General features: G+C 34.4%; 1 protein-coding gene across 1 annotated transcript; it reads left to right on the top strand.

The window, feature by feature from the left end:
• Positions 1–24,012: 24,012 nt before the first annotated feature.
• LOC143405655 (transmembrane protease serine 11E-like) lies at positions 24,013–49,155 on the top strand. The gene is made up of 10 exons (XM_076864029.2): positions 24,013–24,368; positions 25,836–25,960; positions 30,211–30,332; positions 33,010–33,077; positions 35,745–35,908; positions 39,311–39,349; positions 40,947–41,124; positions 42,004–42,263; positions 42,812–42,954; positions 48,994–49,155. Exons 1-10 carry the CDS (start codon positions 24,013–24,015, stop codon positions 49,153–49,155), a joined length of 1,617 nt encoding a protein of 538 aa, XP_076720144.2.
• Positions 49,156–72,089: the final 22,934 nt, after the last annotated feature.

Here is a 72,089-nt window from a genome sequence, read left to right as displayed (position 1 = left end):
ATAAAATAATTTTGAGCATCTAGTTTTTATCTTATAGTGATTATTCATTGAAGTGGCAGTACTGCCTTCAGAAAGAGCATACTTATGCAATGTGTGATGATTCAGTCAATGATTGACCGCATATATGACAATGGTCACTAAGATTATAATGGACTTGAAGGAGTTCTTGAGTAGTGACTTGTACTATCATGATATCATAGCCATAGTAACTTTATAGTGCAATGCCTTACTCATGTGTTTGTGGTGATGTTAGTATAATCAAATACATTGCACTGTCTGTTGAATAAAAGCAAGCTACATACAATTATGTACAAGATTGCACAGCAATAAACATAAGAGATGTTGGAAAATATAGGTACACAACTAAATACTACATAAACAATGAAAATTAGGCTGTAAAATTTAACTTATGGATATGGAAAGATGTTCATGGTGTGCTTTTTTTTCTTTTTTTTGTACTACTGGAGATCATACCTAGGGCCTCACATATACTAGGTAAGTGCTGTACCACAGTGCTACATACTTAGTCCTTTGACACATCATTAAATAAAAGGAGTCAACTGTAATGTAAACTATAATGGTGTCAGGATAGTTTGGGCAATAAGCAAAAGAGCATCCAGCTCAAAATAAATTAAAGAAAGAGACATTTACTTTTATACTTATAATTATCAAGTCTCTAATCGAATTAATCTTACGTAGAGGTAAGGCAGGCGTAAGGATTGATTATTTCAGTGACCCAAGAATGTTATCAAAAAATCAGGTTATTTATCTCTCTGCTGTTATAACAAATATCTGCTTTATCCTTAAAGCTGGTTCCCAAAATAATTATAAGATTGATTCCGAGGGCAAATTGGTATAACTATTTGCTTTCTTATTTATGTGGAAAATGGAGATAGTTCTAACTTGATAGTTGACAAAGGGACTGTTCTTATATTTAGACCCTTCAGACTCCCCATTAAGCTAAGATCAATTTCCAAAATCAGGGTATTACCATTCCATGAAGAATAGGATGGGATGCATTTGGGGAATTAAATATAATTTTAAAAAATATCTCTGCCTAATCTTTATCACCTGATACTCTAGAAAATTGAGTGTATCAAATTACATTTCTTATAGTTTTGAAAAAAATCTCTATTTACCCATCCATCCATTCTCTATCCATCTCTCTACCTTTTTTATAGTATAGAAAATTAATACAATATGGTAGCATGTAGACAATGAATTACATTTCTTTTTACTTTTCTTTTGCTTACCTGTATTGAATATTATTCTGTACATAAGCATGAATTGTTTTTGTTTTGTTTTTAACCTTTGGTATGGACATTTTAAAATAAATACAAAAATAAAGATAATAGTATAATGAACCTAACCCAGAATCAATAATTATCAACTTGTCGCAAATCTTATTTTATGAGTAGTTTTGTAATAGGGAAAAAATTTTCATTTTAGCTCAAAGAAGTTAAGATCTAGTCTTATTCTTAAAGAAGTAGTTAACATTTTATCTTGTCTATAGAATATACCGTAAGCAAATCAGTAAAATTTAGTTAAAGATAGCTAATATTCTTTCTCTCAGTTGCCCAAGACCCTTCTTGAATTTTACCTGATGTATATATTTCTTTAAGAGTTTGGTTTTGCTCAGTTTATTTCTCTTCCTACACTTCTCAAATATTTGTATTTAAGCACTCCTTACATGGGTGGTGGATGAAGGTGAAGCAGATCACCTTAGGAGCTTGTATATAAGAAATGAAGTGGCTTGCCGAAAACATAGACTTATTTTTTTAAATCTGTGAATTAAATTTTACTACATCCCCTTGCATTTAACAGAAATAGAATGTTTTGAATTACTCACCATTGAATAACTCTGACACAGTAGGAAGATGGTCCATGTTGGTCTTATGGCTTCCTGTCCTCTGAGGCACCCTGACAAATACCCCTGTGAACACAAGGTCTCCAGTTTAAGAGGTACAACCTAGACTTTTCTCCCTTTGTAAGCCCCTACTCATGCCCTTTGGCTTTGTTTTCTTGACTTTTAAACTCCATTCCCTTTGAGAACTATGGCTAGAATTCAATCCTCCCGTTTTTTCCGCTCTAGATTTCCTCAGGTAGTATTCTCTACTGTAGAAATATTCATCATTTTTCACCCATATAGAAATTTGTCCTGGCCTCTAGGCTTAGTGGCCAGCAAGAAGATCTTTGATCCCTAAACTTATTATTGGCTGTCAACAATGCTTCTGACACTCACCTAGGTCTTGAGGACACTGTGCTTAGAAAGAACACAATCCCCGGATTGCATTTATAGTCTTTAAGGAGACTATACTGTCATGATTGGCACAAATAAAATGTTAATGAATTTCAAAATGGGGTAGTAAATGCTACATTGGTTGAAAGTACTGTGTTCTTACTGGGGATTGAACCCAAAGACACTTTACCACTGAGTCCCATCCCCAACCACTTTTTAAAAAATTTGAGACAGAGTCTCACTAAATTGCTCGGGTCCTTGCTATTTTGCTGAGGCTGACTTTGAACTTGGCGATCATCCTGCCTCAGCCTCTCAAATCCCTGGGATTACAGTTTTGCACCACCATGACTGGCCGAAAGTACTATGTTTTATGAATTATAAAGCAGAGTCCCTTAAGAGGATCAAGGAAGTCTTCCAAGAATATGATGTGCATAATGAGAGGAGAGAGAGAAGGAAGGGATGGCAATTTTACACATTTAAATATAAAAACTTTCTCTTGCTTAACCATGAAGCTTGGTTTCTTAGAAGTGAAGGGATTGCCAAAATAGCATTTTGTATGGAAATTATTTACTTTGATATATCTAAAAGAGACCAGCATGAAGAGTTTGAGTCTTAGAAATATGGATTAGAAATAACTGTTTTTCCCTCACAGAATGTAGTGTCTGACAGAAAGAATGAATTGCTCCATTGTCTCAATTTCCTCAGTCCTTTCTATGCCTTCCTGTTGGAAGAAAAAATTAATGGTTCCACCCTCTAACCTCAGAACTCTGTATAGTATGTAAACATAGTAGATACTTTTGTAAATACATGGATTACATTGATTTTAACAATTTTATTTTCAAATTTAACTGATTCTTTTCATTGTCATTAAAAGACTATGCTATCTCAGTATTCAGAAACTTTGGGTTTATTTTTTTCTGCACTATTTCTCAATACAAGCAGGAATAGTGGTGGTGTTAGCATTTGTTCTGAAAGGTGAAATGTGATATGAGACTCATTTCTCATTGAGTAATTTAGAAACAGACACACCCAACCATTGGTGAACTCCTCTAAGGTGGAGATAGAAGGCACATGGTTAATGAGTGCTGAGTAATGCAGAGGAACGGGACAACAGACCAGGAAAGGCCAGTGCCACCTTCATCATGCTCTCTCTGAATGGATAGTCCTGCACTTTAGAGCAAGTAAAAACAAAACAAAACAAACAAGCAGAAAACTGTTTCTTTGGTCTATATTTTTTATTTTCCAACTTTCAAGTATATATATCAGGTACCAAAATGGTAAGGTGATCCCTCATTTGGATCATTCTCCTTTAAATATTTTCAGAGGATAAATAAATAGTATACCCATTCAATTATCTTTTTTTTTTAATACTGCAAATTGAAATCAGGGGTGTTTTACCACTGAGATACACCCCAGTTGTTGTTATTATTATATTTTGAGATAGGGTCTCACTAAATTACTCAGGCTGGCCTGACTGTGTAATCCTTTCGCCTTAACCTGAGATTATAGGTGTATACACCTGCCCCTGGATAGGGCTCTATTTTTGATAATTTATATCTTATACATTCTGTTCACAGGACAGGTCTCATTATCACTTTTTTATTTAATTACAACCTTGTTTGGCCTAAACAAAACAAGAGGCACTAATAGGTACAGAATCATTATTATAGTAAAGTGAATTTGGAGTACTGACGGGAAGTTATGACGCCCAAAAGTCAAAATAGCCTTGTTTGTGATCTCAGAGGAAAACCCAAAAGGCATTCACTTAGGTCCTGTTTTAAACCAGCACAACAACATATTTTACAGAAACATTTCTGGTAACCCTCTGAATACTTTTGAGTGCCTCTGTGATAGTGGACACTGTACTAGATGCTATGAGGAAAAAAAAAAGATAAATGCAAAGTTATTTTCTTAATCACTATTAATCTTCCACTTTATTGCAATCAAAATCTTTTTATAACATCCAAACAGAGAGTCATATGTGTCACATACAACTTGTTAGAACTTGTTTAAAGAACCATTACTAGGTTCTACACTTCAAGTTCAGTGAATTTAATGCCATTCAGCTTGATTTCATTTGGACATATCTACAGTTAGAAAATAGCTTTAATGCTATATCATCTATTAAATCATTAATATTTTTAAAAATCTACTTATTTATTTTCAGGATGAGGTATTACAGAAAACTTTGGGTACAAAAATTTTCAAAAGAAAGCAAGGGAGACATATTTAAATTTTAGGTGACAATTTGCATATATTCTACTGCTGGTTAGTCTTATTCATTAGAAAAGGAGCTGTCTTTTAGGTCTTGAGTTGAGTGACTTACTAGAAATACTCAAGACTGGAAGACTCCCAGCCTAAAAATTAGAAATGCTATGCTAAGATATGGTTGTTAACACCTAACCTATACTCTAGAGTTTGACTTGACTCAAGTCCCAGCTTGTCTACCTACCAGTGTGTGACCTAGGTGAAGTTATATCAGTTCTTGTATCTCAGTTCCTTTATCTGAAAAATGGAGATAATAAAAGTGATTATGCCTACTTGATAAGGTTGTGTAAAGATTCAATCAATCAATTTATATGAAGTGCTTTGAAGAGGATGTGATAAAGGTAAATATTCCATAAGTGTTACTTATTTCCATTTTTACTTGAATGTGGGGACTTACTCTCCAATTTCACCATTAATCTTGTACTGCAACCCAAAGAGATTATGCAAAGAAATGATAAATAAATAATTCACTTATTTGTGGTGCTGGGGATTGAACCTAGGACCTTACACATGTCAGGCAAGTGTTCCTCCATTGAGCTACACCTCCAGCTCTCAACAAGTATTTTCGAGTGCCTTTGTGTCAGTGGCTATCAAGATCATGGGGATAAAAGCAAGGAAGAGAAGATACTGTTTTCTGTTTGAGAGCATTTTAGTACAATGAAATAAATTGACAGTAGAAAAAAAAAAGAAAGAAGTACATAAATAAATAATTTTAAATATTAATAAATATCTCAAAGATAAATGAAGCAGGCTAAATCGTGGAGAGTACTGATGGATCCAGATCCTCCTTGACTTAGAATGAGGTTACATTTCTATAAAGCCATTTTAAGTTGGAAGTATCATAGTTTGAAATGCATCTAGTACAACCAACCCACTCAACATCACAGTTTAGCAATTCAATATGCCCCAGAGTATAGGTTGTTTATCCTTGTGATTGACTGGTTGATGGAGCTGTGACTTGCCACAATTGCCCAGCATGAGAATATTGTACCACAAATCATTATGCCTAAGAAAAGATCAAAATTTAAAAGTCCAAGTATGGTTACTATTTAATGGATATAACTTTCACACCATTCTAAAGTAGAAAAACCAGTAAGTCAATCCATTGTAATTAGAGGATTGTCTGAAATATTAGAACAGGCTGTTTTTGATGAAGTGGTTAAGATTGTCTTGAGGAAATACTATTTGAGTATAAGCATAAATGAAGTGAGATAATGAATACCAGGAAAGAGTTCTAGGAAGTGAATAAAAGCTATGAGACCGAACTAGGTTCAGGGGTTCAGGAACAAATATAAGAGCCATGGAGTACAATGAAGTGAGATCTGTTATTTAGAGATGAGGTAGAAGTAGTCAAATAATTTGGGGTTAATAATAGATATAGGAAAGGACCATAGTCTAGAGTTTGTTTCTGAGAAAGAATGAATTCCCCTTTTTACTGCATCCTGATGCTTTGTGACTCCTGGAGGGCTCAGAAAATTATCTCAGTGCTTGCAAAGTTGGCTGCATCAAATCATCATTGAGGTAAAGAAAGGGGGCATGAGAGCTGTAAGTGAGGGGATGCTCCAGCGGGAGAGGGAATTAAGGACATGGACTGGTATCAGGGCTCAAAATGGATATGGTTGCTTTTTCCAGAATTGTTCCTCTGTGAATGAGGTGGCTAGTGTAATGATGAACACTGTTAGTAGTACTCTCAGTGGCTTCAGAGGCTGAGGCAGGAGGATCACGAATTTGAGGCCAGCCTCAGTAACTTAGTGAGACCTTAAGCATCTTAGTGAGACCCTGTCTCAAAATAAACAATAAAAAGGACTGAGGATGTAGCTAAATGGTAAAGCACCTCTTTGTTCAATCTACAGTACTCGCCCCTCCAAGAAAGGAAACCAAGCATATCATTAGCAAGAGCTCTCAATAGCAGAGTCTGTTAGTTGACAAAACTGGACAGGGCAAGAGAAAGACCCAGTTTACACACCCACATAGATACATATCTAATTATGTTAAGATCTCTGTCACCCTTGTCTCTCCTCTCTGAGCCCAAAGCTCAAGGAGTTAAGCAGTGGGGAAGGAGGAGGAATGTCTCAGAGCCAGAACTCATATCAGCTTCTCTACCCTACACAGCCAGCATCACAATCTATTAGAGGAAAACAAGTTGACTGTATTAATATCCAGCTTTATATTCAAAGTTTTAAATTGGAAAAGTGAATTTTCAATAACCAAAAAAAAGTAGAAAGTTATGACATGTTCCAAATTCCATTAAATACAAGAATGAGCTTTAACATGTCATGGTTGGAAGCCTTATTTAAAATGAAAAATAAACTATTTCCTGCACATGCTCCTGTTGAGATGTTGTGAACAAGAAACCAAGAGATGAAATATGAATTACAAGCCATACCACATATACTAAGGAGTCAGACTGCACTAACCTAAAAGCAAACACTTCATGGGCTTTTACTTTATTTAAATGTAAAATTTCACCTAGGTCCTCTGTTTAGAGAAACTGCATTCTTTCATCTTCCTCTTTGCTTTAACAAAGTAATGTTGTCTTCTCTCAGTTTGCAATCTACAATATGAACTTACCTAGCCCTTTAACAAAGTAATGTTGTCTTCTCTCAGTTTGCAATCTACAATATGAACTTACCTAGCCTCAGGTTATCTCCTATTATGTTTCTGGAAAGTTCTTCTGAGAAAAGCAATATTTTAAAAAATTTCATCGAAGAAACATTATGCCCTGTGAGTTCTATCTTTGAACCAAGTTAGATGCTTGGAAATATGCATATTTGACAATATAAATATGTCTTCTTTAAAAATCTGTATCAACTTCTTAGTTGTATTCTCAGGTCTCTTTGAATTTGTTATAAAATTATTATATTAAATTTTTATACATTTATTGGTAAAAATATCACTGACATATTGGAATGTATTGATCAGTGTGACCCTCATATAAGAAATGTCTTTTTCAATTTATGACAGGAAAAATTTTCCTGTGTTCCTTTCTTCTCAATAATGAGAATTGTATAACTATCTTTGTTTCTTTTGAAATCCTTGCTGCCTGCAAGCTCAAAGCCAAATTTGTAGCTGTATCAGTGTCTCAAGAAGTAGAATATATTTGCATTTATACTTTTTATTGAATTTCATTTTTACTTTATCAATTTATTGTATACTTTGGAGGAGTTTGTAAAGAGAGACGCAATGCCCAGAAAAATTATCCCCAGCATTATGAAGACAGTTATAGCAGTTGCAGAAATATCTTTTGGAAGAACAGAGAAAACAAATCCCATTTTATTTTATCTATCTATCTATCTATTTATTTTTGTGTGCTGGTGATTGAACCAGGGCCTTGTTCTTGAGAGGCAAGCACTCTACTAACTGAGCTATATTCCCAGCCCCTACAAATCTCATTTTAACTATGAATACCCAAAAAAAGGTGGGGGGAGTCAATGACAGAGTAGTGACAAGCTGGCTTTCCAGCAGCAGGCTTTTTTTTTTTTTTTTTTTTCCTATTAGTACTGAGGTTTGAATAGGACCTCACATATGCTAGGTAACATTTTACCCCTGAGCTACATCCATGGCCCTTTTTATTTTTAATTTTTTGACAGGATCTCGCTAACTTGTCCAGGCTGGCCTCAAATTTGCTATCATCCTGCCTCAGCCTCCTGAGTAGCAGGGATATGGGCCTGTGCCACCACATATGATTGTCCAGCAAGTTTTACACGATCTCTTCCTGCTGAGATAGAGGTTAACTAATGGTATTTATACTCTTTGTTTTCTCAGCTTAAGCAAATGAAGGTGGATGGGTACCATCAGAACTATACACATTAGGAAAGGATGGATTCAAAAATGACAACAGCTGTGTTTACCCAGGCATCTGGTTCATTTTCTAGTTTAAAATTGTTGGCCAATCTATATTGTACCTTAGTATTATGAAGACATAACCTAGGTATAACTTTAAGGCTTCCATTAAATTAGTCAGATTATTACAGACATCTACATATTACCAAGCATAAGAGAACTTGGTACAGGCTAGGGGATATTTAAACAATGATAAATATCATCCATGAGTAGCCACATTGGCACTATACTTCTGTAGCTTACGGCCATCAGATGTTCATTGCTATAAATTGCTAAGTGTAGGCAGGACTATGTAATAATTTGTTGGCAGATAAAAATGCTTGTGGTCAGTGGTTATTTTAATTGTTATGAAATGTAACATATCCATTGTGGGTTTCCAAGAGACATATCTACAAATATATTCTCAACTCTTTTTTCATTGTTGATGGAATGGCACAATCACAACTGAGTCATGCTCAGAGAGAAGGACAACTTTTTGAAAACATTTCCTTCATTCCATGGTTTAAGACAAAAGGATTGTGGAATGATTTCATAAAAATGAAAAAAAATTTAATGAAAGACAAAATTTTACTCTAAGGCCTTTTTTTCCCCTCTTAGACACCAATTATTTTGAAATGACTCACTTTGCTTTTGTATCTTATAACTCCAAGAATAACTATCAAGGAATACCTAAATATGTAAAATGTTCCACTCAGTGAATAATTCAGAATCTAATGTTTTATTCCTTCTTCTTTCCCTGACATTTTTCAATTTTCTACTAAAATGTAAGCTACCATGAAATCTGATGATGTACACTGTAATGACTACTTGAGTGGCCTGAACAGAGGCCATTAGAATAGGAAGGACAGACATACTATCGATTATCTTTTTGTATCTTTAAATGGATATCCACTTACCCTCTGTTTACATACTTTTCATCTCTGGTTTTCTGAATTTCTTGAAGTTGTGACTTATACTCACAGGATATTAAAAAAATACAAACAAAACCCCTCTCATTTTCTGTATTTACATTACTAGGTATACATAAACATATACATAAAATAAAAGACCTTGGGGACATACAGAGAATTTATTTGAATTGAGAATTTGCATTTTGTGAAAGGAGAAAAAGTAATGGGCTAGGATTGAAAGGGATAGAAGATCTTATCCTAGAAGAAGGATAACACAAGTCTATGTTCAAAGTTATACTGAAGAAGAATTTGTTTTCCTTTGAAAGCAAGAACTTAATCAATATTTTAATAAAATATGAATATGAAATAAAAGATAGTATTATTAATCCATATTAACATTTCATTGGAAGAAATTTAATTTTTAAAGGCTGTGTAAGAACAACTTAATCTCAAAATCTAGAAGTTTTCACTGTTACTATATTTTTATTTTTGACTAAGTTGTATTGTCCAAGTGAATAGAACAAGAATCTGATACTACTTTATTGAATAACTTCAAGTAAATAAATATGCATGCTGTTTACCAGTGTTAAGGGATCTATTGTCCTGAACATAAAGGGTCTATCTCTCCATCCCAAATTTAGTATGTCTAACATAGAAGTTTCTTGGGTTATACTGGTAAAGAGTGATTCCAGTTCTTGGCAGCATGGTTCCACACCTTATCAGGAATCCCAACTCTTGCACCTGTCCAGGTGAGCTATTTGTTAAATGGATGTAGAGTGGAATTAAACAGTATTTATTTGTTTCTTTATGTTGATTTTTAGACCTCACCAAACACACACATGCTTCCCTCTTTCCTTTCTACACAAATGTTTGAGAACCCATATATACTAGTAACAGGGTTCTTATCTGTTAACAATTCACTATCTTTTTGAATTGAGAAACAAATAAAAATTCTAGTACAATGAATAAATATTAGTATACCATGAGAACATAGAGCAGAAGAACCTAATATGGTTTGTGGGGATTAAAGAAGACAATTTAAAGATCATACTTAACATAAACACATATATAGTTGCATACATGTATACACATGTATATAATATATAAAATTTATATGTATGTATACATACATATGTATAATTTCCAAAAAAGATAGTAGTGAGTTAGCTCATATGCCTGTCTGCAGTATGATGAAAGAAAAACACTAACTTAGGGGTTAATATTTGTGAATAACTGACTTCTCTAGAAGAAGGATACCATATAATTTAAAGCTGTTAATGTGTTTCTAACCTCTAATGTGTTTTCAACAGCTGACTTATAGTTAATACCAGAGGAAAACTTTCATTACCTGCAGGACAGAGTGAAGAACATGTCAGATTAGTTTAAAAGTTATTGGCATTATTTCCTGTTTGGCAGTTCATTAACTATGTGGTTTTGACTAAGACATTTGATATAATTAAACCTCAGTTTCTTTCCTGGAAACATGAGGATGCTGAGTAAAATTGTTTAAAAATTTTTTATCATCTGACTTTTCTAAATATGTAGGTCTATGCTAAAATTTAAATTATCTTAAGACAATAGTTTTTAAATTCTTGCTCCTAGAAAGTGTTTATAAATTATTCTTGTTCTTACTTCCTACAAAATTTTTTTGTGTTACTCATCACACAAACCATCTCTGCCACACTGGCCAAGACTTGTCAGACTGGTTCTGTTTGGATCATCAGTGACTTCTTTCTTCACCTCAATCTAGCTTACAAAGTCACTGATAGAGCTGGATGCACACATTTGATTGTAGACTGGTCTCCGTGGGAGTCTCCTTGCTGGTCAGCAATGTATAGGTGAGTTCCCTTTTCTTCTTGTCTTAAGGTAGGAAAAATGGAGTATAAACTATATCAAGGAAGGTATAGATCTCTAATTTATTATCTGTAACATATATAAAACGTAAAATATTTTTGAGATTTTACATAAGTCAAGAAATAGATGTCAGTTCTCTCTTGATTAGTGTACCTGATCCTCTCATATCCTATCACAGTGTTTTCTGTTTACTCTCAGAAGGACTCTACAAAATGTAAAGGTATATGGTATTTGACAGTTGTCTTTCACTTTGTTCTAAGAAGAGTAGCATGTGCTTTAATTTGAACTTTATTTATCATACTGAGAAAATACTCTTATTTCAGAAGGAATGCATTAGAAAAATATAAATGTAAAGACATGAAAACCAAAATTATGCTAATTTCTTTAAGTAAGTAGTTCAAAATATAAAAATTATAAATTTTTGAAATTTATAAGAGATTACATGACTAAATTATTATAGTCAGATTTTATAAATAAATCCAACAACGTGCTTGACTATAATTAACTTCTCTATTGTTTTCTCTGAGTTAGCAACAAGGTTTGAGTATACCAATTTGGGCTAAAAAATATCTCATATTCAGATTCAATTTTCTTTTTTCTGACATACAAGTTTTGATTTACTTTGAGAAGAAAACCATTTGAAAAATATAAAACCTCCATTTGGAATCTGTAATCTTCATTAAATGGGGAAAATAGGGCCTGACATTGGGAGAGAGAATTTCAACATACTTTGTATGAGATGTTTAATTCTCTTTCATACCTGTCAATGAAGCAACTAAGAGCCACAGATATTACAAAAGTACTCAGATTTCTCAAGGCTCCCTGCTTTTTGCAATTATTTCTCCATATTCTATAATACTTTTGTATCCTACCTTCTTTCCCTCATTATCTTTAAAATTTTTATCATAGAAAACAGGAAAGCCTCTACCAAGCTCAACATACTAAACAGATATAGGCCTTGTCTAAGTCAGCTTTGAGTGAGTCTGGATTTGATCCTAAATGTTTAGAGAAGCCATAATAAAGGGGTATGGGAGTGAATTTTTCTAAGAGTAGTCTCTAATTTGAAATAAAGCATATGCTTACTTTTTAAAGTCCCTCTTCACAGTAGATAGAAGTTATCTCTCAAGGAAAAAAGACCAAAAACAGCTAACAAAACAAAAACCAAAAATGTCTTCCTGATCTGATGTTTTTGTAAGAAAAATAAAGCATGTCTGTTTGAGTGTGCCTACAAGAGATGAAGCATCTAGGGAATGGGCTAGAGTGGAAAGGGATCAAGTTTATTATACACATTTGTTGAACTAAATGTGCCAACAGGAATTCTCTGAGGAAAGAGATATAATTGAAATGCAATTAGACATTTTCTATTTAAAGACTTTGGTTCATATCTGGGAAGAACATCAGAAAAAGGCAGGGAATTGTATTAAATAGCACAATCTTTCCTCTTAAGTAAAATTTTGATAGCCTCTTCCCCTATTTCACCTAAATGAGAATCATATTTTTAAGAATTTAAGGGTAAGAAAAAAAAATTAGAGCAGGTAAACATTCATCTTATGTTGCTACTTTCCCCAAACACTTATTTGTTGCTCTTATTTGGGCATGAAGCAATCAACACGTGAACTTTATAAACATATATGCATATGTGTATGTGCACACACACACACACACACACACACACACACAGTCACACACACACACCAGAAGGCTAAAGAAAACTTTACTGGGAATAAGCTTATAGTGAAGAGGTTTATGAGAAAAAGAACATATTTACTGAATATCTTTCTTAAATATATTTACTTGTAATGGATGTGTATGCTAAGTATGTTCACCTATAACCCCCAAACAAGATGAAGATAAGCAGATCAAATGTACAGGGATAACATCTATGTATATTTAAGTAGATGAAGGTGAAATGAGGACTATTCAAATGAAACAAAATATACTTTCATTTTTCTTAAGAATTAGCAAAGACTGGCTTAAGTACCCCCCACGTTCAACACAATGAGTGCTTATTAAAAATTGTGATGCCCAGCTCTCATTCCAAAAATTCTAATTACTCTCTAGTTGTGGCATGGGAATCATATTTCAATAATTTGCACTAGGTAATTCCTAGTTGACCTAAAGTTCGAGAAGAACAGGTATGGTGTAGATATAAAAAAGAAGAAACTTGTAAGGTTGAAAGAAATTTAAAAAGAAATGAAATAGCTCAGTGGTTAAATGAGGCTTTCCTTTGTTTTATTTCAATTGCCATAATTATATCTTAATGGGAGAAGCTCTCTCCCTAGTCAGCTTTCCCTCTGAGGGAGAAGAGCATTCGTTTATGCAACATAGTGATGATTAAGGAGATGAGGGTTATTGCAGAAGGCACAGAAACTGAAGGGAGGACACGGATATTATTTGAGTAACTGAGTCAAAAAGGGAGGCTGATCTTATTTGTATTTTAAAATCTGTATGTTTACAGGAAAAAACTTCAGTGTAAAAAGAACGTGTCAGTATTACCCTCTGAACTAATCAGGGTGGTGCTGAAGGGACTCTCTGTTAACAGACGGACCCAGAGCTGCTTCCTGATTTAGTTTCAAATATTAAACCCAAACTCATTTCTCTTTCAACTAAGATCAGTGCTGATTCAGATAACAACTTTTAGTGAGTTCTCATTGTGGACTAAGTTCTGCGTGGACTTCCATTGTGGATTTCGTGAAGTACTATTTCAGGCATGGTTATTGTTATCACTGTTTATTAAAAGAGGAAGCGACTATGGCTCCAATTGAGTAAGTGTTGGATTCAGAATGTGACCCGGTCTTTGTGGTTTTCAAGTCTAGGCCCTTATCCCTGTAGCACATTGTCTACCATGTGTGGGAAACCAAAAGTAGGGCCTTTTGAAAATTTATACCAGAAGATAGAAATGGACCATGTAAACACACACATGTGCATGGAGAAAATATGACTACATAAGCAAAGAAGTAGATATAAAGACTAATATGTGATTGTTCACATATATGCTGGGGGGCAGGAGGGTGGGATATAATTTTGCTTCCTTTTATAGGTTTTAAAGAATGCTTTGACTGCCTTAGTTAATTTTCTTAAAACTGTCTTTGTTTTATTTATTAAATAAAATGGGACCTAATTCTTCCATTCTATCTAAAAGATGACTGAGAGTAAGCACTTTGATTAGTGTTTTCTAAAAAAGGATTACAACATTGGCTATATTGTGAAAATTGAGTTCATCTTAGTGTAGCATTTCTTAGAATGAATTCATTGCTCAGTAGTGACTGTGACTAACAGACCTTTGTTATTCTTTCATTGTTATTTTCCTATAAAAATGTATTATTGCTTCAATGTACAGAGGAGATAAATAGACATACTCAAGAAAAATAGCACAGTATATGCCTAAAAATCAGCTTTGAGATTTTTTTTCCTCAGTAATTTTTGAAATTTTATTTGTTGGAGAGATGGAGGAGGTAAGTGATAAATAGGCAGTTATAAATAATAGTTCTAGACATTAGTATGATTGGTTTAAAATATAAAACAAGGTACTAGTATAATGAATAACAAAAAGGGATGATCAACATACAATATTAAAGACCTCACCCTTAGAAGGTAAAGTTTGAGCTCAGACTCAAACCTGAATGTCGAATGTTAAAAAATAGAGTATGTTAGGTTAAGAAAAAAAAGCAGAAGGTTCCGGTCAGAGTAACAAAAGTGCTAAGGCAAGAATAGGCTGGATATATCCTAAGTACAGAACAAGGCTAGTGAAGCAGGAGCTCAGTAAGCACTCTTGATGACAACAGGTTCGAGAAGGAGATGGGTTGAGCAGTTATGGGGCAGGTTGTCTGAGACAGTTTGTGGAAAACTGAGTCCCTGACTTCGTGACTCTATCAGGGTTACGGTCTGGAGGAATTGTGTTAAGAAGTTATTGAAGCACACTCCCTTGGACCTACTCTTATTGAAGATACTAGATGAGAACTGTAAAGAAAGTTCTCACAGATGCAGGCGTGATTTAATAGGTTTGAGATCTGTGGATGAAAGGATGAGAGGGATTTAAGAGGTGAAGAAGGAGGAACAGGCTGCAGAGAGAGCCAATATCATGCCAAAACCTGCAAGCCCAACCTTCTTACAGGTACATATGTGGATGGATGAGTGAGTGATTTCTGAGATTGTTTTTTAGAGTGGTAATTCTAAAATTAAAGCTAGTCTTAGAAGAATTCAAAGTACCATACAGGCATCATTAAATTCTATCTTGCAACCTTTCATCTGAAGCTGTCAGATGATATCTCTTTTTTGAAGCTTCAAACACTAACACAGAAGGATTTAGCACTTTAAGTTGAAATGTGAGTCAGTGCAGGACCATGTAATAATAATAATTGCTATCTTTTTGTTTCAAACATACTATGGGTCAACTACTGTCCTAGATCATCATGTGTGTTTAATCTTTATAACAACCTATGGGTATATTATTATACCTATTCAACAGATTAGGAAACTGAGGCTCAGCCAAATACCATTTTTGCTCGGGGATAATAAATGGCAGAACTAAGAATTAACCCAGGCCTATCTGACACATATATTCTTAATCACAATGCTGTACCAATCTCACAATCTCTCCTTTGTTTACATAGGTGGTTCTTATACTACTCTGGGTTAACTGTCTTATAGTGTTAAAAGATATCAAATTTATACTTTTTTTTTTTTTTTTTTTTTTGGTACTCAGGATTGAACCAAGGTGTGCTTTACCACTGAACTACATACCCAGTCCCTTTTACTTTTTATTTTGAGACAAGGTCTCACTAATTTCCTTAGGCCTTGCTGAGTTGCTGAGGCTGACCTCAAACTTGTGATCCTCCTTCTTGAGTACCACCACACCCAGCTCAAACTTATGTTTTCAAAGAACAATATTATTTTTCAAAAAATAATCTTTGAAATTGACCTCTGAGGCTATTGGACAGGAAGAATTGCTATCTGTATTCTACAAGGAATAAAACACTCCAAGATCAGATAACTGACGTGTGACCACAGGAATGTGTTACTCAATACTAGAGATAGAATCTGTCCTCTTGGTACACCTGTATACTGAGTTCTATATAGTCATGTAGAAGAATTAATCAGTAAAGATGACTATATGATACAAAAGGTTTACTACCTGATCCAAAAAGTATTATTATTATTATTACTTATACCATTTGTATTTGTAGAAAATATAGTCCTTTTTAATTGATAAAAATTAATTAATCAATAGAGTGTGTTGCTTTGAAATAGTTATACATTGTAGAATGGCTAAATTGAGTTAATTAAAATACGTATGCCTCACCTCACATAGATTTTTATGATGAGAATACTTAAAATTCACCCTCACAGCATTTAAAAAAATACCATATATTCTAATTAATTTCATCACTATGTTGCACAATAGATCTCTTGAATTTATTCCTTGGAGCTAACTGAAATTTGGCCTTTCAAAAATAGATTTGGCACCTTAAAAGCTTGTCAAGTCACATATGAAAAAATTAAGAGTACGTATAGTAAGAATAAAAATATTCCCTGATATATATACAATTCTAACATATATTTTCTCATTTGGCAGTTGTCAACAACCCCACCAGGCCAATAATTTTACTATTACCATGACAATAATATTATTATTTCCATACAAAGGAGGGAAGCAATTGTTTAGGAAAACTGAGTCTTCCCCAGGAGAGTGGTTGCTGGAGCTGAGGTTTGAGCACACATCTTCCAACTTCACCTCTTTGCTTTCTAACTCTCTTTTCTGTCTCTATCATGTTATTACCCCTGGAATCACAGGTGCTCCCTTGTTTAAGCCAAGCCAGCTGTCTTTGCCCTTCAATTCACTTAATGTTAACATTTCAATGTCTCTAGTCAAGAAAATATCAAAAACAATAATGAATATATGTAAGTCTTTCAAATTATACAGTACATTCAAGCCATTATCAAGCACTTGAGCATGTTACTGGGCTCAAGTACTGGGCTCAAGGTTTGGGTTTCATAGAGTTCTAGATCCTTGACTTGAGTTGTATACACCATGGCTGACAAGAGGCAGCTCCTGACTTAACACTCCATGGGTCCAAAGATTTGTGCTTTTCTACAATTTCCTTTCCTGTCAAATTTGTCTTTGCATAGAGGACTAAAGAAAATTCCTGATGTCTGGAGAATTGCTGTAATGGAGCAGGACTGAGGCTGGGAGCCTGTTTTTCTCTGCCTTCTTATCTGCTCATATACATAAGATGCTTCTTGAGGATTTATTTTGTTGTTTTTCCCAGTCCACTTTAAAGGCAAATTAATTTCTAATTAGGAAGAAGGAAATAATGAAAACAGCTAATACTTAAGTATTTGCTCTGTGCCTGGCAAGGTGCCAATAATTATGCATTTAAATCTTGGAAGAATCTTCTGAATTGGGTTCTATTAAAATCTCCTGATGTAGGGGGGAAAATGTAGACTTGGGGAGGGTGAGTAACTTTCATAGAATCACGTAGCTAATGAGAGACAGAGTCAGGACAAAGGCTAAGATGTTTGTCACTGAAGCCTAGGTCTTTATGTACTAAGTAAGAAAATGCAATTCATTTGCTTAAAGTCATAAAACTTGTTGCAATGAAATTCTCAAATGGAACCTTGGTCTCCTCGTATATTACTATAAGATTTATTATTTGTATTTCTAAGTCACACTGTTATCAGAAGAAATTAAGCACAAATATTTTATTATCTTCTTATACAGAAAATTTGCAAGAAAATTAGTAATCATGTATCTTTTTTTTAAGAGTGTGTGTGTGTGTGTGTGTGTGTGTGTGTGTGAGAGAGAGAGAGAGAGAGAGAGAGAGAGAGAGAGAGAGAATTTTTTAATATTTATTTTTCAGTTTTCGGCAGACACAACATCTTTGTTTGCATGTGGTGCTGAGGATCAAACCCCGGGCTGCACGCATGCCAGGCGAGCTTGAGCCACATCCCCAGCCCCTTAATCATGTATCTTGATGTCCTCTTTTTCCAAAGATAATTAAATGAAAATGGTAATTTACTTTGATTGCAACTAATCTGTTTTACATATTGTAATAGTGTCAGATTTAGTCTTGAGTGACAGGAAACCCAGAACAATAGTAGATTACACAAAACAAGCCTGGAGGTAATCAGGTATGAGCTAGCAGGCAAGTTCACAAAGAAATTAGGAATGTAGGCTCCCAGTGTCATGTTGTCCTACCAAAATTGCATGTGTCTTCCAAATTGTGACCTAATAAGGATGTCTGAGCTCAACTAATGTATATGTGTTCTAGTTATAAAATATATTAGAAGATTCTAGCCATTAGAATAGAAACTCCATTGATCAGAACCTATTAATATGGTGACCCCTATGAACAAGGAATACTGTTCTGTTTTCCACGTAGCCATTTCCTTAACCAAATATCAAAGACTTAATTATTAAAAAAATAAATATTTGAGATAAGCACATAAGAAAGGTGAATGTATGGGTCTGAAGTTTAAACAAGTTAGCTGAGCTGTAGTTATAGATTTAGAAGTTGTGAGTTTATCAATTGTGGACACTGGTAACAAAGTATTTAGTTCTTTTGAATAAAATAATACTTATCATTTTATGACATTATTTCCATAATTTTTTACCTTATTCTAACATGAATCCTAGCATATTTTACTATATATGTTATTATTAAAATGCCAATATATTATAGTATGATTAATTTTGGGTGAGTATATAATGATCAACTTCACAAATTGGAGGGCAGGGAATGCTGGAACCTGTGTGATGTTGAACATTATCTAAGATTTCTCATCTGTTACAACTAAGGAAAGACACAGGTCACTGGTCTTTCAGTTCAGAGCTACTCAACTCTCATAGGACATCTCTAGACAAAAGTCTTGAGGAAGATTTGGTAGGAAGACAGCTAATATTACAAAAGGGCTCTGAAAGCTGAAGCTCTCTATGAGCAGCCAAGAGTGTCCCTAGCTCACTCAACCATTTTCTTCTGATATTCCTCCATGACACATCTGCACACTGCCTGTTAATTCTTAGGCTTCTCCCCCATTTTCAGTTCCCTGCAGCCAGCTGCAGGGTCATCCTTTGTTTAGTTTGCTGTGGGAAACTCTTTCTTTTAAAGTTGCTTACTTAGATCATGCCAACTTATAATTGGAAAGAGTTTGAGGAAAGAAAAGCAAATATACTAGTGGAATTAAAACTTTATATTTTTGCACCCCATCTATCTATAATTATAAATTTCTGGAGGTCAGGCAAAGTGTCAACCTAAATACTAGTTTGGAGTAAACTATGCCACACAATATCGGGCTGGGAACTTTAATAAAGACCCTGATGATAACAGCAAAGATCAAAGGCATTCCTTAGTGCTGAGTTACCACCACTCTTCATATAATACACCTATCTAAGAAAATCTATCATATGCAGTCTTCACAACCTTCTTTTAAAGTGGTTGGAGGAAGGATAACATTGCTTGAGTTTTTTGGTTGGTTAAATAGAGGAATGGCTAAATTATGAATTTTGCACAACTTAACACTTAGTATGCAATATGATTTTCTCTTACAGTATTTAATAAGAATTTAACTGCTGTAGTAAACAATTCTATATTTATGTATTTTGTGTGTGTGTGTGTGTGTGTGTGTGTTACTAGGGAGAGGGGGTTGAACTCAGGGAAACTCTACTAGTGAGCTACATATCCAGTTCTTTTTATTTTATTTTGAGACAGGATCTTGCTAAGTAGCTCAGTTGGCCTCACACTTGCAAGCCTCCTGCCTTAGCCTCCCCAGTCACTGGGATTTCTGTGCTGGGCTAAAAATACTTTATTTTCAAACATCCAGCTTTATGCCCACGATTTTAATAATCTTTAGATATTTTATAATGTGTTAATATCTTCTAGAATCATTTCCATAATAATTATGGAAATGTTAGATATTTTTAAAAATTATCATAGTACTTGATATTTGAGTGATTTCACACAGACACCTTTCTTCACCCTGACATCAAATTGCTTTTACTGAATACTAATTAATGCCATTTATTGGAATTGAGGGACATTATAAAGCTAATTTTTATATCTATATTAAGAATAGTAGAGACTATAGTTCACCACATCACAATTTTTTTTTAATGAGGACCCAAGAATTGTATTGTTGCTGAACAATTGCTCTGTTTTGTCTTATGGGGTCCATAAAGAATGTCCTCCGGCAGGATTTGCTTGCTTTTAGTTTATTTAGTTTTTGAACTGGCTACTAGAAAACTACAAATTTTGTGGCCTGATTTAAGAAATAACTACATGCAAATTATGTTACCTACATAGTCTTAGTACTATTTCTATTTTATGTTTCACATATCTTCTTATATTCCCAATTTAATTAAGGAACACCCCCACTAAACACATATGTACATATACCCATAGGTATGTATATATAGATATAGATGTGTGGTATGCATATCTTTACAAGCCACCTTAAATCAGTCTGGTACAAGGAGAGGTATAAAAAAGAGCATCTATGATAAAACAATGAATTTTCCTCCAATTGTATTAGTGTCGTAAAATAAAAATGGAAGTAATTGTTTGGAAAATAATCTACTACCTTATTATAACTTCCTTAAAAGAATTATTCATAGTTATCATTACGGGGACTGCACATATTATAATTTAATACAAGGACTTGATGGAGACTATTAGATACTTAATAGATGTGTTCTATTTAATAGTGACAGAACAGAAATATGTTACTTCAATTTTATAAGGAGTAATTTTATTGTATTTCTTCTTTTAAGAAACAGAAATAAAAACATATGATCCATAAACACATTCACAAAATCTTATTTTTTATTTTATCTTTTTGTTTGTTTTTTTGCTATTCCCTAGTGCCAAGAGAACCCAAGATTCGTACACATGCTAGGCAAAGCTGTACCACTGAGCTACATCCTTGGCCCCTCTACCTTGAATATTTTTATAGCTTTGTTATAGAAACATAAGAAAGAGTAAAGATCTCTTCAAGACATGCTAGTAGGAGTTCTCCCTAATATAAAATGCAGCTGAAGCATTTCTACAGAGAGGCTAAGCCTGCACAATTGTATGAACTAAGCCAGTACATAATAAATACTGAATAAATACTTATTAATTGACATTTTATATCTTAAGCACTTATTAGGGAATTCACAGTGTCATAAGGCACTATGCTGTTACTATTTGTGGTATCTTGCTTTTGCTTTTGTTTTGATACTGTAACACAGACATTCAATGACTACAAATAATATGTCTCCTGAAATTAATGTCTCCTTATTTGCATTTGCCACTTTCTATATTATGATAACTGTTTTACAGTAGATAGAATACACAGTTGGGAAATCATGTATTTTAAATGCAGGTTAAATACAAATATTAACCACAAATCTTGATCAGGGCATGGAGTGTCTTATTGCAATTAGGCTTTACTTAAAGAACAATTATTCTTTATAATGTCTGTCTTATCTTCTCTTATGTGTAATCTTCCAAGTTCTTTTCTAGAACTAGCGCAGACTCCAAGTACTTTGAAAGAGATCAAATGCCATGTTGTAGTATTGATTCTATTTGTGAGGCAACTTCAATTCAGTTCCTCTGTGAGCAATTTCTTGGGTATGTGGTGAGAGAACATACAAAGAAATAAGGCTCAGGTCAGGCCCTGTCCCCAAGTAGCTTGAAATACATATTTCAAAGTAATACTCAGGAGTGAATACATTGACCAGAGAAGAGGGGACTTTTTAGTTGGCCCTTAGCTATGCATAAGACTTTTATGATGCAGGCAAAGAATAGACTCAGTGTGACTCCACATAGAAGACAGCAGGAGCAAAGACTAAGAGCTTACTGGAAAGGGGAAAAGCTAGGCCAAGGGAGGCAACTTGGGTTTTAAATAGTCTATCTATTTAAAATTGTCTTTAACTATTTAGTTTTAAATAGTATCACTTCTAGAAAGACCGCTTACTATAATGGGGAATCAGTGACTGGGGAACCAAAAGAGAAGGTGGTCATCATCTAGCTATATGAGAAGTTTTAGTGAGAACTGCCAAAGCAAGTTCAGCATCAAAAAGAGACTGCAGAAAGGCTATATTATATTTAGGTATGAGTAAGACTAGAACATGAAAGATCATGATAGCTTCCCAACACAATTAGCATTGACTTGCAATCTATCACTTAAGCCAGCCTTCGAGAAACTGTAGCCTTGGTACTTCTAAACAGTAATTTATGACAGGTGAAAATGATAAGAAATTTCAGTTTCAGTCTACAGAAATGAAACTTTATTAGCACATATGAGGTTTATTTGCAATAGTACCCTTTCCTTCCTCCTTGCCTTTTTGTTCTTGCTGCTTTTCTTTTTTAGCAGTATTTTTAAAATTTGACACAGTAAGAAATGTCAGTGTAGTGGTGGACGGATTGGCTTCTGGCAATATGAAGCTGACAAAATGTACCTCTCCTCTAACTGCTACATTCACCAGTCTTGCACTAACTACAACTTCTTTTTCCCCAAACTAAAAAATAAAATCATCATAAGAAAGCAATTTGATACCACTGAAAGTATTAGAATTCAACAATTTTATCTGAAGGTGAATTTAGGTGAGGAAGCGCAGTTGTTTCAGCAAGCACAAATAACGAAGGGACAAGTGTCTTGTTTATGTGCCGTGGGAGACTAATTACACAAGTGCTTGTTGATATGTTCAACAGCTATTTTTTTTCATTTTTCTAATTTTTGAGCACACTTTGTAATCATATCTAATTTGGAGCAATTTAGTACTGAATTGCTTTCTGAGGGGAAAATAAGTGATTAAGACACAGGATAAATTATGCCTCAATAATGGTAAGTAGGAAAAAAAGAAGTAGGGTGAATCTGTTTGAAAAGCAATGCCATAAGATTCAGAAAGAAAATGATAATGTTTCTAATGACAAACATCTTGGTAATATGTTAATTGTCATTATTACTAACAAAGTAGTTATAATCATTCTTGATATTTGTACAATAATTTTTTAAAACTTGGAAGCTTGAAGTACTAAAATACTCTATCATTTTTTACCTTCACATAGCTTGTCAGGTTAAGAGGAGTTTGGAATTATAATCCTCAAATAACATAACAGATAGAATTGAGTCTGCTATTACAAGACTATATGATAAATAAGTTGATAGAAGGGCTCAGAAATACACTCTTTTAATTGTTTACTCAAAGTATTTTTTTCTGGTTTCTCTGTTGTTTTTGTTCCATAATGTCCCTCTTGGCTCCTTCTAAACCACCAAAGACAGCATGTCACTTAAATAATTATGGGAGGTGGGGGTCAGGAAAGGACATAACAGTGGTATCTTAGACTCAATAATGATGTGAACTTCATCAAAAAGCATGTATAATTGTCCTTGGTCATATTTTTTTCTTTTAAAGATATCTCTGTCTCTCTGTCTCTTTCTCTGTCTCTCTCTCTCTCATTTAATTCAAAAGTCATAATGTTTATTGTTAAAAAAATCTACTAAAATGAAAAAATACATAAATTACTGTTAATAATTTTATGTTTTCTTCTACATATTTTGCTGTATACACCTATATAGTTTTATTATTTATAAAGACTGGGATGTAGAATAACATAAGTTCTGCCATATTTTTCATTAAATGTACCATTGTCCTTTTATGTTAACACATGCAGATTTACCCTCATCAATTTAATGACCACACTATTTACCTTTCTGTCTTGATTAAAAGTTATTATGGAACAAATTAAACTTGCTTATACTATACAATTCTACATAACAATCATGTATTTTTAGTAATTTTATCATATTCCCTACAAGCATAAATTCACACTCCTCATCTGGCATGCACTGACATTAGTGGAGAAGCACTTCCCTTCCTCTAATCCCTCCAAAGTTTTGCTTACGTCTGTTATATGCATCTCCTTTCTTCTGCAACAGATGAACAGCAAGCATTCAGAGAAGAAGAGACAGGAATCAGTTTGGGAGCTTCTTAAGCACAATTGTGCCGAAAAGAATAAACTCCTTATGGAGAAGTATTTTTATATTACAGTAATTGCCATTCTAGGAACAGGTGTTTGGAGCCCCACTCAAGGGAGAACTGGAGGTGGTAGAAGTAGAAGAGGGGAAGATGAAGTTTCCCTGGCTACAGCCCCATGGGACAATCACAGGAACAAGGGAGGAGATCAAGTAGAGTCCCTGGAGCCTACTGCTACCCCACCAGTGCCTTCAGCAGGGACAGAGTCCTACAGAGATGATGACACCATTAGCTTATGTGACAACGTTCACTATTCAATGTTCAGACACAGCCAGGATGTAATGACACCAGTATTATAATATCATCATTCCTGGTTTTATATCAGCAGATAAAGAGTTTGATGATAAACCAACTATTATAACCCAAGAATCTTCTTGATATCGGTAAGCAAAAATTATCTCTTGTGAAATGCTTTGTAGTTTGCAAGAAGTTTACACATTCATGAGCTCATTTGCGGTCCCACTGTGTGTGTGTATTTCTTTGTTTTTTTAATATTTTTAGTCATAGATGGACACAATACCTTTACTTTATTCATTTATTTTATGTGGTGCTGAGGAATGAAACCAATGCCTCACATATGTGAGGCAAGCGCTCCACCACTGAGCCACAATCCCCAGCCCCACCATGTTTTAAACAGAACAGGTATCCTGTGCCTTATAGGTAGAGAAACCTAGCTCAGAACTTAAATGATCTATCCAAGTCACAGAGTTGGTAATGGAAGGGCTGGATTTAACAGCCTTCTTTGTTCTGGTTCAACACCCAATACTCCTCCAGGAGAACAATATATTTCCATTTAGTCCCCAGGAACCAGACAGGTAACAAATTTAAAAAAAAAGAAAAAAGAAAAAAAAAAGCACATGCAAAACACCCCAGGAAATTTTAAAATAACACTATTATAGCCAAACTCCTTAGTCAGCTCTGATTTATTATTTTTTCTCTGCTGTTGAGTTTGCTTACCAACTATTATAATCCAAGGGAACAGCAACTTCATCATTCACAAAAACAAATAAACCAGGTTACTCAACATGTTTCAATAACATGTTTCAGAGGCAGAATAAATGGGAGAGGTAGAAGAAATATCATGCAGAAAGTATTTCCTGTAGTATCACTGAGGCTTGGAGATAAATATTAACTCAAAAACATAGGAGGTTTTGAAGAGGGCAATCTCTTATGTGTATCCTCAGAGTTTGGATTTGGAATAAAACAAAATTATAAGGAGAATGGAATTAGAAACTCTATCTAGAACTTGTGTGATTTAAACTGCAATGTATCTCACAGGCTATTTGACATTCTAGAGTGCTAGAAATAGGCCTAAAAGATGTAGTTCCTATAGAATTTAGCTCCATAGCTTGTCCATAGCTAGTCCATAGCTAGCTTTACAAGTATTAGCTATCACATAACACTTTCTACAGGCTAGAAACTATCATAGACACCTCATATATACAGTACGTTCATCTAATTCTTATCATAATCCTATGAAGTAGGTACTGTTACTATGTTCTTCATTTTATGGAAGAAGAAACTGAGGCACAGAGAAGTCAAATTACTTGCATAGGGCCAGGCTGTCAGAGCCAAGACTGGCTTCAGCATCTGGGACCAGGATTTGTTCTAAACCCTACACTGTCACCTGAATGTCCTTTATTCCTCGGATATATCTGTTCTGCCTAAGGAGCGTATGTGGGCTTTCTTGTACCGTCTGTAATCCATCATTTACTTTCTTCCTCAGGCCACCGGTGGCGAGGGCCAGGAAAGGATGGTGCGTGGAGCCCTGGGTTGTTGGCCTCATCACCTTTTTATCCTTGATTGTCCTAGCAGTGTGCATTGGACTCACTGTTCATTATGTGAGATACAGTAAGTATGAGCTGCCCTAGAATCATGTGATTTACCCCAAGCATTTCCTCATGTACCTTCCTGTTTTGTTTTGCCTGGGGCTTGTTCATTCATTGCTGTGACTCATTTGCATAACCCAGACAAATCTTTACCTGCTTCTTTGTCTTTCACTTCAATCCACAAGCCAAGGAGGGGTTTTCTTTCTCTCTTTGATATAGCAATACTTCCTGATGGGACTAGCATGCTAGTTTTCATATTAATTAATAAATGATAATCAAGTCTTAAAGAGAAAAACCACAGGTTAGCTCGATTCACTGTCTTAACTTGTTTGAGGAAAGTAACTTAAAATAATTTTAACTGAAGTCTTGACATCCCTATAAATTAATTACACAATAAAGATTATAGAGAAGTAGGCTCTATTCTGTACTAACAAATTGGAAAGATCCCCATAACTGTGTGATGTTGAATAAGTGCCTATTTCTTTTATTTAAAATCTTATCCTCAGCTATAGTGTGATTAAAGAAGACAGGATATGCTGAGGTTAATTTTAAGAGGTTCACTCTGCGGTTATCAGATATCTCACTGCCAGATGAACTGCTAGTTGCTATGTTATTAGAAAGGTCTCCAGGGTACTGTAGAACAATTCTTCCAGGGTCTAACAACCCTTCTGAAGTTTCCTTGTATCCTGTCTTGGGTTTTAATTAGTTGACTCAACTATGACCTCTTAGTTTAATATCTCCCTCTGTGATTAGATTATTCTTTGATATTCAAGGCCTTGAAATCATGAAAGTTAATCACGTGATTCTAATTTAATTGGGAATTTGTTAAAGGTGGTTTCCTATAAAGAAATAGAATGATACGTAATCTGGTCATCTTCCTCCATTATCCACACATGTCCAATCTCATCTTCCAAAGCGAAGTAGAACAATTCTGGGCAGTTTAAGAAAAAAATATTTAAGTAACCGATGTGATTCTGCAATCTGTATTTGGGGTAAAAATGGGAGTTCATAACCCACTTGAATCTAATGTATGAAATATGATATGTCAAGAGCTTTGTAATGTTTTGAACAACCAATAAAAAAAAATGGAAAAAAAAGAAAAAAATATTTAAAGCTGTGTGTGTGTGTGTGTGTGTGTGTGTGTGTATGTGTGTTAGAATTTGCCCACATGCAAGTCTTTAAATTCAGGGTATTTTCATTTGAGAACAGAGATTTCTCTGGTAAATGCTTTTAATAAAAATGTATTACTGATTACAATTCTTTAGTTCTGTTATGAATTTATCAAGTCCCATTATGTTGTGAGGATTGTGACTTCTTCCCATGGATGCCTAAGACTATGACTTATTCACTTTTATATTTCCAGAACTTTACAGAATTCCAGCACCTATTAGTTACTTTATAAATAATTTGAATATTGAGTGGTGAAAATTAATGAATCATATCTATGATTTTTTTTTTTTTTTGGATTCTCTGACTTCACATGAAGTTCCTAGTAATGCCAGGGTGGCCTGATCACTTTCATGAGAGAAAATGTTATTTACTACTTCTCCTTTGCCTGTTGTTCCCAAGCCAAGTTTTATAATATTGTATGTCTTATTCATATACATACTGTGAAGAACTGGCACTATTCTTCTAGTTACCAATTCCTGAATCCCATTGTTGAGATGAGCAGTTCGGAAATATGGAACACACAGCTTCCACAGCCCACACGGTACACCTGAATAAACAATGATTATTATGAGGTGTGTAACTGCCATCTTTGTGCCCTGCCCTCTTGGCAGATATAAACTGACAACAAAGTAAATCTAAGTGACCAAATAAAAAACATCTGTTGCAGAAATAGATATTGATAAAGGTAATCAGATTAGGAAAAGTATCATTTTGACCCTTACTTCACAAAGTTCAGGATATCTTAGATTTGTGTGTGCGGTCTGTGTCCAGGGCCTTAGGGTTTCCATTTCTGCACCTTTTTGATTTTTTTTTTTTTTTGGTGTGTGTGTCTGTGTGTGGTGCTGGGGATTGAACCCACAACCTTGTGCTTGTGAGAGCTATATCCCTAGCCCTACCTTCGTGATTTGAATGTCAGATGGTGAATCTGTCAATGAGTGACATCCCTGCAAATTATTGAATCTCAAACCTGTTAGAAAATTATCAACAAACTCAACATTTGTCCCGATTTTTCTTACTTGTCTGTTAATATTCCAAATCATGCTTTTATATAACTAGATATACCATATAATTCTGAAAACTGTAAATATGTTTTAAAACTTACTGGCCTGTTTACAGAGCAAAGTAAAATATTTGTTATAGATAAGTTGTTCATGTGGCTGTAATTAAAGCATACAAAATTACTGATATTTGCTATGCAAATGACAATTTCAAAGGATTCAACCAAACAATTCAAAGAATCCAGGTCTAAGGATATAGATTAGATCTAAGGATAAGGTCTATTAGCTTCTGCTCTAGAACCTTACTATTTAATGTGTAATTAAGTCCTAACTGCATTGGCATCACCTGGGAGCATGCTAAAAAATATAAAATCTGTGTCCAATGTTAGACCTAATGTGCCAGAATCTTCATTTTTATCAGGATCCCCAGGTGGTCCATTTTTACATTATAGTTTGAGAAGCAACATTCTAGAACAATGAATGTAGTTACACAGAAAGTTATAGCTAACCATGAGACAGATGTAAAAAATGCAAATATAATAAAACACATACTATTTTCATTAAATTATAAACTTTATTTGAAATGTATATGTATATTGCCAGGGACCTGCCTGCATTTCATGTCACACTGGCCGTTCAAAGTTATTCAGGGAGAGGGAAGAGAGGAAGGATAAGGAAGGGCAAAAACTCCCTCCTTCCTCATGTAGGTTGCTGGTGCTCAGGAGACCTTGAACTTGGATATCTCCAACCTCCCACCCTCATCCTTACATCTCCAGCTATTCCCCAGGCCTTGACAGAGTCTGACAAACAACTTCCTTCTCAATCCCACCAAATCCTTTGAATGGTCCTGGGATTCTTTTGAAATTTACCAAATTTACCAATAGTTTTTTGAATGAAATTTACAATTAAAAACCCATAGTTTCCATGAAAGACAATGTTTTTTTTTTGTTGTTGTTTTCCCACTTCAAGAAGCAGTATTGCAAAAAAAGTCTGTGCTTCAGGAGCTAAGTTTCAGCTTGAAATTCAGTTGTCTTTTCTGGCTGTGTCACATTGGGGTTGGGCAAGTTATTTATATTTCTCAGACTGGAACCCTCTAAGTGTTGATAATTCTACTTCCCAATGAGGGTGTTATTGTAAATTAAATGTGATATATGAAGATGCCTGAGCCACTGGTTTGTGTGCTCTTCCTCTGGGGTTTGAATAAAGAGGAAAAGAATGAGAAAGAACCTAGAAGAGGAGAGACACTGACAGTGGATGAGGTACAGTCTCTTATAATGAGCACACACAACTGTTTTGCTCATTACTGTTTTCCTGATGTTAAGAACAGTGTCTCTCACAGAAAAGCAGTTGGCATATATATTCATCAAACAAGTGGATGAGTTACTGAAGGCTGTGTGCTTGCTTCATGTTTAGGAGGATAGAGAAAAAGCTATACCGCATTAACCCTTCAGTAGGTCAAAAGTGTGGGCTGCTTAAATTGGATACAAAAATGGAGACAGTAGCTAAGATGACAAGACACCTGCAGGTGGTGGAGAAAATAAATGGAGGGACAGGGTCCCAGGTGAAACTAAATAAAGTCTTCGGAATGTTATGAAAGTTGGCAGTTCTAGCTCCCTAAAATGAATCCCTAGAACTTTAATTCCTATCCTTATTTTGCTTTTTAGCTAAAAATAAATTTTCTCACACAGCGTCCAGAATTGATGTGTAGTTTACTGAATTGCGGGGGCGGGGGGATAGTCTACTTTTGGAATATAGAAAGGTATTCAATCTTGGGAAGCTTCTGAATCTATGCTTGTTTGTGTGCTCAGGTGGCCTATTCAGGAATGGAGAATACATGAGTAATCAGCCCATAAGGCCAATGTGGTATTGCTAAAATGCTCCAGGAACACCAGGTGTTCCTTACAGCTTTTGCACTCTAACTCATATGATGACAAATGTTCTCATCTTCTGAGATAAGCCCTGGGCAAGATGATGAAGAGGATGACCTGGGTTAGAGCATTCCTTCCTGTCTTAGTCTTTCTAGCAACCACCAAATGGGATAATAATGGTGTTTAACACACAACTGATAAAAAATTATGATGGATTTCTGTCTCTTTCTTTGTAGATCAAAGGAAGACCTACAATTACTATAGCATATTGCCATTCACCAGTGACAAACTGTATAATGAGTTTGGAAGAGAAGCTTCTAAAAATTTCACAGAAATGAGTCAAAGAATTGAATCAATGGTAAGCAATTTTTTCCTCTACTTTTAGGACCTTTGCTGTCACTCTTTATTGTACATTTTAGTATCCCACCTTCTAACATATCCATTCAATTGATTCTTGCATACCTTTCAAAATGGTAAGAGGCATATCTAAGGCATACGACAGAAAACCTCAGAAGAGTATGTCTTCAAAAGCTGAACCAAGTAAACATCAGCCATTCATGTGTCCTTCCTACTCACCGTTCCTTAATCAGCATAATATTCTCCTTCAGCAGAGTCCCGAAATTCTGGGACAGTGAAGGTGATTCAAATGCTTTGTTGTACCCTAGATTTCCTAAAGAATCTTTCCAAAAGATCGCCAAGATTGAAAGTATTTGGCTGCATACATGAATAGCATTTTAGCTTTTAAAACTACCTAACTTTGAACTTGCTTTTGGTATACAAATTTACAGGAAATCCACAAATCAGCCAAATCTCTGTCTGTAAGGTATCAACGTTATTTTGAGGGTCTAATCAAATATTTAAGAAACTAGAAAATTTTTGCAGAATGGGCTAAAAGAACAAGGGCCTGAGTATTGAAATCTCATCACTATCAGATAACTTAAAGAATAATTTGGATTTTTCTTGATAGTCTGAGAGGTATGATGTGATGGGAAAAAAATCCTGAATTAGGAATTGGGATATCTAATTCTAATACCATCTGTGAAGTGTCATTTGGCATATCACTTTAGCTTTCTGGATAAACTTCCTTATATGAAAATTACAATGTTAAATTACATAATTTCCAATATCCTGAATAAGAACAAAATGAAATTGATCTGTATTAGTCTGTTTTCTTTGCTATAATGAAATACCCAAGACAAGTTACTTCATAAAGAAAACAGACTTATTTTGGTTCACAATTCTGGAAGTGTAAAGTCCAGCTTTCTTGCTGATGGAGTCCTAAGGTAGTCCAGGGTATCACATAGCAAGAGATAGGGAGCATGCATGTGTATGTGAGTTTTCAGTGCCTCCCCTTGAATTACTGGGGATTGAAGCTAGGGGTACTAGACTATATTCCCAGCCCTTTTTATTTTTTATTTCGAGACAACATCTCACTGAATTGCCCAGGCTGCTCTTGAACTTGTGATCCTCCTATATAAGCCTTCCTGTGTATCTGCGATTACAGGCATACCTCGCTGTACCTTTTCTCTCCTCTTTTGTAGTCATCAGGATTCCATTATGGGGCTCCACTAAAATGACTTTATCTAATCCTAATTGCCTCCCAAATGTCCACTGCTAAATATCAGAGTGAGCTTGAATTTCCACTCCTGTAATGCTTCACAATGGGGATTAAATTTCAAATCAGGAAGACACTCAAGTCATATCCAGATCATAGCTGGACCACACACTCTTCCTATCCCCAGAAACTATAGCAGACTGGAAGCCAGAGCATTTGGACACCTTGCTGAGAAGGGGTCAATCCTGGTTATATTTGCAAACAGTCAATTAGAGGAATGTATAAAGTTCTTCTCTAAGGCCAATTACAGATATAAATTAAAGTCAAGAAGTCAAGAAAAGATGTAGCTATTTCCCTGTTCTCTGTGCCATTTGCCAAAATCCAGATCCAAATTGATATATAAATCTAAAGGAATATAGGCAGGACTCTAATATCTTCAAAACTAATAATAGCTTTGAAATTACTTGATAAATATAAGTAAAGTAAATAAATATTCACAGAACTTATTTGTACTAATTTGTCTCATAACTGTAGAAACGGTTCTACTTAGGATTCTATGAAATATAAGAAAGAATAAAAAGGTTCATTGCTCTGTCAATTAATCACCAGCTTGGAGTATCCGTATGTAGTAAATATTCACAAAGTGGAAACAAGAAACACTTGAATTATTTACCTACATATAGTCCAAATTTAAAAAATTAAAGTTAAGTGTGGTGACATGAGCCTGTAATCCCCAGTGCCTTGGAAGGTTGAGGCGGGAGCATCACAAATTCAAGGACACCTCAGCAAGTAAACAAGACCCTGTCTCAAAATAAAATATTTTTTGGAAATGTAAAAAGGGCTAGGGATTTAGCTCAGTGGTAGAGCACCTGCTTACCATGTGCAAGGCCCTGGGTTCAACCTCCAGTACTGAGATTAAAAAAAAAAAATCTCTAGAATTCTTATTTGTTTGTAGCAGTAAGAAACATCACCACAATGAATTCTTTCATCTTATTAGAATAAGATTCTCAGATCACAGATGTGTGTGTCATACATTCTAGTTCATATGGGCCTTTTTAAGAGCATTTCAAATGCTTGAGCTGGTCGCACATTATGCCAGGACACATATTTCATTGAAATGATACATTATTTTATTTCCTTTGTAGACCTACAGCAGTTCTTACATCAGAGTGTAAATACTTTTACTTTTCATGAAAAAAAAAAAGTCCATTTTCTCTGATGTCTTTCTGAGTACGACAGCAGATGTCACTTGTGGCCTCACTGGTTCCCCACCTCCTATCATTCTCAAAGCAGAGTTCAGTTGAAATCTCTGGGATGAATACCAAGAAAGGTTCCTCAAGTTCAGCTCATTGCGAAATGTCAGTCACTGTCTTTCGTTTTACATTTTTTTTTTTTAAATGTTCCCTAGAGCTTTAAATTAAATTGTGGAATTTTTAAAAAATTATACTTGCTAACACATTTTAAATATTTTTTTGAACAGGTGAAAAATGCATTTTATCAATCTCCATTAAGGGGAGAACTTATCAAGTCTCACATTATCAAGTTCAGGTATGCTGACTTCTGAATTTAATTTAAAGCTGAAACCGTAGCCAGGTCTGCAATAAATATTTTTAAAGTATTAATAGTATGATGTAATTGCATTTAGCAAACACTTTTTGGCACGTATTCTGTGTAAGTCATGGTTTATAATGCCCCTTACTCATTCTCTGTCTCTAAAAGCTAGCATTTGCAAAATGCTTACAAAGGGACAGAGTTGTCATCCATGTCTCTGCTCCAAACTTGTTTTCTTGGAAACTATCACTAGCACAATTGGGAACCTAACACACATGCTTTGGTTTAACAGTAGTGTTCTATGTGAACGGTGTGGTAAATAAGATTTGTCTTCAGCTCTTGATTCTCTTCCTTATCAATTTTATTTTCGTGTGTTCTACCTCTGTATGCTTCAAGTAGTTAGCTAATCTACTATCAATAAAGTTCAGAACATAACATTTTAAACAATGTATTGCTATATAGGATTTTAAATAATGTATTCTCTCAATACAAATTATTTTTAATTTTCAAAAAATAGAATAAGAACTATTTGCAGGGCTGGGGTTGTGGCTCAGTGGTAAAACATTTGCCTAGCACGTGCAAGGACCTGGGTTCGATCCTCAGCACTACATGAAAATAAATAAATAAAATAAAGGTATTGTGTCCAACTAAAACTAAAAAATAAATATTAAAAAAGAGAACTATTTGCAGTATTATGCCAACAACAAAACTCTAAGAGTTACTTCCTAGCTCACATCTCTCAGATACTACTTTGACAACTTCTTCCTGAAAATCCTCTACTTTCTGGTATTCAGATAATATCTGTTGTTGGATCTGCCTCTACTTCTCTGATCCTTAAATTTTTATGGACTCAAAGAAACCTCATTCACCCACATGGCTTCATATACTGTTGGAATCCAAGTTTCTATCTCCATTCTGAACCACTTTCTCACTATCTATAACTACATGCCTGTGCATGCACATTCAGTTTTAGAGATGTTGAGTTAAGATTCAAGGGCAACATATGAGCTTGAAAAATAGTCTGAAGGAAAGGAATCTAAGGCAAAAAAATACATTTGCTTATTTTAAACTCAAAATATTGGAAATCATGTGTGTAAATATGTTAAAGAAAGCAGGAATGATAAAGAAAACTTGAAAGATACGATATTTATGGGAATGGAAGAAAAATAGGAACTTTGGAAATAGAAAAGGACCAGGAAAAAAGAAAAATTCTGAAAGAGGCTCCACCGGTACTAAAGATAAAAAGCTTCAAGACGAGAATGGTGGACTTCAACAAATACTATCCTGAGACGAATTATACATGCTGAAAAGAATCTGATGGAGGTGTCTATTAGGAAGACGTTAGTGTTCCAGTAGAAAAACAGTTCAGTGGAAATGAGGGAAAGAAGCAGACTTTTAAAAGTGTGCTGTGATAAAACAGGTGAGAGATAAACTGAATAATAGGCAGGAAAGATTTTGTTTGTTTATTTGTTTTTCTTATCATCCAGCCAGAACAGTATTAGTTTAAGAAAAAGAAAGAATAGGGTTGGTGAGGCAGAAAGGGCTTATGAACCATATGTTCTTTCAGACTACAAAAGTAATATGAAATTATATAAAATCCCAAACAGCACAGTATTTTAATAGAAAATGACAGCCTCCTGTCCAACAAGTCCACTCCCAGAAATAACACATGTTCAACAATTTATTGCCAACATCATTCCAATGACTGTATATAAATCTTTTTATTCTTTACCTGATCATATAATATTTCACTACAAGTGTAGGATGGTGTTAATTTAGCCAATGCTCTATTTATGGACATTTGTTACTTATTTTTGTTTTAAAAACAAGATTATAATGAACATATTTATACTCATAGTCTTGCACATGTAATAGTATATTTGAATATTTAACTTCAAAAAGAGGCAAATGCTGTCATTTTAATATATTCAAAAATATATTAAACAAAAATGACTTCTAGAATAGGATTCTCATTTATACTTATATTCCCATTTGCAGTTTATGAAAGTAAGAGTCAATGCACTGTGTAGTGAGGAGTAAGCTTTTTTGGAAACTGTGAAAAGGACAGGTCAGGTGGCTGGCAGAATGATCAAGAGGTGGTCACTTGTATAAGCAGTGTCAAGGTGAATTAGTTAATACACTCTTGAAAATATAGTCACATGAAGCCATACAGCATGGTGAAGCTTTCCAGAAGACTTAGGGTTCAGAGTTGTGTAGGAGAGCCTGAGTTTGCTTAGGAGAGGTGGACGGATTTAAGTCACAGGAATTAAATCTGAAAGCCAACAATACAGCTGATTTCATATTTACCACACATTCTATTTGCTAATTTTGAATGGTTGATGAGATACATGTCTTTTTATGTTAATAGATGTGTATTTAACTAGACCCTTTGGTTGTAAGGGATACCATGAACATACTACCTTACCATCAGGGTGGCTGAAATGGATTCTATACAAAATAAACAACAGGAATATAGAAAGAAATATTTATGGACTGCATTTGTGTGTGTGTGTGTGTGTGTGTGTGTGTGTATGTTTCAATTGAATGATGAGAAAAGCAGGTTATGATAGTATCATAAATCAATCACTCTCTCTTTCCCTCCCTCCCTCTGTCCCTCTCTTCCTTCTGTTATTTTCTTCCTTTCTTTATATTTTTGGTCCGCAGTCAAGAGTCAAATGGAGTTTTGGCCCATATGCTGTTGATTTTTAGATTTCCCTCTACTGAGGATCCTGAAACCATAAATAATATTATTGACAATGTTCTACATGAAAAGCTGCAAAATGCTGTAGGACCCCCTAATGTCGACCCTGAATCAGTTGAAATTAAAAGTAAGTTGATTTCTATTATTTTGTTTATTTGTTACATAGAACAATTCCATGTTAGACTTGAGCACTCATTTTTAGTTTTTGTTTTGTTTTGTTTTGTTTTTTAGATGTCCTAAAAAAACATGGTAGGCTACCAACAGGATATTGCTTTGAAACTAAATTAGTCCTAATAACATATTTTAATAATTTAAAAGCATGCTAAATGTATGTTTTCCATAAAAGCTAGTCCTTAAATCTTAGGCAGTTTCTTCTATTTTGGGCCTTATACTTTGGTTATAGAGTCTGATTATAAATATTGGCTTTGTATATCCCTTTTCTTTTTTCCTCTTTTATCCATTTTATGTTCTAGAATAGTGTTTGGAAAGGTTTATGCCATCCATATATTTTCTTTCAAAACGTTATTAATATACCATCTTATATCTTCTTTCCTTAGACACTAACAATGAAAAATTATAACTCCATGCTTAATTTTGTTATATCTTACAATTAAGACTTTGAAATATACTGTTCATTTTATGTTGATCAAACATTTTAATTTAGACTTTATATTTCAGGAACTCGCTGGTCACATGTGGTTTGTGGATATAGTAATGAACATATAGCACTTGAGACTAGAGAATAGGGAACAAGTAGAGAGAATAAATACAGAATGCTAACATAAAAGCTGAGAGATTTAAGTCATCCCAATAGCTTAGGAAGGAGGCATAGCTATAGTAGGATGAGCTGCATGATTTGTGTGTTCCAGTGCAAAATAAAAATGCCAGGCCTTTTTTCAAAAAGCAAAAATAGTGCTGTTAATATACTAAAATATAAGACTTTTCTTACAGCTATGGCCTCTCTCTTTACTTTTTATAGTTTTTTTTACTTACTAATAATTAATATTATTCTAAATGAAAAAATTAAATTTTTAAATTGCAAGTATGAATTTTACCCTTCATCTTTATATAATGTAATGCCAATTTCATTTTTTGGTAGAAGGGATTGAACCCAGGGGTAACTTTACCACTGACCTACATCCCAAGTCCTTTTAAATTTTTATTTTGAGACAAAGTCTTGCTAAGTTGCTGAGGTTCTCAGTAAGTTTCCACGGCTGGCTTTGAACTTGCTTCCTCAGCCTCTAGAGAGGCTGGAGTTACAGGTGTGCACCACTGAGCCCTGTGCAATGTTGATTTTAAATGTAATTGTAAGCACATTTAACATGTATGTAGATATATAAGGAACTACATTTCATGATTCATTCATGCAAGTATTTTCAGCCTTCCATATCTACAGATTCATATCCATAGATTTAAACAACATTAATATGTTTGGAAATGCTTGGAATATCCTTTTAGGCTCCTGTTACTTTTGTGTGTGAGTCAATGGCTTTTGTGAAATTAATGATGTGAATAGAAAGGAAAAGAAAATAAAATCTGGAGTTCCTCTTCTCTTCCGTCTTTCCTTATCCGTTAGCGAGCTGAAGGCAGGTTCCCAAGACTGTCAGTGTCCCAGTTCTCAGTGATATTCGTGACACACTTATCTTGTATATAACTGCTTTGAGTCTTGCTGAACTCCCACCCATCATGGCCCCACCAGAGTTCTGATTTCATAGGGCATTGTGAATAATATATGCAAATGGAGTGGCAAGAATCCATGGACACACAAATTGTGTGTACCTCCTCTGCCCACAATATGTTCCGTTATCCTGTTTGACTTCACTTTCAAAACACAGTTGCAGGAAAAATTATTAAGAATTTCAGGTCAGCAACAGCAAAGCATTAAACCAAGAACCAAGCTGAGGGTGGAATACAGTGCAGCAGCACAAGCCACGCATCTGTGAGACCTGCCTCGTCAGCAGTAGCAATATACAAAGCCAGACAGAGATTTCCCTCAGAGGAGCTTGGGATGGAGAAGAACAGCTTATCTGAATGAGAGATCAGAGATGGTTCCCTTAATAATAACTGAGGCTAAATGGTCAATCCTTTCTTATATTCATAATTTTCTCCACATATAACTAAATGGAGAAAGTCAGAGAGAAGGATTTCTAGAATACAAATTTCAAAGAAACCAATAATAACCAAGACTAAAAGAAAAATGAATAGGTTAATATATTTGCATTTAGAATATCCCATCCTGCCATGTTCACAGAGAATAGTTTTGGTTATTGAAATCTACTAAGTCAGGAAATGTGAAATTTAGAGTATTATATATTTGTTGTGATGTAGGACAGATGAGGCAGAACACCAAGGGATAGAAGGAATCAGGTTCATTGGCTGCAGTCAGGCTCAAAAAGGGAGCTTTCTGCCTTCATCAAATTATCCCTCTGAACCCAAGTTCAGAAAGTGTTAGAACTTTATACCCAGTGTTTAAGGGGAGGGACTCAGAGGCTCACAATCTGTACAAGTATACATAAAAGCAGCCTTTTCACTGTTCTGGGCATCCAATTCAGGCCAAAGACACTCTCTGTGAAAATCAGTGTCTGGGAAAGGGAGAGTCCTCCTCCCCTCTCTTTCCACCAGCTGGCTCTGCAGGACCTGACCATAGTCCTTTGAGAGACAAAAGCCTCTGTAAAGGCCCCAGACCCAGGCTGCAGGCCTTGAGTCCCTTATTGAACTCTGCAAACACACCCTCCAACTGAAAACTCTGTTGTAGAAATTCTTGCTGATAGTCTAAGAACAATTATGCTAAACAGAATTTTTTGAGGGTTTCTGGAGAAGCTTAGTTATGGCAGGGTTCTTCTGGGTGGGGGACTCTGGCCTGCTTCAGTTGGTTGGGTTAGTATTTGCATAGGGTTAGGTCCTGACAGCTGAGAGGTCAACAAGGTATGAAGTCATTGGCTTGAATTGAATAACAATTTGAGGGCAGATTATCTTTGTAAAACTTCTGAAGAAAGAGAATTAGAAAAGGATAACGTTCTTAAATGTGATTGTGGTTAATTCATGGAGATGCCACTTGGATGTATTATATAAGTGGACTATGCTTTTGAGTTTAGTAAAATAATTTGAAATAATGGTTAGTAAAACTGTTATTTCATTCAGGGACTCAATACTATGGTTTAGATTTGTATTTTCCAAACAGGGGGTGTGAACTACCTGGATCTTATCTTCTGGCACAAAAATTCATGTCTTTGGACTTCACCACAAAACTACTAAAACAGAATTACTGGGAAGAAAAACAGGAATCTATGTTATAAATATGCTCCCTAAGTGATTGTTATCCAAAATAAAGTTTAAAACACACTGCTTGTCTCTCTTCTAATATCCAAAGCGAAAAAAAAAAAAAATACTAACTATGCTGCTTTCATTATCACCAAGAGACACTATCTATAATGAAATTTATCAGCCTTTTAGTATTTGAAATGCTCAGAGGCACAGTGCAGTTCTGATGTGCTAACCTTTTTTTATTCACCATTTTTGTGTATTTCAGAAATCAACAAGACAGAAATAGACCACTATCTGAACAATTGTAAGTTTTTAATATATAAATAGTATATATAAATTTAAATTATTTAATATATAAATAACGTAAATACATATAGCTATATAACTAGTTCAGAATATTTGATCACATCACTGAATGTCAAAAATTAACATTCTTTATCCTTTACTCTCACTTTGTGTTGCTATGGTAGGGACAGAATAAAGTTTGACTGATTTGAGCACAGCCCAGACTGCTTTATCTTACCTCTCAGGGGCACAAAAGAATAGCAAAATTGGGATCACTCTGGAGAGGATTTACAGGTGCCTGTGGCCATGTATAGTGGAAGTGAGTTCTGCAACTAAGGAAGAGGCAAAAAATGTTCGCTTATCAATATTCTATTTGCAGAGATCTATAATTTCCTCTCACAAAAATTTTCTAAAGATTATATAAAAGTGATCTGTATATTGGCATTTTTCAGCTAGAAGCAGAGACTGATCACCACTCTACCCTGAATAAAATTTCCTTGATATTATTAATTTTATAATATGGAAATTGCAGGCAATTTACAGGGTTGAGGTTTATTTTGATTAAATTACAGATGGCCCAGACAATATCTTTACCCATATTTTAAAAATGCCTACTCTACTTCTAGTCCTTCCCTTCCCTATAGAAGAGAACCCCACCATAGTTCAGAGAATATATTTACTAGTTACAAAATTAGCATGTACCATGTTTTTCTTCAAAAAAATGAAAGGAAATGTGCTACTCGCTAGCTCAGAATGTTGCTTAATTTCTAAAGTTAATTAAATGTGGTGCCAAAATATAATTTTCTCATCTTGGTGGAATATATATTCTTGCCATCGATATTTATTAGTAGCCTACTATGTGCTGGTACTGTTAAACATAGGGATACAAAATGGGTAAGATAAAACCTCTGCCTAAAGCAGCTCACACTCTAATGGGTGTAGATAGATGCCTGAGCCTGATGCATGAGTACATAATTCTAAAATAACAGTATTCAACAATTTTGTTGCCCTAGATATCATGCCTCATTGTGACATTTTTACCCATATTTTGAAAATGCTGACTCATTCTATACAAGTTCTTCTTTATATATGTTCCTTGGAGTCACTGCTGCCCCCTATTCCCAAATATGCAGAGTGCTGCTGACATCTATGATGTATAGGCCAGGGATCCTACTAAACATTCTGTGATGCACAGATCAGTCACCCACAACAAAGAATTATATGGTTCAAAATGTCAATGGTTGAGAAACCCTGTAATAAACAATGTTGAGGAATAAAATATATAAAAATATAAGTACATGCATACACATATGTAAATACATGATAAGCATATACATAGTGTGTCATTGTTGTTTTTGTTATTTTTAATTAAGGAAGCATCAAAGAAGTCATAACTAATCCAGTTTGGAGGCAGGGAAATTAATAATTATCCTGGGAGAGATCATGGCTAATTTAAATCTTACAAGATGAATAGGAGTTTATTAGAGTTTACAGAAAGATAAGAACAACAGAAAATATTTGATACCATCAGAACACTATGTACAAGAATTTGGGATGTAGTAATACAATTTGATGCTTAGAACAACTCTAATTAGTTCATTATCTCCTTTTGGCAGGCTGTGGGACACGAAGGAATAAATCTTCAACAGAAAGTCTCAGGATTGTTGGTGGGACAGAGGTAGAGGAGGGAGAATGGCCGTGGCAAGCCAGCCTACAGTGGGATGGGACCCATCGCTGTGGAGCGACTTTAATCAATAGTACATGGCTTGTGAGTGCTGCTCACTGCTTTCGAATGTAAGTCCTGAACACTGAAAATGATTGGGGTGAACAAAGGACATTGGGTTTTGCACTTTTTATTTGTGAAATAGCTCATGAATTTTGAGAGAGGTGAGTTTAGTATAAATTAAAAGAAAACATGTTCATCACAAAATGCTGTAAGAATATCACGAAATTTAGTTAAAGGTTTTATGGTCTATAAATTATTGTAGGTAAATTATCCATCAATAAATATATGATAGTTGGTCAAAGAAAGCAAGAACTTTAAAATCATCTATGTACTTTGAACTTGAAGTATAAAAGCTGAGTACTCACTGAGTAACTTGGTTGGAGATGGAGCTGAGAAGATTGTAGATTTAACCCCAGTGGAAAAATTCCACAGAGAAAGAAAGATAATTAGAATTGTTCAGTTTGAAAGGAGCAAACTAGACAATTGAACACATTGAGTAGCTATATTACAAGCTATATTACAATACAGTGTCAAAATGTTTATAGTATATAAAATAGTAATGTTTCATTAAATCATAGTGTGGCCTTCATGGTTTTCAAAGAAACCTGTATGTTTGTGGGCAGGGGACAGGAGGCATAGGAATACATTTAGTTCTCCTGTTCTGTACAAGATTTCTCTTCAGATGTTCTTTGGAGTCATGAATGCCCCGAAACATCGAGAGGCCCAAGGATCTGAAGTGGGTGACTTGTTATATAACCTAGGAAATGTGCCATGTTGGTTTCCACATTATCTGACCCCTCAGTCTTATTCTCACATTGGAAAAAGTTTATTTCTGTAGACAGAAGCTATTATTGTAAAAAGCAAGACTGATATTGAAACTTGATGGTTAAATTATTAGATTGGTAGTATAGTAAACTGAAGTCTCTTATTTCTTTCTTTCTCCCTAGGTATAAAGACCCATCCAGATGGACTGCTTCATTTGGAGTAACAATACAACCTCCAAAAATGAAAAAAGGCCTCCGGAGAATAATTGTCCATGAAAAATACAAATACCCGTCACATGAATATGATATTTCACTGGCAGAGCTTTCTAGCCCTGTTCACTACACAAATGCAGTACATAGAATTTGTCTCCCTGATGCAACCCATGAGTTCCACCCAGGGGATGAGATGTTTGTGACAGGATTTGGAGTACTGCAAACTGATGGTGGGCATCTGAACTGAAGCTTAATTATGATTAACCTAATTTGGCTTTCAAAGGCATTTAAAGAGCAGTGTTTTTATGCCCAAAGTAGGTTCATCACTCATACAAACCTGGACTGAGCCAGACTCTGGCATTTCCAAGATGCATAAATCCTTTCTGCCTTAGGTTACTATTAATTGCCTCACTACTGCTACAGTAATGATGCCAGTAAGGTGTCTGAAAGAGCAAGTATATCTCCTAGCCCCTGAGTGTTTTACTAGAGAATTAACCACTTAAGAGATTTAAGATCATAAATATACCCAATTGTGAAGATCAGAGAATCATAAAGACACAATATTCCCCAAATTAATTTTTTTTTCTAATCATAACAATGGAGTGGTACCTAAATTTTCATTTAAACTAGTTTGGAAAAAATTCTGTTCCCAAATATTAGTGCATCTAAAACATATATATCCTAAGATTCCATATTACCATCTTATCTAATAATTATGAAAAACTTTCTTTAGGTTTATAAAATCATTGTATATTTACAAATATGTTTTTCCCTTTAGGGTACACTCAAAATCATCTTCGGCAAGTACAGGTCAATCTCATAGACTCAAAAATCTGCAATAAACCTCAGGTTTACAATGGTGTCATAACTTCTACAATGTTATGTGCTGGCTCCTTAAAAGGAAAAAGAGATGCATGTCAGGTAAGTGGTTTTACCTATTAATATGCTGCATAATTATTTGTTCACCTTTTTTGAAATAGCCATGGATTTTCAGGAAGTTACAAAGATATTGCAGAGGAGTCACGTGCCTCCTTCACCCAGCTTTCCCCAATGGTTACATCTCACCTAACTAGAGTACAGCATAAAACTAAGGAAATCAACACTAGAACAAAGGGTGTGTCTATGTCTGTGGCATTGTGGCACATGTAGAGATTTGTCTAACAGTTAAGACAAGATCTATTTTATCAGCATAAAGATCCACCTTAAGAATAACTCTGCCTCCCCTAACATCTGACAATTTTTAATTTGTCCCATATCTCTATAAATTTGTAATTTCCAGAATGTTATGTAAACAAAATCATACAGTTACTTTTTCTGGATTTCCATTTTGATTTGTCTATTAGTAATTTTGAGTATCTGGAAAATTTTTAGTGGTTCTTCTAAATTATGTGTTTACATGTGTAGCTTATCACAGTGTACTACTATTTACATCTAATTAGTTTAGTGGAGTATAGAATAGAAAACATTTTCCCCTTAAATCTCTTTACCTTTCTCTAATTATAACATTAAATATTATTATGTATAAACATTAAAATTTCCTCTCTGTTTTGAGAAACACATCAGAAAATATTTTGCTTCAATTGCTAAAATATGAAAAACTCAAGAGGAGAAGGAATGTCTACTTATAGGTTTTGTTTTTTCCTCTTCCCTGACTTGCTAAGAGTCCTGGCTTTTTAATTTTTTTTTTTTGTTTTGTTTATTTGTTTTTTTTTGGTACTGGGGGTCAAACAAAAGAACTCCTTATCACTGAGCTACATCCCAGACTTTTTCTTTTTTTTTTTTTTTAAAGAGAGAGTGAGGGGGGAGAGAGAGAATTTTTTTTTAATATTTATTTTTTAGTTATCGGCAGACACAACATCTTTGTTTGTATGTGGTGCTGAGGATCAAACCCGGGCCACACGCATGCCAGGCTAGCGCGCTACCGCTTGAGCCACATCCCCAGCCCCAGACTTTTTCAATTTTTGAGAAAGGATCTCACTGAATTGCCAAGGCTGACCCCAAACTTGCAATCCTCCTGTTTTTCAGCCTCTGAGTCGTCCTTATTTTCTTTTTAATCACTCTGTTAAAAGCCCCCTTTAGTCATTATTTTAGTATAGGTCTGCTGTGACCAGTTCTGTTAGATTTTCTTTCTTTCCAAGTCTTCATTTCCCCTTCATTTCTTAAGCACAATTTTTCCAGATACAGAATTTGGGATCAAATAATGAAAGATTCATTTGAAAATGCACTCAGTCTTAATTATTTGTGGATTCCATATTTGCAAATGCACCTACTCACTAAAATGTTTTAACCCAAACTCACTATGTAAGGCACTTTTATGATCATTCATGAGTATGAATAGAGTAGTACATATTTGAATACCCAATAGGTGTGCTTCCACCAAAGTCAACAAAGGTGAAACTGTGCCTTTCTGTTTCATCTTTCATTCTGTAAAGAGGTGTCCTTTTCATGGTATGTTCAGTGCCACATTTTTTATATTTGCACTTTTTTTTTTCTGGTGATTTTGCTGTTTAAAGTAGCCTTGAAGTTTAGTACTAAAATGTAGTATATGAAGATTCTGATGTGCCATGTAGAGAAAATATAGATTTTAGGTAAGCTCTGTGTAGGCATGACTTACAGTACTATTGACTGTGCATTCAGTGTTAATGAATCAGCATTATATTCAAATAAGGTATCTTTAAACAAAATGCATACAAAACATGGTTATGTATTGATCAGTGGACAAACATGTGACTATAAGTTCCTGGAAAACTAACTATATTTCCTCTATTAGCAATGATCAATAGTCAATAATTCATAGGCTGTGATGACTTGATAGAGTACAACTACTATGAATAATGAGAATTACCTGTATTTTATTGTCTTTTTTATCTGCCATAGAATATTGTTTAGATTTTATTCTACACCTGCTTTTCTCTTAATGATCTTTATCCTATTTGCTTCCAATTTTATTAGAACTACTACTGAAAATATCTTGTAATTCACATTCATGATCATCATTCAATTTTCTCAGTCTCCATTTATAGTAACTTCCTAAAAATTTTAGAACATATGCATGTCCTTTCAGTTTTCTATAATTTTTATTATGAAAATTTTAAATGTACACAAAAATCAAAATAATAGGTTAATGAACCCTATGTACCCATCACTCATGGTCAAATTATTTCATCCATACCTACTCTAAAACAATCCTCTCACCTCCCAAAAATCCTAAATCTATTTTGAAGTAAATCACATATATCACACAATTACATCTAAAATGTCTTCTAGTCTAAAATGTCATTTTGATAATGCTGTTAAAATTGAATGTCCTTTCCAAAATTTTGCTAAGTAAAAAAGAAGAACCAAAGTTAGCCTTGTGATTATAATATCCTATTTTCCTATGGCTGAAGAAAACAACATTCTATTTTTTTTTCTTTCATTTTTATGTCTAGTATTCACAATTTTTCCCCACTTGCCTGGTTCTGAATATTTATATAACTCAAAAATCATCAATATCTTTACTTGGGTCTGCTCTTCCTCATCTTAGTGGTGTTTGGTTACCTTCTTTATTAAGGCATGATCCTTTAGGATCATGATCCTGAAATATGCTGATTTCTTTTCTCTCCACAGGAGAGGAAAGAAATCAGCATATATTGTCTTTGGTTCCCTCTTTTGGTCCATCTTTATTCCCTCTCTGTAAGCCTAACTATCCTTCAAGATTCAGGTCTCAGATTAAAATATATTTTTAAATCTTTTTTTTATTTGCACCCAAAGAAGTCATCTTTTCTTTGAACTCAGTGGCCCCTTTAGTGATTTCCAAATCCACATTGTCAGCATTTAACTGTTGTCCAAATTTAGTCTTACATTTCCACCTAGTCCAAAGCCATTTCCATTTACATGTTTTAAGTTGTTAGTATTAGGTGAAAATTTGTATGTGTGCCAGGTCAAATTCAAGAGGCATCATACAACCAATTTTTCATTTTTAGGTTTCTCACTTTTTCATTATGGGTCACTAGTCTTAGTGTCTTCTTTTGCTCTTTTATGTTTAAGTTCTAGAATATTTTTCCACTTTATAATATAGTTTATTTCTTTCATCTCTCTTCCATCTATTAACAATCTATTCTATTTCTTCATTATTTCACATCTCATCTCAATACTACAATTACCTCCTAGTTTAACTTTTTTTTTAAAAAGTATTGTAATAGTTTTATTGCAGGGTAAGACTGTATCTGGCTATCTTTAAAAACAATGTTAATGGAATTATGATGTACTTACAATAAAAGTACCTATTTTAAGTGTCCAATCAGATCAGTTTTAATAAATGTATACTTATGTAGCCAACTTTACAAGTGAGATATAGAATATTCACAACATTCTCAAAAGTTCTTTAGTACAACACTGACCCTTGCTGCAGTCTGGCTGGACACAAATCACGAGCCACTGAAGCAGGAACAAACTTTATTTCTGAGCTCCACCAGCACACTCCACACACGCTCCCCGGGAATTCTCCTGCGAACGACGCGCGAGGTGATCTCTTGGGACACACTACACCAACAGGAAATCCCTCCTCCGGAATTCCCTCCTACTGCACTTCCCCAACTAATGGGAACTCTCCAGGAGTCCCGTGAGAGCTCCAAAGTAGCAGGTTAGGCGGAGAGCAGGGGTCTAATCTCCAATTGAATGCACATCTTAACATAATCATTATCATCTCAATAGCTTGCTGGCATCACCTTTCAACCAAAAATGCCATGCATCATTCCTACATGGCTATGGCTCTCAGCAGACCCTGACAGTGGTTGACTTCTTTATAAGTTTTTGTTATAATGTGTACCTTCCTTAATATACTCCCTGTTCTGTTTCTCACTTAACTTTTTACTAAAAAATGACAGGATTTATAGGACAGATAAAGTTTGTGAGAAAAAAAGGACTAGAGATAGATCCTTCAAAGACTTTGCATTTTTGTAACTGGAGAATTAAAAAAAATAATAATTGATACCTTGAAAAGTAACTTGGACAGTGTTGACAGACAGAATGACTAGGGGCTGATAGTTGAGCAGAGATGTTAAAAATATACAGAAACAATTCAGTGGAAATACTGGCTCACTGGTCCTGAGGCACTGAATATGGAACTGTAGCCCTGAGCACAGCAGTCTATTCGGACACAAGAACCACACTAATCTGGAGTGTATCTCTTTGGGTAAGGTACACTGGGTACACATACTCTATATTTTCTTAAAATAGATCTCCTAAGGCTTATGTCTGTGTCTTAGCCAAGCTGAGAACTTTTTCCTTTTCTTCTGAACATTTTACTATTACTTTGATTATTCTAGCTCCTCTGTCTAAGGAGAAAACATAAACAATCACAACTTTCATCTTATCTGAATATAACTCCTCTATTCCCTAGTCACATGTCAGCTAACTAGTGTTAATAGAACAGACTCTATTTCTGTGATACAAGCAGAACTTTACCTTATTCATCAGCTTGTAATATTTTTAAATACATAACTCCCTTCTTTAAAATTACTCCATTTTCAGACCCCTTTATTCCTTTATTTAATTCATTTATTTATTTTTGGTACTGGGAATTGAACTTAGGGGCACTTGACCACTGAGCCACATCCCCAGCCCTATTTTGTATTTTATTTAGAGACACAGGGAGGCTTAACCACTGAGCCGTATCCACAACCCTTTTTTTTATTTTTTTATTTTGAGAAAGGATCTCCCCAAATTGTTTAGGGCCTTGTTAAGTTGCTGAGGTTGATTTTGAGCTCAAGATCCTCCTGAGCCACTAGAATTACAGGCATGTGCCACCGTGCCTCGCCAAAATTAAGTATTTTTAAGTGGCTTTATGTGGTACATCTTAATTTCCAGAAGTATATTCCAGGATCCTTGAAGGCAAAGATCATGTGTTTATACTCTTTATATTTTCTACCACATATGAGGGTATCAGAAAATACTTATTGACTAATTGATTTAAAAATTGATTTAAAATTACAAACACACTAATTCAAATATTTTTATTATTTTAGCTATTATTATTGCTAGAATTTTTAAAGGATAAAAGGAAAGTCACAAGGAAATTAGTATAATGTAGCGGGGAAGCATGTTAGATGAGTTAGATCGCTGTGCTCCCATTCAAGTTGAGTAATTTACATTTTTTACCTTTGATCTCAGCAAATACTTAATTTTTCTGTGCTTTATTTTCTTTGTTGCTTAACTGAAGAAAATGGAAAGTAACTCTATGCTTTGTTGCAAGTATTACACAAAGTGATGAAATAATGATTAATTATTTAAGAGTTTCATACAGTCCTAACTTTATGAGTGGGCAATACCTGGAGGCCCAGGATCTTGAAAAATAATCAAGATCTATGTATGACCTATGTAGAGAAACAGACTTCCTGGGTTTGTAAGATAGAATCAATTGGTATTTGTGGTTTTGTATATGTGTTTCCTAAGTTCTGCTTTGTGCTGGGCTAAATATTTTACATTCACTGCCTTACTTAATTTTCATAAATAATAAATAATAACAAGTAGTATAAATAATATTTTAATAAATAAATAATAAGTAAATCAGAGGTCTAAGCCAGCTTGGAAAGCCCAAATTTGCAATTGAAATTCAAGTATCTGACTGATATCTGCTCTCCTAATCAGTAAATAATTCTCTTTACCCTTTTGTGGGGAGTTAAGCCATATGAATACATAGGCAACTTGTAGAGGGAGTTATTTTGTTAGATGTTAAAAGTACTATTCTTGAAAGATAGAAAATCTCAGTCTCAATGTACTGAATCTCAGGTTAAGTCAATTTCCCAGGTATTGGGATTCTTCCTCTGTGTGAATACCTGATATAGGGTGTCACCTCTGTTAGAACACACTGAAGACCTTTGCAAATCGGCACTTTTGTACATTCTAAACTTAGAAAGATAACACATTCCTCTCTAATGAACTGGATTATGAAATGCTAATCTCTCTCTTTTCCTTTAGGGTGACTCTGGAGGACCATTGGTCAGTTCAGATGCTAGAGATATCTGGTACCTGGCTGGAATAGTAAGCTGGGGAGATGAATGTGGACAACCCAATAAACCTGGTGTTTATACTAGAGTCACTGCCTTCCGGGACTGGATCGCTTCCAAAACTGGTATCTAACAGAGAAAAGTCCAGTGGAATGAAATGTAGTTTTTGTGTATAGACCATTCTTAGAGAAATAGAATTATGGAAGCCTTACGAATCACCAGGATCTGGCCTATCTCGCTGAACTGTTTGATGCATATATTTCCTTCCTACCTCTGCTCTACACCTGAGCATCTTGAATTCTACCAGATGGACTCTGCTTAGCCTGCATTCATTTGTTTTCTAGGTTTCTGTCATCAAAATTTTGATTTATTACTATAAATCCCTTTTGCAAATACACAATTTGAAATAATCCTGTTCATTTCCTCAACTTCTCTCATTGCAAGAAATTCCCACTTTCATTGTACGTGACAAGGAATGGAAGGAAATATGAAAAAGAAAAAAAATTATGTATGCAAAAAAAGTTTTTTTTTTCCTTGTGGAATGTGGTAAATGTTTATATTCATTAAGGAAGATCAATCTAACAGAAACAGCAGACTGTTCAACATTTAAAGATGGAGAAAGAAAGGAAACTAAGTTAAAGAAATACAGAGAGAAACCAAAAGAGCTTTATTTTTATTTTTAAACAACTATAAAGATAAAAATGAAAATGATTATTTTTTCTTGTGACTACAGTAATTACACAATCTTTCTCTAATGTTCTGGACAAGTTAAAGTGATTCATAGTTATTTAATGTTGCACTGTTGAAGGTTTCAAGATGATAATAGTGAAATAAGTGAATCACCTATTTGCTTGACAGTATAATATAATAATCCATGAAGAAATGGAAGATGGGGAACATATTACTAGTAAACTCACTGAAAATTCTTTAAAAATTTGAGACTAGAATGAAAATTTATTTGAGAACAACTGGCATACCTTATGTACTAAAATAATTATGTGGTTGAACAGGAGGTAATGAAGAAAGAATCTGTCTAAACTATTGACTGAAATGGCCTTGACTGAATGGGATCAAAAGTGCCTGCTTGTGCATCTAAAGCTTTCTCAAACTGCAAAACCTTGAAGGGAATAAGGCTTGGGCATTACTGTGTAGCTGTAGTCATGCACCTGAAGCTGGGGCTCAGGCCTCCACTTTGAGATGATTGCAAATATGCTTTCTCTGCTGTTGTTTCCAGTCTTGGTTTGACTGAGATGGGAGGATATGATAGGGAATACGTTCTGAAGTTGCCTTCCTTCTGCATCTAATGCAGCACTGAATTCTAGTTGCCTAGATATAAGACTGAAGAGTAAAAGCCTAATGTTGGCCACCTTCACAGTAATAATTTTGGTTATTGTTTACTGAGTCTTTAAAGACACAACATTCAAATGATCTAGACCATATTGAAATTAGGACATGTGATTTGTTAATGATGATATTGTGCTGAGTCTTTGGTTACCCTTTCCTCTATGTATACAGAACATGCATGTTCTGTATTATACAATAGCCACTTTGAAAAAGAATAGCAGCAGAAAAAATTTGATTTTTATCAACCCAAATAACGTTGTCATATAAAATGATAAAATTTGGGAATTTGTCTAAAATGAGATATGAAATAAGGTATGAAAGCTGACATAAGTGTTAAATATTTTGCATAAACTATCTTGTTCATATAATATTTGGGGGGAAATTTGAGGGAAATGATGAATATCATACAAAGATATAAGTATATTTCAAACTAAATTACTTACAGTGGTCCCTTAAAAATTGATTCTCCAAGTATATTCTGAAGTTGGGCCACTAAGTGGCACACTCAAGCTATGAGAAGATTAGTGTAAAAGGATATCTGGATTTAAGGATGTCTGTACTTTCAAGTAATAATGAAAACCGTAGTCAAAATTCCATATAAGAGCCTTGCAAAAACAAATAATAGAACTCATCTTTGCAAGTGTATTTATGAATTTCTCATTTAAATTGACATCATTATTAGTATTTTCTATATTTCTAGGGGTTAGATTCAAACTAAAGTAAAATATATGATACATGATTTGAAAAACTCCCTCTGCAAACAAACTTGAAGGGGTTTAAATTAAAGAGAAAGTTTAGAAGTTTAATTTTATAAGTGAATTACATTCCTCAGAAAAATATTTTGGTATTTCCTTTTGCAAGAGATTTGAGAAATAGGGTTTTGGATCTCAGTGAAAATATGAGCAATAGTTCAAACTTCATGTGCATAGAGAAATAGATAATGCAGTACCTTATTTTTAGAATAGTAGTTTTGCCTTTTTTGTGTAACATTGTGGTGAGGCTCCAGTAGCAGCCACTGCTCTCTGTACTTCACGATGCTTCCTAAGGACAAGAAAAAAAAAAAAAAAAGAAAAAAAAGATGAGGGAAAAATTGGCCCCAAAAGACAGACCCAGTGACCAAATCTGGGGCTAAGCCAAAAAGAAGTGGTTCAAAGTCAAAGTCGGAACAAGCTCATCAATCTAGTCTTTTTGACAAAGCTACTTCTGTCAAACTCTGTAAGGAAGATCCCAAATGCCAGATGTTGTCTCTGAGAGACTGAAGCCCTTCAGGAGCTCCTCAGTAAAGGACTTCTCAAACTGGTCTCAAAGCACAGAGCTCAAGAAATTTATACCAGAAATACCAAGGGTGGAGATGCCTCAGCTGCTGGTGAAAATGCAATGAACAGGTCCAACCAACTGCACATTTGTATAAATAAAACTTTATTAAATCAATAAATAAAACAGTAGCTTTTTTTTCCAAAAGTAACTGATAGTGAGTTTTGGTATTCTTGACTATGTATTAACCATGGCTTTAGAGGTTAAGAAGTTGTGATTTTAATGTTTATTAATTGTACAAGAGTTTAGGAGAACAGTAGAATGAATTGGGCATAACTTTCCTATGTTCATATATGAATACATGACCAGTGTAACACCATATCACGTACAACTACAAGAATGGAAAGTTCTACTCCATGTGTGTATAATATGTCAGAATACATTCTACTGTCATGTATATCTAAAATGAGCAAATACAAAAATTTAAAAAGAGAATCCAGGAGGTTTCTCTTCAGTATCTTTTATCTCTTCCCATAGTACACACTAAAGTTTTCTCTGTATGATAATCTTTCAATTAATGTTGTTGAATGGATATTTTATTTTTGCATCATGCTTTATTATAGTCATGTGCCACATAATGACATTTCAGTCAATGACAGATTACAATCTAAGACTATGCATTCATAAGATTATAATAGAATTAAAAAATTCCTATATTCCTATCATCTTGTTTTATTGCACCATTCACAATGTTGTAGTGCAATGCATTTGTGGTGATGCTGGTAAAAAAAAAAAAAAAAACCTACTCCACTGCCAGTTATATAGAAGTATAGCACATGCAACTACATCAGTACATAATGATAATAAGCAACTAAATTAATGGTTAATATATTTACTAAACTGTACTTTTAATTGCCATTTTAGAGTATAGTCCTTTTCCCTGTAAAAAATATTGTAAAACATTATGACATGTTTTGCCAGTGGTCACCTTATCCACTTTGGGTCAAGTGACTGACATGTACCATCTAAGTTTGTGTAAGTATATGCTTTGCTGTTCACTTACAAAACAGCCTAATGATGCATTTCCCAGATTATAATAAAATCTACAGCATACTACCAATGTTGCCTCCTCCACGATCCTTTCTTGATTCCCCAAATATGTAACTTCCTCCTTTATGAAATTCTTTACTATTTTTAGGTGATTATTGAATAGATTTGCATTCAATTATAAGATACAATACAGAAAAATTATTTTACTCGGTTTCTGGCAATGGTAGCAGCTTTCTTAACTATTGTACAATGTATCATAACCAGAAAGTTGACATGAAGACCAACTATCAATGTTATTCAGATTTCACCAGTTTTAAAAATATAACAATGTGTGTTTGCATGAGAATGTGCTTAGTTCTATTAATTGTATCACCTATATAGATTTGTGTGATCATCCCTACAGTCAAGATGCTTGACCACAAGATTCTACCTATCTGCTGCTACCTGGATCCCTCCCTGACCCTATCCCCTGACCAAGTCTTTGGCAAGCAATCATCTGATTTCCATCTGTATAATTTTACCATATCAAGTATACATAAATAGAAGAATATAGTATATAACCTTTTCAGGTTGGCTTTTTCATTCAGCACAATTCCTTTGAGACCTATGCAAATTTTTGTGTATAAATAGCTTATTCTTTTTTATTGCTGAGAAGTATTCCATGCTATGAATATTTGAGAGTTTGTTTAACCATTTACCCATCGAAGGACATTTCAGTTGTTTTTAGTTTTGGTGCCATTACAAATAAAATTTCTTAGAACATTCATGTATAAATTTTTGTATGAGCATAAATTTTACTCCTCTGGGATTAAGGCCTAGAGTTCAATTGCTAAGTTATATTATTAAGTTTATGCTTAGTTTTTGCAAGAAACTGTCATATATTTTTCAGATAGTTCCTTATCACTTTTTATCTCTCAGTACTTATACTCTGTACATGTGTGGACAGAAGTGACTGTAATGACTGGACTATAAGCTCCATGTGGATAGGAACCATGTGTGATTCATTTTTATGTTCTTAATAGTACAAAAAATACATTATTTATGACTGGTGTGCAATAAAGATTTATTAAGGGCTGTGTGTGTAGCTCAGTGGTAAAGGACTTATCTAGTGTGCACAAGGCCCTGGGTGTGATCCCCAGCAATACACACATCTCCTGGTTTTCTGACACGTGTATCATCTTCTGCACCATAGAAGAAATTTCAATGTAGGTTTATATTCAAAAAATATTTTGGTATTAATTGTTATAGCCACAACCCTGTCATTTGTATTAACATAATTTTTTCTTATACAACTCTCAAGGTGGAGTGAAAAACACCCTGAGAAATGCAAGCAGAAGATCTTAGTTAACACAGATTCATCAATGGTCTCCACTTTGGCATAGCTTTCTCTCCTAAACTCCATAGTCAATCTCTATACTCACTGCTTTCCATGTACTTTTATTCCTTTGCTTCTCTCTTGCTTTGTCACTCTGTGGCACTCATTTTTTTTTTACCACACCCTGTTAAAATCCTGCTCTCCCTACTCTTTCCCTATACCTTGTTCTCAAACATATTTGGAGAAGAACTCCCAACCCTCCTGACTGTTCTAGCTTCAGGTCCACGGTCACACCTCCAGCACACGCAGTGCTCCCCTGATTGCATTTTGGCTCTCTCCTTCAATCACTGTCCAGCTCATTTTCCTTTTCTCAGCTCCTCGAACACCTTCCTCCCATCCTCATTCTCCAGCGATGATTTTGTTTTGTTTTGTTTTCATTTTTTAAAATTTGTTTTTTAATTATACAAGACAGTAGAATGGATTTTTTCAAATTATACATACATAGAGTGTAACTCATTCTATTTAGGATTCCACTCTTGTGATTGTACACAATGCAGTGTTACCTTGGTCATGTATTCAAATATGAAGCTAGGAAAGTTATGTCTGATTAATTCTACTATCTTCCCTAATACTCTCTCTCCTCCCTTTCCTTCCTTTCCCTTTGTCTAATTCAATGGATTTCTATTATTCCCCTCCCCAACCACCCTTGTTTTGGGTTACAATTCACAAATCAGAGAGAATATTCAACCTTTGGTTTGAGGGGATTAGCATATTTCACTTAGCATAATATTCTCATTTACTGGCAAATGCCATTATTTCATTATTCTTTAAGACTAATATTCTATTGTGTATATAAACCACACTTTCTTTATCCATTCATCCATTGAAGGATACTTGAGGTTGTTTCTATAGCTTAGCTACTGTGAGTTGAGCTGCTATAAATGCTGAGGTGGCTGCATTATCATAGTATGCTATTTTTAAGTCCATTGAGTACAAACTGAGGAGTGGCATAACTGGGTCAAATGGTGGTTTCCATTCCAATTTTTCTAAGCAATCTCCATACTGCTTTTCAGAGTAGTTGCACCAATTTTCAGTCCTACCAACCATGTATGAGAGTACCTTTCTCCCCACATCCTTGCCAACATTTATTGTTACTCATAGTATTGATAATTGCCATTCTGACTGGAGTGAGATGGAATCTCAGTGTAGTTTCAATTTGCATTTCTCTAATTGCTAGATGTTGGCATAATTGCAGCCATTTTCCTTTCCCCCACCCCCGCTTTATGAATACTGTTCTTATTCCCAAGAAATAGAACTAGCCTGAGATAAACCCTACCAGTCTGGAGATGTGCCAGTCTCCCTGTTCTCTAATTGAGAGATAGGAGAGAACTTATGGGGCCCTGAGATGGGAACTTACTGGTTTCCCTGTTCTCTCCTTGAGAAGATAAGAGACATGCTCGTTTCCATGTTCCTTCTTCTGAGAGATAGGAAAACTGCCTGCCTTTGTTCCCCAAGAAACACACTTGCCTTCCACAAGAACAGGGAATGCTTATTATGCCAGTCAAGACTAAACCCGCCCCTACCCTGAGGCCATGATTCTAGCCTATAAAAGGTAACATTCAAGAGAGAGTTGCTGCTGTTCTCCCTCTCTCTACGCAGAGCAGCCTTGTCAGGCACGTGACAATAAACATACTTCTTATCCCGGGTGTCAGTCCTGAACCACTTTTCTTTTACTAGAGATATGGAATATTTTTCATACATTTCTTGACCATTCATATTTCTTATTTTGTTAAGTGTTTGTTCAGTTCCTTTGCCCATTTGTTGATTGAGTTATCTGCTTTTTTTGGTGTTGAGTATTTTGAGTTCTTTGTATATCCTGGAAATTAATGCCATATCTGAGGTGCAGGTGGTAAAGATTTTTTCCTATTCTCTGGGAACTGGTGATGATTTTGTTTCTTACCTCCTTCACTGAAAATTGAAGGGGACATAAAAAACTTTGAACAGACCCTCTGGACCATCTCTACATACTTACCAGAGCGGTAACTGCACACTCTGCCTGCCCACCTGTTACCAAGGATGTTATGATTCCCCTCATAAATATCAGAAGGCCTTTCACCTGGAACGTGTCTATAAATGAAGTCCCCAGGTTCCACTCCCTGCTTTCCCTAAGCGTCCCCACTCATGACATCATCATGCATCCAGTTTCTCAGGCTCCAAATGTCCCCAACATGTTCAATTCATCCCTGCCAGGTCTACCTTCAAAACATACAAGACTTCAACCTTTCTAACTATTTTCATAGTCTAAATAACCATCTTTTTTTTCTCACCTGTACAACTGCAACATTCTCTTAATTCCCTGCCTTCTGCTCCTACTTAGCTTGCCACCCATTTCTCTCTTCTCAGAAAGGTCATAGAATACCTTTTGAAACTGAATTCAACCACATAAAAAATCTACAATGGCTTTTTACCCGACTTAGAATAAAACTGAAAGTCCTTGTTGCACTCTACAAGGTCCAATAAAAACAATTTTTCTTTGCCTATTTCTTCAATAACATATTTTCTTTCCTCTCTTTCTCTGCCTTTCAGTACTCTGACTACTTTGGCAATTTCATTATCCCTCAAGCATCTCATGACTTCCTCTGCTCCCACATTTTTACTTTGACTGTGTTATCTTCCTGGAAAGCTAGTTCTATAAATATCATGTGATTTTCCCCCCTCCTTTCTTTTCACTCAAGGCTCTGTCCAGTTGTCAACTCCTCAGAGAGGCTTAGTTTGACCATTTTATCTTGTATAGTAACCGCTGTGACTCATTTTCCTTTTTAGTAATCATCTCTGATACTATACCATTCATGCACTTTGTTTATGATCTCATTACTCTAATCTCTGCCTCTGTTGTCATGTGGTGGTATCACCTAAGTATTTGTGTCTATTGCCTCCTAGGAGAATACGACTCATTGGCTTAAAATCCACCTTAATCCAGTAAAACTCACCTAAACTAAATACATCTACAAAGATATTGTCTCTAATCAAAATTATTTTCTGATGCTCCAGTTGGACATGAATGTTTTGGGGACACTATGTAACCCAGTAAAAGGTCCAAGACAGAAGTTATGCTCTTTTTGTAACCTTAGAAGTGACACTAACCTGATCTTGGGAGCAACATCCCATCATTTTAGCTACATTCTATTTGAGAAGTGCATGCTCTGGTAAGCAAGTAAATGCTGTAATTTTCTGAAGAAAACTTTGCCTTGTTTTTCCTTTTATAGATTTTACTTTTAGTAATATCTTTATGTTTGAATTGTATTTTAATGTTTTGTAGTACATCTTTCCTGATATAAAATTTTTCTATTTTTTTTTCCATGGGGAGGACTTGTCATGAAGGTAATTTTCATGTACTTGACATTCACCTAAAATTATAAATTTGAAGAAGAACCATCATGAACATCATTAAATCCAGTCTAAACTTGGGGAACTGAAGTACACAAACTTGTAAATTTCAGGAGGTTGGAATCATAGAGGGTTTTGTTAGAGGGTGGCTATCCCAAGCTTGTACTTGTAGGTCAATCAAATACTGTGACTCAATTTGACTTTTATTTCCCAGTCCATTCACTTAATAAATAAAATAGTAAATTTTAGTAAGGGAATAGAAAGTAAATAAAATACAAGGTGAATGTGGCTCTTGACACTCCAGTGGAAGGGACAGTAACAGAGAGGCATGTAATGGGGTCCTTTGGGCAGTCTGAAGAAGAGTATGGAGCTAAGATTAATTGTGTAGGGCAGAGCTTGTTGGAGGAGATGATTATTCTGTGTTTCCTTATGTTTACGCCTAATTTGTGTTGTTATAATAGAATACCTGAGATTGAATAATTTATAATAAGCAGAAGTTTATTGGCTTTACAGTTCTGGAGGCTGAAAAGTTTATGGTCGAGGGGATCAACATTTGCTAAAGATTTTCTTGCTGTGTCAATCCATGGTAGAAGGCAGAAGGGCAAGAGAAGAAGAAAAAAAAAGAGAGAGAGAGAGAGATGACATAAATGTGTGCCAACCTCCCCTGCACCGCCTTTAATAATGAAATCGGTTCTGAAGTAGTTTTGGGTTAACTAGATATCCATATGCAAAAACGAAAAAGAAGGAAGGAGGGAAGAAAAGAAGGAAGGAAGAAAGGAGAAAGGAAGGAAGAAAGGGAGGGAGGGAGGACTCCTTTCTGATACCACATACTATAAGTAATTCCAAGGTAATTCAGGCAAGATCACAGTGTAAAAGTCAAAATAATAAAGCATGAGATGAAAAACAAGAGAAAATGTCTTCATAATCTGTGTTAGTTCAATATTTTCTAAACAGGACACAAAAAGGCACTCACCATAAAGGAAAGTTTGACAATGGGATATCATCAAAATTAAGAACTTCTGTCCATAAGGATACCATTAAGAGAATGAAAAATAGTTTCTCATTGTGGTAAAATTTATGTACAATAAATATTGTGAACAAAGAAATCATAATCAGAATATGTAAATTGGAATGGTAAGATTTCATAATGGTAGGGATGGACGTAATTTCATAACAGATCTAGTTTAATTCAATGTTTTAAGCCACAAGAAAAAAGGCTGATGTGTAATACAGTTAAAACTAGGACACAAGCCAAGTAACCCAAAATTCTAAGCTATTTTGTTATATCTGTGATAAAGTCTACTTACATATTTTAAAAAATGTAAGTAGCATTAAAAAGCTTTCATTTTGAATAAATTTTAGTTTTACAGCATAGTTGCAAAAATAGTAAAAGGAATTTCTTTACATCCCTCACGCTTCTTCCTTTAATGCAAACGTTTGCATAACCATAGAGTAGTTATTGAGAGAAGAAAATCAACCTTAAAAAAATTAGAAATTAAGTAATTTTAGCCTAATTTCTAATAAAAACGAGAAATTTTTATTCCTTAAAAAATATGGCACATGAGTGATCTAGGAAATACTAACAATTTCTTTCATAATTTTCAATACATGCCAAAAACCATGATCTCATCCTTTGATGTTTAAGATCTTTTAAATTTTTAAAGAAAAAGTAGAAATATTTTAGATATTCTAGTTTATTATTATTAAAACTTATCTGAGTACAAGGAGAGGAATGTTTTTCAAGCTGTGATGTTTATCACATTTACCAGGAGTATCTGCCAAAAATACAATATCTTGAACCCCATTCTTACATTTCAATACAGTCAGTCTGGAGGAGTCTAAGCATCTGTATTTTAAATGATCATTTGCTGGAGAACCTTCTTTGATAAACATAACCTTAGAGCAGATTTGGCATAAACGAGTCGGTACATTGGATGGGTTTTGAAAGAGTTGATTTTCATTAACCATCTTTCAACTGGTTAACTGGATATCCATATGCAAAAACCCTATTACCACAAACCCTTTAAAAATGTCTTCAGAGCAGGAAATCAATCCCACTGGCAATGCAGATTCAAAGGGCAGGGAAGAGGACCCCACTCCAAATGCTCTTAGAATCAGCTCCTAAGGTAGAAATATGCTTTATTATTTTGATTTTTACATTGTGATCTTGCTCCTAAGGTGAAGGTAGAAAGTCATACATCTGAAAACTTGTCAGGAAAAGAATAGAGCATTCAACCCAAGAGCCATTTATGATCAATTGGTATTTGCTGAAGTAAAAATTCCAAGCACACACACCTGCCTTCACTGAGGAAGAGTGAGAAGATGTGTTTTAGAAGGCTGACTGTTGTGTGGCGAGAGTAGTCCTTGTTAAGCACTTATATAGTGATAAATGCTCATTGCTTTTGTATTTGACCTTAAGTTTAAAAGTGATAATAAAGTCCTGACACTTTTAAGATGTTAGAAAAACTGTTTTCTTTGGTTACCAAATAAGATAACTGAGGAAATATGTGCAAACACTTAACATGTATAAAAATGAGAAGGCAGTGTTCCTAGGAATAATGAAGAGTCCATGATAATTCGTTACCAATGTAGTGCTAGTAACCAGCTCTGTGCATATCATCACCTCCTAAAGCCAAGTTCATCAGTTTCATGTTGGTAGCTTGAAATGAGGCATGTCAGGATATTTACATAATGGAAATTGGCAAACAGAAATCAGGGCTTCCTCTGTGCCTCCAATCCACACCCTGCCCCTGGGGAAAGTTGGGTTGTTAAGCATTTACCAGTTCACTACTAATTTTACCCAATTGTCAGAAGCAAGTGCTGTGGCAAGTAAATGCTGTAATTTTCTCAAGAAATCTTGCTTTTTTTTTTTTTCCTTTTATAGATTTTACTTTTACTGATATCTTTAAGTTTGAATTGCATTTTAATGTTTTGAGGCACACCTTTCCTTATATAAAATTCATCTCTCTTTTTTTTTTAACGGGGAGAACTCATGAAGGCAAATATCGGCAATATTGATTCTACCTCTGTTTAATGGAAGCTGAATCCTGGTAGTTTTGGAGGTTAAAGTGACTGGGATCTGTATACCAATATGTCATAAATGAGGCTAAATAAAATGAAGATATTGGGTGGAGATAGATTTGCAAATTGGGAAACACAGGGTCAGTTCAGCCAAACTAGCATTCAGCTGAAAGTGGGCTTGGGCTCTAAGTAAGTCCAGAGGTCGAAGACTAATGACAACATAGGTGGTTGTGAAGCTTACAAGCCTGGGGAATGTGCTGGTCAAAAGGAAGAACTGGTCATTCCAGTATTTCTCAAATTTTGGAAGGCATTGTTACATTATGGAAAATTGTTCCCTCTGGCACATTCAGTTCCCTGAGCAATGTCTGTTTGTCAATCTTCCACATGTCAGTACATCTCTAAGGCTCAGGAAAGGATTGTTCCTCCCTCTGCCCCCATTCTGTAGCCACTTTGGCTTTTATTCAGTCACAGCTCCCCCTTATATTTCTTATGTCTCTTAAGGCAGACTCTGCCATCAAGGAGCCATGTCCCAGGAGGAATTGAGTGTGTCTCCAAGGGTGACATTCCTCTGTAGAAGCTGCTGCTAAACAAAAAACACAGCTATATTTTCTTCCCTCTCTGCCCACGAGGGTGATTTCAGTCATTTCTAGTGTGGTTTCTTTCTGCCTTCTCTTGTCTATTTTAATTCTCTGTTTGCCTTTTGACAGAAAAGAGATTTATGTTTCAAAGACTCAAAATTGAAAAGGAATATTAATAGGACAATGCCGTAAAAGAGAGGTTTTGATTAGAAATAAGGTCAAAATATAATTTTTTAAAATATAGGTCTCTTCAGCTGCTTTAGATTAATTAGTGTTAAAAGGAATGAAATCCAAATAAAATTCTCAGATTTTTACTCACACAACAACAACAACAAAAAAAGTAAATCCTTTGCTTTTCATTTATTTCCTCAGTCTCTGCACACCATCTAGTGGAAATGAGGGGTAATGACCAAAATATTAAAAGTAAGCAAAAAGGCCTGCATCACCAGCAAACTAGTATTTCAGTAATTACATTATCAGAATAATTAGGGTTTAAACTGACTGAAGCTGTAAAACCAAAGAAAAACCTGATTAGACCCTGTGGCCTCACTTACCTTTACTTAATTGCTTTCATCACCGATTTCAGAAGTCACACAGCTAAAGCAGGAAATTCCCATTAGCTTTGCTATAGGTAACACCTGTGAAGACACCTCTGATACAAGAGTGAAGATGCTAATTAATAGTGGCCCAAGTTGTTTTTCAGGAACTTGAAGGCTGCTTTTGTTTTTTTTTCAGACAGGTGGAAAGAAACCTTTCTCCTGGGCCTATGTAGGTGTGTGTTAGGTGACATTTTGGCATCAAGGGCCAAAAACTTCACCCTCAGATCATGTTAATATCACCATTTCTGGATATGTGTCCTAGGAAGAGCCAATAAGTTTCATTACCCAAGTATAGGCCACCAATTACTTTACATTTCCTTATTTTCCATTATCTTTCCCTGTATCTCAGAATATCCTGCTTCTGTATTCCACAAAAGTAGCAGGATATAAAGTCAATACTCATAAATCAATAGCTTTCATGTACTCCCACAGCAATTCAGCTGAGAAAGAAATCAGGAAAACCATTCCCTTTACAATATCTTTTTTAAAAAAACCCTAGGAATTAATTTAACCAAGGAAGTAAAAGAACTCTACAATGAAAACTATAGAACACTTAAGAAAGAAATTTTAAAAAGACTTCAGAGGTTGGAAAGACCTCCCATGTTCTTGGGTAGACTGAATTAATATTGTCAAAATGGCCATCCTGCCAAAAACAAAATACAAACTTAATGTAGTCTCCATAAAATACCAATGACATTCTTCACAGAACTAAAAAAAATAAATAAAAATTAAAAATAAGACAAAAAACCCAAAACAATTCTGAGTGAGAAAAGCGAGGCAGGAAGCATGACAAAACCCGATCTCAAATTATACTTTGGCACTATTGAAACAAAAACAGCATGGTATTGGCATCAGTGAAGACATGAAGACCAATGGAATAGAATAGAATACACAGAAACAAACCCACATGTGTAGAGCCATCTGATACTTGACAAAAGTGCCAAAAATACATGTTGGAGAAAAGACAGGCTTTTTAACAAATAGTGCTGGGAAAATTGGTTAACTATATGTAGAAGATAAAAATTAGATCCCTATCTTTCACCCTTTACAAAAGTCAAATCAAAATGGTACAAAGACTTAGAAAACAGACTACAAACCTTGCAACTGCTAGAAGAAAACAGAGTCAACACTCCATATTGGTATAGGTACTGACTTCCTCAACGAGACACCTAAAGCTCAAGAAATAAAACAAGAATCAGTAAGTGGCATGTAATCAAATTAAAAAGCTTCCGCACAGCAAAGAAAATAATTAAGAAAGTGAAGGCTGCTTCTTTTGATTGAGCATAATTCCTATGAGCCAGCATCAGGCAAAACTCTTGGTAGCTAGGGGAATGGCACCTTTGATTCTGAAGATCTGAGCAGCACATCATAGCACTGACTATATTCTCAATTCTCAGATTGTGTGACCCTGTCTCAAAATAAAAAAAAAATATATATATATATAGAAAAGGTTGGGTATGTAGCTCAGCGGCAAAATACCCCTCTGTTTAATCCCCAGATTAAAAAAGATTGTGTGTTTAAAAAATATAATCCAGCTAGAAATTATTGATTAAAGTCATAATTAAAATTAAAAAATGATCAGATAGATGTAGGTCATTGAAAAAATTATAATTCCCCAGAATGAGATATTATAGGCCACCTTCTCTTCTGACTAGAGAATTAAAAAGCATCCTTTCTCAAAAAAGTTTTGATATTTCAAACACTTCTGGACTACCTAATATAGAGAGAAATTGATAGGCAGATAGTCAAATCTGCTTTTTAAAAGGTAATTAGTAGAGAAATGCATCCTATTCTAAAAGTTGTTTTAAAATTGATGTTATCTCTGGTCATTGTTTTTTTCTTCCATAATGAAATAAGAAAATGGGTAAGACATCTCTTATGATAATTTTTCTCCAACACTTTATTGTAAATGAATATATTTGGGGTGAGCAAATGTGAAAAATACTTCATATTCCTCATTATCTCACTTCTGTATTAGAGAACTCAATTGCACATATTTATTAAAATTCAACTTGAGAGCTGGGGTTGTGGTAGAGGGCTTGCCTAGCATGTGTGAGGCGCTGGGTTTGATTCTCAGCACCACATAAAAAAGAAAGAAGGAAGGAAGGAAAGAAAGAAAGAAAGAAAGAAAGAAAGAAAGAAAGAAAGAAAGAAAGAAAGGTAAGTAGGTAGGTATTGTGTCCATCTAAAACTAAAAATATTTTTTAAAAGATAAACTTGAGGAGATTTTATCAAAAATTATTGCCATAACTAGAACTGCCATCCCTCATATCTTCTCTATAAAGTATATGCAGTAAAAAATAATCACACAGAAGAGTAACCAAAGATTTTATATTCTATCACCTCTGTGGATACATGAAAAGATGATCACAATTTAGTAATTCAAATATTCCATCAATATAGACTTAAAAATAAGTTAAATAATGGTAAATTGGCCTATTAATCTCTTAAGTTATACATCTTATAAAGTGTGAATTTGGAGGGAATAGATAGGAAGTACCTATCACTCATAATGTTAGAGTGATTATTAGAAAGTAGAAAGAAAAATCTTATTTAAAAATACTAAAAAAACTTAAATGATTAAAAGAAAGTGAAATCTCATAATTTATTCAATATATACTGATCACACAGATATTGGGAGCATGGCTCTAACCTACTGGCTTTAAAGAAAAGAACAATAAGATGGATATCTCTCTCCCCTGCTTGCAATTTAGCAGGGGAGATATTCAAGTAATTGAATGTCTTATCCCATTACCTATTGCTATAACTGAATACAAGAGAACAGGCAGTTTCTAAAGAGTAGAGGTTTATTTCATTCATGGATCTGGAGTCTGAGAAATTCAAGAGAAAGGTATTAGCATCTGGTAGTGGGCTTCCTGCGCAACATCATAACCTGGTGGAAGGTATCTCACGACAAGACACAGCAAGTGTGTTGGCTCAGGCCTATTTCCTCTTCTTATAAAGCAATTAGTGCCATCATGGGGCCCTACCTCATGACCTTATCTGACCCCAATTACCTTTCAAAGAACCCACCTCCAATTATTATTAACATATAAATTTGGGAATTAGGCTTCCAAAATGTGAGTTTGGGGTGATATATTTGAACCATAGCAAAAAGTACAACATAGAAATAAAATTATGATTGAAGTCATAATTGAAGAGTATTGAGCAAAGAGAGTCTCTAAGTGGGAAATGTAATCTCATTTTAAATAGCAGGGAAGGTCTCCCTGAGAAAGTAGTCTTTAAGACGGTATCCTAACCAAATGCAATGGATTCTTTTCTTGGTGAATGTGAAGCTACTAAGCATGACCAGAAGATTAAAGAATAGCGAAATTACCAACATTGAGTACGGAGAGCCCTGGAGCTGTCTGAAAGGCAATACTGCCTCAAAGGATAGAAGCATGGGGATTTTGTATGGGGAGCCTACACATATTCATATAGGCAGGCATTTAAGGGGCAACAAATTTCAAGCATGCTCAATTTAGGATATGCATTCCTAAATATAAAAACCAACTACCTGAAGGCAGTGGAGAGTGACCAAAACCAAGCAGAACCTGAAGGAAAGTGAATCCATGAAAGGAAGAAACTGCACTGGATGAAATTCACATGCACATGGCCTTTTGCCAGAGGGCACTGACCAGGCCAGTGACATTGGCAGCTAGAACTCAAACAGAAAGCCACAGTCATATTGGCATTAGGAATTAGAGGACGAAGTTCAGGACTATAGCAAGGTTGAAAAGTGAGGTGGGGGGAGCAATCATGAAATGGTATAATATTCATTTACAGTAGAAGTACCTAGGAGTAATCATAAAAAAGTAATATACAAAGGAAAGTCAGGATACTGATTGTTAAATTATTTCTCATGTTACACTTTATGTAAAATAACAACAACAAAGAAATATGAAAGTAGGTGAACATAAAATGTAATAAAACATTTAAAAACTTGTAGAAAAGGTAGGAGATGATAAAAATATACAACTTCTTGCATCCCAAATACTCTACTATAGTGGGGTATGATAATATGCTGGAAATATTCAGAGAATTAGAGGTTATCAAAAATTCCCTTAACTTTATTTAAATTTTGCAAAAATAAAATGAATTATTCTTTCAAAAATAAAAGGAATTCTGGATTTTTATAGATTTTTCAATACAAAATAAAAAGAAATAATTGTGGGTTTTTTGTTGTTGTTGTTGTTGTTGTTGTTTTGTACTTTAGATTTAACCCAGGGGTGCTTAACCACTGGACCACACTCCCAGCCTTGTTTATTTTTCATTTTGAGACAGCATCTTGCTAAGTTGCTTAGGGACTTGCTCAATTGCTGAGACTGGCCTCCTACTTGTGAACCTCCTGCCTCAGTCTCCTGAACCACTTGAATTACAAGAGGCACCATTGTGCCTGGCTTGATCATATTTTTATATGAAAAATAACAGATATAATGTGAACTAATATTTCTTAACTAACTCTTTGTGTGTATATGGGCTGGGGGGGTCTATTTTTTTTCTTAACTCTGAAATTACCTCAAAAAAGACTAAGGTTTTGTTTTAATACACATGTAGAAATTTAAAATGATGAATTCAAATTCCTAATGACAATTTCAATAACAAAACCATCTTTTTACATTTAAAAGAGTGATCAAAACAATATAAGTTTGTTAATATGTTGATAATTCATCTCAACTTGATCATTTAAGAGGCAGGTTCTCTGTGTTAAATGAATATTCTGTAGTTTTTACTTCTCTTGGCACAAAGACTCATAGTTTATAACACAGAACTGAATATAGTAACAAAATACTTTATTCTAATTGGATTTCCTTCATCTTTTTATTGTAATTAAAGTGATTTTCTTATTAAAAGAGAGGCTTACATGTTTTATATTTTTTAACCAAAAAAAGGGAAGATTATATTATTTTGTTACCATATGATAGCTACCTTAAAAGAAAATACATTTTATTGTAAATTTTAGAAACATTTCCAGTGAGGTTAGGAACAAGATAGACATTCCCACTAATGTCACCAATATTCAATTCCATTCTGCAAGGTTTAGTCAGGCAGTAATAAGAAGAGGAAAAAAGAGATGTAATATTTGAAAAAGAAGATATGATAGTCTAATTTTGACAGACAAAATACAAGTCTATATAAAAAATTTAAAAGAATCTAAAGATAAATACTAACATAAATAAAAGCTTCAACAAGTTTGCCATCTATGTTCAATAATATTCCTACACACTAGCAATAATCATATAGAAAACTAATAGAAACAAATATTATTAATGACTGTAAAACTCTTAACAATAACAAATGAAAAAATGTGTGTTGTATATTGATCTATGATTAAAATGACAAAAATTTAAATATTTAATAGAAGACAGGAATAAATGGACTGATAAATCATGCTGATGAACAATTAACAAGATAAAGATGAAATCATGAAATCATGACATTGTGATACAAAGCAGGAGTCAGACAACCATAGGCCCTATCTGGCTTATATAAAAATAAATAAATATTTACTTGAAAACAGTTGTGTTTATATACCTTTTACTTATTCTTTGTGGATGTCTTTGTGCTGCAATAGGCAATTTGAGTAGCTACAATGTAGACTAACTCTTTGTGTGTATATGGGCTGGGGGGGGTCTATTTTTTTTTTCTTAAACCCTGAAATTACCTCAAAAAAGACTAGGCTAAGCCTCAGACTTTATTGTTTATCTCTTTACAGAAAACATTTGCTAACTCTTAATTACAGCAGTTAAAAGTATTTAGCATCAATAGAAGAAGAGATAAACAGACCAACAGAACAGAATAAAGAGAAAAGAAACATGGAGGCTGCTTTGTTTATGACATGAGACATGATATTAGTGGAGAAAGTATGATCTCTCATAAAATGTCTAGAAAAATCAACTATTAGAAAAATAATTTAAAAATTAAAATCATAAAATTACAATATCATTTTATATCAGCACAATAATTCTTAAAGTTTTAAAATATCTGAACATTAAAAGACTTAAAATTTAGATGAAAATACAGAAAAATACTTTGAAGAAATCAAAGTAAGAAAGATTTCTTAACATTTTGTGGTTGGTATATATATATACAATTTTACTGTTAAGAATAAAAAAGTCCCTGGTGGATGAAAAGATCTTTTAAAACAATGAAATGTCAAGCTGTACACAGGTAGTAGATAAATTAACAAAACAATGAACCATAATTGTATATATATACAAATTTATATATGGCATTCATATATATCTCTAAGGAAAAAAAGACTAATAACCTAATAGAAATAAAGACTAGATTTTATGAAATAGGATTCTTCAAAGTAGAAATCCAAAGTTTTCCCAAGTATATGAAAGGATGATTATTCTCTCTGGTAATTAAAAAAATACAAATATTGAACATAATTAAATGGAATTTCATTTGCATCAGAATGTTGTCAATAAGTTATATTAAAATTAATACTTTACAAAAAGTCATTTTAATGACCTCTATTTAAAAAAATCAGAATTTAGCAATATTTTGCTTACTGGGAAGGAATAGTGATATATAATTCACTTGAAACATTGAGGAAATGAGGCAGAACATTTCTTTTATAACCCAACCAAAGCACAGCACTATTTTTGTTCTCTAAAAATGTAACTGAAATCAAAATTTATAATATTAAAATGTTTCTTAGAAGTAATTTAAAAATCTGAATGCCATTATATTATTAGTAAACAATATGTGTTCTTTATTATTTTTCAGAAGATTCAAATGTGACTTTCAAGTATTGACTATTGTGTAGAAACTATTTCACTGCTTTAGAATCACTTTTTAGCCTACATATTTGAGTCCCTCAGACTAATACACACAACTCAGAAACAGTAGGTTACTAGACTCAGGTAACTGGGTCAAAGAAATTTGAGACCAGACTCTCACAGTGCACTTATTATAGTCATTAGAAAAAAAACATGTTATCAAACACTAATCAAATTATTAATATTATTGAAGAAACATACTGAATAGCCTTTTTTCTCCAAGGATGAGATTAAACAGAATTCCTGTATGAAAGCATACATGGAATGTGCCTAAACAGGGAGTATCTTTGAAGAACTTTGACAAATAATGTTGGTTCTGGGAAACACTAACAAGTCATCAAAAAGGACAAAGAGGAAGAGGTAGGATTAAGCAGAGAAAACAGTGAAGAGGAAATAAAACTAGGTGGAGATGCACAGTTGTGGTGTAATATAACATTAAAAAACTAAACTAAACAAAACAAAACAAAACAAAAATAAAACAAAGCAAAACTATATCTACCTAAAAGTCAATTGTTCCTAGAAGGAATGAGAAATACACACACACACACACACACACACACACACACACAACCTTGACATATTCATAAGGAATATGTAATCTGCCAAATATGTCTTCTGTTTTGCATATTTATTTAGAGTAATGAAGAGTACAGAGATTGAGGAAACAGTTAAGGCTGTTTTGAAATTTGAAATCATGATTTGTGTTACAGCCCTTCCTCCAAATGAGCAATTACATGACATCATATAATTACATGACAGCATGTCTTTCAAGATCTGAAGAATAACTCATGTCCAGACTTCACAGATTAGTGTGACCACAAAATCTAATCTGCTCTATCTGTATGATGCCAAGCCACTACATTCTCTGATTCTTTTTCATCTAATTTATTTGGTTTTGTAATAAAACAATTAACTTATCTGTCAATTTATGTCACACAAATAACCCACAGGTGTTGTAGAAAAAAAGAAAATCTAGCCGAGAAAAATTTTATCCCTAATTTTGTAACACAGGCATTACTAAAGTTGACTTCATTGTTTTTTTCCATAATAATTAAATCTATAAATGGTCTAGCTGGCTGTTTGTCAATCTAAAAATCTATAATATGTATTCAATTGGTCTTTAAATCTTTATTTGTCCATTTTTTTATTTAATTGATTTTATTTTTTAAAATACACGACAGCAGAATGCATTACAATTCTTATTACACATATAGAGCACAATTTTTCATCTTTTTATATAAAGTATGTTCATGCCAATTCATGTCTTAATACATGTACTTTGGGTTTTTTTGCATTACAATTGTTATTACACATATATAGCACAATTTTTTATATCTCTGTTTGTATATGAAGTATGTTGACACCCAATTCGTGTCCTCATACATGTACTTTAGATACTGATGTCCATCATATTCCACCATCCTTGCTAATCCCCTGCCCCTTCCCATTCCCTCCCACCCCTCTTCCCTATCTAGAATTCATCTATTCCTCCCATTCTCCCCTTCCCTACACAAGTATGAGTCAGCCTCCTTATATCAGAGAAAACATTGGGCATTTGTTTTTTTGGGTATTGGCTAACTTCACTTAGCATTATCTTCTCCAACTCCATCCATTTACCTGCAAACACCATGATTTTATTCTCTTTTATTGCTGAGTAAAATTTCATTGTGTAGGGCTGGGGATGTGGCTCAAGTGGTAGCACACTTGCCTGGCATGCGTGCGGCCCGGGTTCGATCCTCAGCACCACATACAAACAAAGATGTTGTGTCCGCCAAGAACTAAAAAATAAATATTAAGAAAAATTCCCTCTCTCTCTCAAAAAAAATTTCATTGTGTATATATGCCACATTTTTTAATCCATTCATCCACTGAAGGGCATCTAGGTTGGCTCTACAGTTTAGCTATTGTGAATTGTAATAAATAAATAAATAGATAAATAAACAAAATGAAACTAATTATGTATGAATATGTTGCAGTGAATCTCACGACTATGCATACCTGTAATGGAACAATAAAAACATCTTTAAAATTGTAAAAAAAAAACAACTTAACTTGTTCATTGACATGATATGGCTATATTTACAAAATATATTAACACCACACCTGTTTTGTAACCTGCTTTATATTTTTATTTTTTTAATTTTATTTTAAAGGCAGAGAGAGAGAGAGAGAGAGAGAGAGAGAGAGAGAGAGAGAATTTTTTAATATTTATTTTTCAGTTTTCGGTGGACACAACATCTTTGTATGAGGTGCTGAGGATCCAACCGAGTCGCACGCATGCCAGGCGAGCGCACTACCGCTTGAGCCACATCCCCAGTCCCCCTGCTTTATATTTTTTAAAAAGGGAAGTCAATTTCTCCACAGCAATATGAGGTCAAGGCACCATGTCTGCTTTGCTCGCTGATGTATCCCCAGCATTCATATGCTCAAGCATAATTTGTTAATCGAATGTGTTCTTGGGTCTATCCTTATTGACACATTTGAATCTTCTGTGATTTAAATTAACATAAGGAACTAATGCATAAATTATAAATTGTGTTATATAAATTGACAAACAGCCAGGTAGATCTGGAATGTCTATCACCTTAATTGAAACATTTTTTTCCTCTTTCATAGACCCAATATGTCTTCCCAGAAATGAACTTGGCCTCTATGGATGATGATCCTTATTTTTCTTGGAGTGATAGCAACCTTGGGAGAAACTTCAGTCTCCTAGTTCATTTTCTGGCAGTTGGTCAATATTGACTATTTTCAATTTTAACTTATACTATTAAATCCTTTTCAGTTTAAAAAATTGAAAATAAACATGAATCTTAAATTTCTCCTAGGAATTTTTATTCATTTACTTATATTTTATTTCAACATCATAATTATTTTTCTTTGACACAGAATTTGATAATTTTTTTAAATCAAATGTCTGCTTATAGTAATGTCACCAGTTATGGCGGTTTGGCAAGACTGAAATGCTCAAAACTTGATGTCAATATTCATTGTCAATAAAGTAGCTTATACAGTAGGTTTTTTTGTTGAGTTGTTACATTCTTTAGTCAATATATTTCCAACTGTATATATTCTTTTTCTTCTTGGCTCAAGTTAGCTATTGGTTATTAAGATTTGATGGGTGGTAAGCAATGTATAATCCATAAATGACTCTTTTAATAGTAGATATTCAAGCATGATTGTCTATATACATTGTCTTATTTTCAATCCTTTTATTAACAGTACACACCCCAAAGTTGATTTTTCCAATTAATTTTTGCCTTTCAGAAAAATAAGCCCTTAAATAAGCACATAACTTTATGTGTTTACAGAATTTTGACATCCATTCACAATAATCCTTTGACATTCACAATAATCCTTTGAACTAGTCAGGACCAGTTTTTCTACTATTCCTATTTTCACATGCAGTGAACTGAGGTTCATAAAAGTCAAGGCACTTGCTTGATGCACAAGATTTTAAATGACATAGCTGAGCCCAAACCCAGACCTTAGCATTATAAATATAGTGTTACACCTTGTGATGATTTTTATTCCTCTGAGCTGTATCTCTGCATAAAATTATAAGATAAATTTGGGCTGGTCAAGTTTCCTCCTACAAAAAGCATGAGGACTGAAATCAAAGCTGTTTTATAGCAGATACTGGCAGACAACACGACATCCTGGAATTCAGTTCCTTGTCCATTGAACTTACCAGTATTTTACTTATTTCTACTTTTTTTCCTTTCTTT

This window comes from Callospermophilus lateralis, chromosome 8 (genome assembly GCF_048772815.1).
Source record: "Callospermophilus lateralis isolate mCalLat2 chromosome 8, mCalLat2.hap1, whole genome shotgun sequence".
NCBI lineage: Eukaryota > Metazoa > Chordata > Mammalia > Rodentia > Sciuridae > Callospermophilus > Callospermophilus lateralis.
Note: the sequence above shows the minus strand (reverse complement) of the source record. Positions and strands in the feature narration are given on the sequence as shown.

Coding starts and splice junctions, on each gene's coding strand:
- LOC143405655 (XM_076864029.2), top strand. CDS start 24,013: ATGAACAGCAAGCATTCAGAGAAGAAGAGACAGGAATCAGTTTGGGAG. Junction 24,369..25,835: donor GACAACGTTCACTATTCAAT/GTTCAGACACAG, acceptor TTTCTTCCTCAG/GCCACCGGTGGCGAGGGCCA. Junction 42,955..48,993: donor GAAAAAGAGATGCATGTCAG/GTAAGTGGTTTT, acceptor CTTTTCCTTTAG/GGTGACTCTGGAGGACCATT.